The 72,089-nt window shown below is 43.7% G+C and overlaps 1 protein-coding gene across 1 annotated transcript; it reads left to right on the plus strand.

Annotated features, from left to right (window-relative positions):
- The first annotated feature begins 714 nt into the window (after window positions 1-714).
- On the plus strand, window positions 715-26,735 carry LOC141174410 (uncharacterized). The gene is made up of 7 exons (XM_073659324.1): window positions 715-794; window positions 17,319-17,473; window positions 17,603-17,782; window positions 17,866-17,989; window positions 18,073-18,170; window positions 18,377-18,467; window positions 25,299-26,735. Exons 2-7 carry the CDS (start codon window positions 17,396-17,398, stop codon window positions 26,633-26,635), a joined length of 1,908 nt encoding a protein of 635 aa, XP_073515425.1. The 5' UTR covers window positions 715-794; window positions 17,319-17,395; the 3' UTR covers window positions 26,636-26,735.
- Window positions 26,736-72,089: the final 45,354 nt, after the last annotated feature.

Genomic DNA, 72,089 nt, shown 5'->3' on the forward strand with positions numbered 1-72,089 from the left:
CACCTTTTTTATATATAGCACGGTTTCAATTGTTATAATAAAAGGCCGCTGTCGCCAATTGTATCCATGCCACGGTGTCTGTCATTCTTGGGGTTAGAATTAAGGTGAGGCGGTTGGTGGTGGGAGGTGTTTAACCAAGGGGGAATATGACGGGGACAACCCACCGAGGATTGACAATACTAACGTCAAGAAATCAGCGAAACACCTGTGGGATAAAAATGCTCCGCTCCGTACAGCTTGTACACGCATGGGTCCGCTCCGTACATCGCGTACACACGGCTCTGCTCCATACAGCTCAGCTCCTTACACACAGCTCCGCTCCGTACACCTCGTACATGCAAGCCTCTGCTCCGTACACCGCGTACATGCACGCCTCTGCTCCGTACACCTCGTACATGCAAACCTCTGCTCCGTACACCTCGTACATGCACGCCTCCACTCCGTACACCTCGTACATGCACGCCTCTGCTCCGTACACCTCGTACATACATGGCTCTGCTCTGTACACCTCGTACACACACGGCTCCGCTCCGTACACCTCGTACATACATGGCTCTGCTCCGTACACCTCGTACACACACGGCTCTGCTCCGTACACCTCGTACATACACGCCTCTGCTACATCCACACATAAACTTCAGCTCATCCAGCACCATGATAACCAGCACAGGAGACTCCAGCATACACTGAGGCCCCTGATCATGTGACCGCTGACTCCTCCCCTCCTGTGACCTCATCACAGGTCCTGTGCGCACAGATCAGCCATATATGTGGTGGCGGCTCTGCAGGTGGAGGTATGTGCAGATTCCCCATTACTGGGCGCAGGGGGCATTAACCCCTTCAGCACTGAGACTCTTTGGGGGTCTTGTGTTGCCCCTTTATAATAATCATAACGTTTTTGTTCTGTTACCAGTAATAGATACATACGCCCCAACTATGGAGACAGGAAGTGAGGAAACGTATTGTTCTCATAGTACAGGGCCCCTTTCTTGGCCCCCACACAGTGTAATGCCCCCCACTATGCCCCTTATGTAACATGTATGATGCCTCCACACAGTGTAATGCCCCCATTATGCCCCTTATGTAGCATGTATGATGCCCCCATTATGCCCCTTATGTAGCATGTATGATGCCTCCACACAGTGTAATGCCCCCATTATGCCCCTTATGCAGGATGTATGATGCCCCCCATACAGTGTAATGCCCCCATTATGCCCCTTATGTAGCATGTATGATGCCCCCCACACAGTGTAATGCCCCCATTATTCCCCTTATGTAGCATGTATGATGCCTCCACACAGTATAATGCCCCCATTATGCCCCTTATGCAGGATGTATGATGCTCCCAAACAGTGTAATGCCCTCATTATGCCCCTTATGTAACATGTATGATGCCTCGACACAATGTAATGCCCTCATTATGCCCCTTATGCAGTATGAATGATGCCCACAGTGTAATGCCCCTGTAATGAGGTGACCGAATACAACACACAAACACAAAGCGGAAGTAACCAATATAATTATTTATTTTCCTGATATGGTGGAACTGTGATAACTATAGTAATAGTGAATTATGCAAAATGGTGATTACAAGGTGAAATATACAATATCAGATATACAATGAATTCTCCGGCTCACTCTGTAATTGCCACTTCAAACCATATGTTACTTCATCAACTGACAAGGATGATGGTCCCAACACATATAGACATTTTGCACTCCAGTGTGGAACTCATAACTACGGGCATGCGCAGCCACGGGTACGAATGGCGCGGTGGCAATCAGTTTATCTGGCGTTTCAGTTAAAAGGACGTCACTTCTGGACATGCACACTAGGGGATGGACATTATCAGACCTCTAGCGCATGAGAGGTAGCGCAGACGCAGTACGTTACTGTAGACAGACTCCATTCTACACTGCTCCAAAAAATAAAGGGAACACTCAAATAACACATCCTAGATCTGAATGAATGAAATATTCTCATTGAATACTTTGTTCTGTACAAAGTTGAATGTGCTGACAACAAAATCACACAAAAATCATCAATGGAAATCAAATGTATTAACCAATGGAGGCCTGGATTTGGAGTCACCCCCAAAATTAAAGTGGAAAAATACACTACAGGATGATCCAACTTTGATGTAATGTCCTTAAAACAAGTCAAAATGAGGCTCAGTATTGTGTTTGGCCTCCACGTGCCTGTATGACCTCCCTACAATGACTGGGCATGCTCCTGATGAGGTTGCGGATGGTCTCCTGTGGGATCTCCTCCCAGACCTGGACTAAAGCATCCGCAAACTCCTGGACAGTCTGTGGTGTAACGTGACGTTGGTGGATGGAGCAAGACATGATGTCCCAGATGTGCTCAATCGGATTCAGGTCTGGGGAATGGGCGGGCCAGTCCATAGCTTCAATGCCTTCATCTTGCAGTAACTGCTGACACACTCCAGCCGCATGAGGTCAGGAATTGTCCAGCATTAGGAGGAACCCAGGGCCAACCGCACCAGCATATGGTCTCACAAGGGGCCTGAGGATCTCATCTCGGTACCTAATGGCAGTCAGGCTACCTCTGGTGAGCACATGGAGGGCTGTGCGGCCCTCCAAAGAAATGCCACCCCACACCATTACTGACCCACTGCCAAACCGGTCATGCTGAAGGATGTTGCAGGCAGCAGATTGCTCTCCACGGCGTCTCCTGACTCTGTCACGTCTGTCACAAGTGCTCAATGTGAACCTGTTTTCATCTGTGAAGAGCACAGGGCACCAGTGGCGACTTTGCCAATCCTGGTGTTCTGTGGCAAATGCCAAGCGTCCTGCACGGTGTTGGGCTGTGAGCACAACCCCCATCTGTGGACGTCGGGCCCTCATACCACCCTCGCATTGATGTGCCATCCTGGATGAGCTGCACTACCTGAGCAACTTCTGTGGGTTGTAGAGTCCGTCTCATGCTACCCCGAGTGTGAAAGCATAACCAACATTCAAAAGTGACCAAAACATCAGCCAGAAAGCATTGGTACTGAGATGTGGTCTGTGGTCCCCACCTGCAGAACCACTCCTTTATTGAGGGTGTCTTGATAATTGCCAATAATTTCCATCTATTGTCTATTCCACTTGCACAACAGCATGTGAAATTGATTGTCAATCAGTGTTGCTTCCTAAGTGGACAGTTTGATTTCACAGAAGTTTGATTTAGTTGGAGTTATATTCTGTTGTTTAAGTGTTCCCTTTATTTTTTTGAGCAGTGTATGTGTGTATATATACACACCTTCTCATTTAAAGATTTTTCTGTATTTTCATGACTATGAAAATTGTGCATTCACACTGAAGGCATCAAAACTATGAATTAACACATGTGGAATTATATACTTAAAAAAAAGTGTGAAACAACTGTAAATATGTCTTATATTCTAGGTTCTTCAAAGTAGCCACCTTTTGCTTTGATGACTGCTTTGCACACTCTTGGCATTCTCTTGATGAGCTTCAAGAGGTAGTCACCGGAAATGGTATTCACTTCACAGGTGTGCCCTGTCAGGTTTAATAAGTGGGATTTCTTGCCTTATAAATGGGGTTGGGACCATCAGTTGTGTTGTGCAGAAGTCAGGTGGATACACAGCTGATAGTCCTAGTGAATAGACTGTTAGAATTTGTATTATGGCAAGAAAAAAGCAGCTAAGTAAAGAAAAACGAGTGGCCATCATTACTTTAAGAACTGAAGGTCAGTCATTCCGAAAAATTGGGCAAACTTTGAAAGTGTCCCCAAGTGCAGTTGCAAAAACCATCAAGCGCTACAAAGAAACTGTCTCACATGAGGACCGCCCCATGAAATGAAGACCAAGAGTCACCTCTGCTTCTGAGGATTTGTTTATCCGAGTCACCAGCCTCAGAAATCGCAGGTTAACAGCAGCTCAGATTAGAGACCAGGTCAATGCCACACAGATTCTAGCAGCAGACACATCTCTTCAACTGTTAAGAGGAGGCCTTCATGGTAAAATAGCTGCTAGGAAACCACTGCTAAGGACAGGCAACAAGCAGAAGAGACTTGTTTGGGCTAAAGAACACAAGGAGTGGACATTAGACCAGTGGAAATCTGTGCTTTGGTCTGATGAGTCCAAATTTGAGATCTTTGGTTCCAACCACCATGTCTTTGTGCTACGCAGAAAAGGTGAACGGATGGACTCCACATACCTGGTTCCCACTGTGAAGCATGGAGGAGGAGGTGTGATGGTGTGGGGGTGCTTTGCTGGTGACACTGTTGGAGATTTATTCAAAATTGAAGGCATACTGAACCAGCATGGCTACCACAGCATCTTGCAGCGGCATGCTATTCCATCCGGTTTGCGTTTAGTTGGACCATCATTTATTTTTCAACAGGACAATGACCCCAAACACACCTCCAGGCTGTGTAAGGGCTATTTGACCAAGAGGGAGAGTGATGGGGTGCTTCGCCAGATGACCTGGCCTCCACAGTCACCAGACCTGAACCCAATCGAGATGGTTTGGGGTGAGCTGGACCGCAGAGTGAAGGCAAAAGGGCCAACAAGTATCTCTGGGAACTCCTTCAAGATTGTTGGAAGACCATTTCCGGTGTGTCCAAACTTTTGGTCTGTACTGTATATATGTGTGCATATATATATATATATATATATATATATCTATATATATATATATATATATATATATCAGGGTTAGCTAGGGCTTTTGAGGGAAACCTACCGGTGAGCGGGGGCGCCATTGTCATTCCTCAGTGTGCCAACCTCCGCGGCTAGGCAATATCACCTTTGTTTAGGTACAGGATAGGGTATGGAATATGGTACAGTGGTGACTGTATCAATTATTCAGCAGCATCATTGTTTATATCTGTTTATATACAGTCACAACAGGAGATAAAAAAAGTGTACTGTTCTTGCCCTCATGCACTAAAAGAAAATGAGATTGGCAGTGCAGTTATATGATCTTTTTAACCCTTGTAATTCCATGTGACAGAATCTGCTTTTTCACTGTTCCCCCTCCCGTCTGGGTCATTACATCATATATTAAGTGCTGCTCTCCTTTGTAAGAAACGGACAGCCATTTTTTTCCTTTTCAGCTATTGCTGTGAAACTTGTGGTTTCTATATATGCCACTGTGTATAGGATATACCTAACATTGTGCAGTGAGTCTGACGGATATTTCTTGTTGCTAAAATTGTGATTGATTATTTTCCACGTTAAACCTTTCTTTAAACTTTTTGAAACAACTCTCTATTAAATAAATACTCCTTTCTGTATTATTTTTCTCTATTGAGGACTTCGCAAAGTATCAATATCACAATTTTCTTATAAAAAATGTATTGATTTATTCTTGGATTGTCCATTAAAAAGAATCAGATTGCAGCAGGTACATACAATAATTAGATAGTTAGATAGTTACAGAGTGATTGTCCATTTGTCCATAATCAGCTTAATTGTTCAGATTCACCCATCTTTCCCTTGGATCCTGCATGTGTGTCCGGATAAAGAAGGTGTTTCCTGGGCCTACATCAGCTGCTGGTTTGCACACGGACCCTCATCCTGTGTTCTGTGGAATGGCAAGCGCCCCCCCTTTCTGCAGCATGGGCTTTTATAGCCCGGTCATATGGCACCTGTTCTTCTAATTATGGTGCTGAACCAAAAATACACAAACAGCGCATGTCAGCTAGAAACGATGGCTGATGCAATCTTATGTAGAACTCAGAATTAAGAATAAAATTAATATCCATAATTCATATTTAACAATTCCCCCTTTTTTGAGGATGAAAGACATTCACTGAAATCCTCAAAATAGATAGGTTCATTAATAGGATAACAGGATCATTTTTTCTTCTTCCTTGATAATATCATTTAATTTCCATAATAATAATAATAATATCGGATTATTGTTATATAATGATGTGAATTCATGTTATGGTAAGCCGTGACTAATATTCATTTAACATATATAATTATACTTCCCTAAATCTAAATCGAAGTAATCACGGGTCCAATCGTCATCATCTGATGTCATTGGGTCTTCGTCTCGTCTTCTTCTTGGTTCTTTTATAACACAGTCTTTAGATGAAAACTCCTTTGAAATAAATTATAGCGTGTAGATATTGTACAATCCATAATGGTATTCATTATTGTTCAAATCATGTGTGTCAATTGATAAGAAAACAAAGTCCATGGATGAAATGTAGCTTTAATATTCGTGTAGTGTCACCTGGACTTACTTTGTCTTTGGATAATTCTGGAATCCTCCGTGTCATCCGCATTGATCTCGTGTCATTGATCTCGTGTCACTTTTGAAGCAGATGTGACGTCTTTGGTCAGCAAAGCAAGGGTTAACTTGACACTTCCCTGCTTTATATAGCACCATAACCAGTACTCAGTCCTTAATGTACAGGACACATATGTCAGGCTGGCAGCTTTCTGACAATTACCTGTTCACCAGCTTTCATTGAAGTGTTGCAGGTGATAGGAAACCACTGGAACGTGATGAACCTTAAACACAACACAGTTCATTTATGATCATTGTCCTCTGCAGTCCTGGTTATCAGTGGTGTGAATGTATTGTATTGTATTTGACACAGTCTATTATCATGCAGCATTCATACCTGTTACCTTCTGCGACTTCCGGATATCGGTTGCTTCTTCTTGTAACTTTTGAGAATCTCTTTGATTTATAAATATTAAAAGTCTTTATTAAGATAAAATCCATAATTGCGATGTCTTGATTGAAGTCTCCATTCCCTAATCTGATACCAAATCTGGCAATTTTCCTAACCTATAATATCACAGCGTACCATAGCAATCAATAATATCCATCTAATTATTATCAAAATATTACATAAATGATGTTTGGAATAATAAACAATAATAGATAGTAATTCATTATTAATCAAGTTCTCCATGTGATAGAATATTTTTATGTCATAGGTGTAATTACCTTTTCCAACCCATAGGTGTCAGTGTGTCTTGAAACAACAAGTGTTTATATCTTTATTAAACCAGTAATACCAAAAATGTATACTCATGAACCAAAATGAATAAATATATGAATGAATGAATTGTTGTGTTTACTCAGAAAATTGAAACATTTTTCTTCTTATATTAATTCATATCATCATTATATTTAATGAAGCAATATTCTTGTACTTGACATTACCCCATTAAATATGAATGTTTCCTCAATTGAGATATTGAACTGAACTAAAATCAAAAAATGAGAATTAAAAATGAAAAATGAAAAAATAAGAAGAAAATAAAATGTAAAAATGACAAATAAAATGAAGAGTATAAACAAGAATAAAAACAAAAATAAGGCCTTTATATGTTGATGACAAACGCAGAGTAAATATATTCTTCATAAAAATACTCTTATATTTCCATTATCTGGATGATTTCATATTTGTCATAACCTTGTATTACCAAAAATGATTAAATTATACAACATTGCATGTACTACCCTTCTTAGTTATATCATTGTACCTTATTAATATTCCTTCATTAAAATGTGTGAAAAATAAGTATTGATCAAAAGTGATTATGTAATCAGGATCAAAAACACATTTTCCCCCTTAATACCAAAAAATATTATTTTATAAAATAATTTATGTATATATCAGAACCAAATTAAAAATAATTATTCTTCTATAAATATTTTGCATAAATTTCATATCAATGTGTAGCATATGTTTGTCTGAAAAGGTGTGTACCTATTTAGGTAACCATTAAAAATAATAACTTTGAATACTATAAAATTATCATATGGAAAAATTATTCTAAATGTAAATTTGCTTTGTAAACCATATTGATGTGTGGTTGCCCTTATCCACTATTAGTTAAGTCAAGATATAATAATTACTATAGAAATATATACAGTACAGACCAAAAGTTTGGACACACCTTCTCATTTAAAGATTTTTCTGTATTTTCATGACTATGAAAATTGTACATTCACACTGAAGGCATCAAAACTATGAATTAACACATGTGGAATTATATACTTAACAAAAAAGTGTGAAACAACTGAAAATATGTCTTATATTCTAGGTTCTTCAAAGTAGCCACCTTTTGCTTTGATGACTGCTTTGCACACTCTTGGCATTCTCTTGATGAGCTTCAAGAGGTAGCCACCGGAAATGGTTTTCACTTCACAGGTGTGCTCTGTCAGGTTTAATAAGTGGGATTTCTTGCCTTATAAATGGGGTTGGGACCATCAGTTGTGTTGTGCAGAAGTCAGGTGGATACACAGCTGATAGTCCTACTGAATAGACTCTTAGCTGCTTTTTTCTTGCCATAATACAAATTCTAAGTAAAGAAAAACGAGTGGCCATCATTACTTTAAGAAATGAAGGTCAGTCAGTGTGAAAAATTGGGAAAACTTTGAAAGTGTCCCCAAGTGCAGTTGCAAAAACCATCAAGCGCTACAAAGAAACTGGCTCACATGAGGACCGCCCCAGGAAAGGAAGACCAAGAGTCACCTCTGCTTCTGAGGATAAGTTTATCCGAGTCACCAGCCTCAGAAATCGCAGGTTAACAGCAGCTCAGATTAGAGACCAGGTCAATGCCACACAGAGTTCTAGCAGCAGACACATCTCTTCAACTGTTAAGAGGAGACTTTGTGCAGCAGGCCTTCATGGTAAAATAGCTGCTAGGAAACCACTGCTAAGGACAGGCAACAAGCAGAAGAGACTTGTTTGTACTAAAGAACACAAGGAATGGACATTAGACCAGTGGAAATCTGTGCTTTGGTCTGTTGAGTCCAAATTTGAGATCTTTGGTTCAAACCACCATGTCTTTGTGCGACGCAGAAAAGGTGAACGGATGGACTCTACATGCCTGGTTCCCACCGTGAAGCATGGAGGAGGAGGTGTGATGGTGTGGGGGTGCTTTGCTGGTGACACTGTTGGGGATTTATTCAAAATTGAAGGCATACTGAACCAGCATGGCTACCACAGCATCTAGCAGCGGCATGCTATTCCATCCGGTTTGCGTTTAGTTGGACCATCATGTATTTTTCAACAGGACAATGACCCCAAACACACCTCCAGGCTGTGTAAGGGCTATTTGACCAAGAAGGAGAGCGATGGGGTGCTACGCCAGATGACCTGGCCTCCACAGTCACCAGACCTGAACCCAATCGAGATGGTTTGGGGTGAGCTGGACCGCAGAGTGAAGGCAAAAGGGCCAACAAGTGCTAAGCATCTCTGGGAACTCTTCAAGATTGTTAGAAGACCATTTCTGGTGACTACCTCTTGAAGCTCATTAAGAGAATGCCAAGAGTGTGCAAAGCAGTCATCAAAGCAAAAGGTGGCTACTTTGAAGAACCTAGAATATAAGACATATTTTCAGTTGTTTCACACTTTTTTGTTAAGTATATAATTCCACATGTGTTAATTCATAGTTTTGATGCCTTCAGTGTGAATGTACAATTTTCATAGTCATGAAAATACAGAAAAATCTTTAAATGAGAAGGTGTGTCCAAACTTTTGGTCTGTACTGTATATATAATGTAGATAATACTTAATTATGTATCGTAATTTTCTCAGAATTAAATATATTTGTGTACCTTCACATAAAGTTTTTTTTTTTTTCCTTACACTCATGAGGCCTCTGTCACACCAATCTTACTTAGCAGCTGCTGATTTACTCATCTGTCATATTCACTCTGACATTCATAGATCTGTTCTACCCATACGTTCCACATACGAAGTTATAGATATATATATATATTTAACCCAAAATTTGTTGTATCCCAATTATCAATGCGCGTTGCCATATCAATTAGATGTAATATCTTAATATTTCTTTGAATATTCCCTACGTACCTATAATATAATATGAGAGTAAGTCACTGAAATTTAAGACACTTGAAAAAAAATACTCTGGACTTTCAAAAAATAGAAATGTCTTAGATTCTTTTTTTACTGGCTGCCAGGTTTTAAATTACATCAGCTGAAAATAGAATGAATGGGTTTCTATACTATTTGCTCAAAGTTCAAAGGCCGCAGCTGTCACACGTCATGCTGTAAAGCTACTTTAATTGGCACAAACACTTCATGCACAGAAAATATTAATTAATAAGTGTTACACATAATAATTCAACTAGTTATATTGTTATTATTTTAAAATGTTATACACATAAAATCATGCAATTTTTTTCCAACTTCCTGTGTGAATAAAGAAATCCATTTTAGAGTTGTTTGATCAAATCCTGCTTTGGAATGAAAACTCTAAGGAAATATAAAAAAAATAAAATTTAACATCAAATTCATACAGAAACAGAATTATTTAAATATCTTATACATATATTGGTTGGTTCAAATGTAATTCAAAATATTGCTACTTTAATTTATATATGAAGTTCTAATTTATTAATTTGTTTTTAAATTATTACTATAAATATATATATACTAGATGGTGGCCCGATTCAAACACATCTTGTTTTCTAGAATATGTATGCGGTACACCGGGCGCAGAGCAGTGTTTAAATTTGGCGCCAATATCACTGATTGGTCGCGGCCGGCGGGCGCGACCAATTAGCACAGTGGTGTTTAAATTTGGCGCCAGTATCGCTGACTGGTCGTGGCCGGCGGCTGTGACCAGTCAGCGAACCGTGTTAGTGAGGGACGGAGAGCCTATTTAAATTTGGCGCCAATCAGCACAGCGGTTTTTAAATTTGGCGCCAATATCGCTGATTGGTCGTGGCCGGTGGCCGCGACCAATCAGCACAGCGGTGTTTAAATTTGGCGCCAATAGCGAATTGTATTAGTGAGGACCGGGGAGCGGCGCTGTGGGAGATGACCGGCTGCTCGCAGCAGAAGTATCCCGACCGGCGGCGCCGCTCCCCAGTCCTCCCTTCACACTTGCCATCGGGAGATCAGCGGGCCAAGCCGCTGATCTCCCGACGGTAGCCACATGGGGGTCAGCGGCGCCGCAGGTCGGGGTACTTATGCTGCTAGCAGCCGGGAGATGAGTGGCTAGCGCCGCTCATCTCCCGGCTGCATCGCCGCTGACCTCTGTGCAGAGCGATGTTTAAACTTGGCGCCAACCTCGCTGATTGGTCGCGGCCGCGACCAATCAGCGAACCGTATTACTGAGGACCGGGCAGCGGCGCCGTCCCTCCCTTCACACTTGCCGTCGGGAGATCAGCGGCCCAAGCCGCTGATCTCCCGATGGTAGCCGCATGGGGGTCAGCGGCGCTGCAGGTCGGGGTACTTCTGCTGCTAGCAGCCGGGAGATGAGCGGCTAGCGCCGCTCATCTCCCAGCTGCATCGCCGCTGACCTCCGTCCGGCAGATGAGCTATGAACTATTAGAAACTATGTAACTACAATTTTACTGTATAAGATTATATATAAATAATGATGATACATTGTATAACATTTTGATACAACATTATAATTACAGTTTTTCTTAGCCACTCCCTAAACCAAATCTTCTGTCTCTGTCAAAAATCTCCATAAACTCCCTATTTAGGAAAGACATTTTTCTGTCATTCAGAAGCTCAGATAACTGACTGTTTTTCAGTCCACATTCCATGACACACTCTCAGCTGGTCGTCTCACCTGTCTCTGTCCGTCAATTTCGGCCATTTTCTTTTTTAGGGAGAAGTCACAGCTTTGAATTTTTAACTCTTTCTGTGGAAAAATTGATGTTTGAATCATCTGATATGGCTTATAACATATATGAAATCTTCTACATATTTCATAGATTTCATTATGGGGATGACTCAGTCTAGGAGGGTTTGATATTGGCTTTTGAGAAAATTGTACCTTTTCTGGTTTTATAAATTTAGCTTGATTTATTTTCTTTTCACGATTTTCATGTTTTCTAACAAAATCAAGCAACTGCGCACATTTCAATAGAGAGCTTTTTGTGACGCAATAACTCGAGATACTGGATTTAAGAATTAGAATTTTTGTACAAAAGTGGTTATCATTTGTTGTAATTTTCCATTTTTGATGAGAGCTTTGTACAACCGTTCAAATATGGACATGAATGTATATGTACATTCCTTCCTACCAATTCTTAATTTCTGCAGATCATTTATGTCGGGGAAATCCTTTGTGACACAATAAATCAAATACCTTAATCTGTCCGAATCATTTTCCCATTCATTAGGAGAGTCATTTTCACAGGGCATTAAATTTAAACGTCTGGGAAATGTCACAGGAATCCACATTTTAAATAATTGATTCCTCTCCTCATTGGATAAATCAAACTTATCAGAGAAGCTCTCAAATGTCTCTGAATTTCTACAGACATGGATTTTGACATCATATTTTGTCATGATTTTGTAAAATTTTAGCAAATTATCCTCATTTTACTTTGAAATTGGGCCTCGGTAGCTACTTTTGAATTTTCTGCTATTTTTAGTGGCCCTTGTATGTCCGTTCCTCCTCCGTCACTCTTGTCTCCTCCCACATCACCTAATATGTCAGTTTCTCGTATGTCAATCATGTCTCCTCCCATGTCAGTTTTTTGTATGTCCGTCTCTTGGTCAGACCCAAGGTCACCTTCAGTTACAGACTCGTGTCTCAAATCTTGCGCAATTTCCACATTACAGTTAAAATTAGTATAACCATTTGACACTATTTCTACACTATTGTACTGCTTAGTCCTCTCAAGTACAAAATTATGAAATACATGTATCAGATGTAGAATATTCCGCAATTTGTGTTTGTCTCTATTTACCAATTTAGAAGTTAACTGTAAATTCTGCAATTCACATTCTCTATATAGGCTTAGCCACAAAACATCTAAGTCATTTCCTTCATTAACTTTGAAATTAATATTAATTTCTTCTTTTGCTAAACAAAGTATATCCATATTTTGCTTACCTTCAGATTTCTTAGCTTCTGATGATCAGCACGTCTTATTCTCAGTTCATGTGATCTGATCCTTGTAGTACCTCTGGTTCCTGTCAGTCCTCAGTCTGTAAGTTCTTTCTGATTCTTGTGACAAGTTAGTGGATTTCCTGACACTTGAACAACAGCTGTTCAGCTCGTCTCTTCTCTTCTCTCCCCCCTTTGTTCAAGAAGGAAATTCACTTAAAAACACGAAAAATCAGGACTGGCTGAGGCTCACCAAATGTTAAATAAATACTCCTTTCTGTATTATTTTTCTCTATTGAGGACTTCGCAAAGTATCAATATCACAATTTTCTTATAAAAAATGTATTGATTTATTCTTGGATTGTCCATTAAAAAGAATCAGATTGCAGCAGGTACATACAATAATTAGATAATTAGATAGTTACAGAGTGATTGTCCATTTGTCCATAATTAGCTTAATTGTTGAGATTCACCCATCTTTCCCTTGGATCCTGGCTGGTAGATTGCATCGTCTGTGTCCAACACGTGTGTCCGGTTAAATAACGTGTTTCCTGGCCCTACATCAGCTGCTGGTTTGCACACGGACCCTCATCCTGTGTTCTGTGGAATGGCAAGCGCCCCCCCTTTCTGCAGCATGGGCTTTTATAGCCCGGTCATATGGCACCTGTTCTTCTAATTATGGTGCTGAACCAAAAATACACAAACAGCGCATGTCAGCTAGAAGCGATGGCTGATGCAATCTTATGTAGAACTCAGAATTAAGAATAAAATGAATATCCATAATTAATATTTAACACTCTCATTAGTGCAATCTTGCAACATACAAGCTTAATTGCTCAGATGATGCACTGTACTACTGCAGTGCCGTGTATTATCACTGCCTGTCAGTGTAATACTAACAGCCCCATACACATGACATAAGTGTTGTGTTGGCTTAATGGTCATTTGGCAGATGGCTATCTCTCCCAACTCCCCCATACACACAAATATTCCAGCCTTCCTGTGGTCCAGGGGTGTACATAGATATCATGGGGCCCTATAGCAGAAGTTCTAATTGGCCCCTCGCCCCACAAAAATGAAATAATTGTCGGGGTCACAAAAGAGCTGATCTCACAACTTTCCATCCTTTACTTAGTAATTTTCCTCCTGCTGAAGTCCTAGATTCCTCTTTCATTGCCCCCATAAAAAGTATGATGCCAACAAAAGTGCCCCTCCCCCTAAACACAGTATGGTACCCCCATGGTGAATTCCTCCACATGCACAGTATAATGACCCTACTGTACCCCACCTCAACTCTCAAGGCAAAGTATGGTGACCCCAACACAGTATGATCCCCCAACTGTGACCCCTACACAGCCCTCAATGCAGTATAATGGGCCTACATACAATTTAATGGCCCACACTAGTGTGGCACCCCAGGGGTCTGGTTTCCACAGTAACGGCAATGTTATGTCTGAGAGCAGGTGGGAGGTCTCTTGGTCAGGGATCCTGTGCATGCCACACCTCCTGCCCAGTCCTGGGAGGGGAAGAACTTCCCCTATATAAACCTAGGGCTGAGGCAGGGTTAGGGAGTAGAGAAGAAGTAGAGACAGAGAAGAGAAGCAGATCTAGGAAAAGAACATCAGGAGCTCTGTGGGAGCAGTGCTATAAGGAGTCAGGGCTGGCAGCTGCAGAGCTCGCCCTGACTGAGAAGCTATCACCGGACCCGGAGTCCGAGGCTGTGGGGACTAATCTTTACCCAGCAGCAGAAACCGCCCGGCAGGGGATTTCAGGTCCTCTGGCCAAGAAACCCGAAGGCACGGTCACACGCGTGGGACCAGCACCGCCGTCGTGGAGCGGACGCCACTAGAAGGCCCCGAGTCACCGGCCATACGGGTGAGCACCACACGGTACACTCAGGGACGTGGGCTACTTATACCCGCCTCTAGCAAGGTAGCCAGAAGAGTACAGTCAGTTTGGGAGGCCTACAACTCCACCTGGCCAGGGGAGATCCCATCTGCTCAAGGACTGACCAGGCCCCGATCGCTAGCCAGTACTCCGGGAGGGTCTATCTTTATCACCAGTAAAGACCCTGAATTACACCGCATCGTCTCTGAGTGATTCCTGCTACCCCCATCATCCACGTCGGCTGCCCTGAGGCCATACCCCTCCCGTTGGGGGTGATACTATCACGCTGCACAATCCTACCACCGGCCTCAGCGGTCTGCCCTGCAGCGGCAGCTCCTTCGCTGCATTCAACGGGTGGCGTAGTCGTACAACATCTACCACTAATACAGCGCCACTTAGTCTGACTCCCTGGGCACGGACCGGGTCACCGCCACGAGACTACAACCCTCAACAGATCCGGCTCCGGGTAAGCTCCCGCCTGCGCAACGCTGCGCGACACAGGCCCAGGGGTGCGTCACTAGCCCTCCAAACGGTAAGATGGCCCCCACACGAACCTTCACACTGTATAATTGCTTGCACACAGTATAATAGCCCTAGATAATCCTCCAAATGCCTGTTTCTGGATCAACCGATTTAGGAACAGGGATTTTAGTAATACCATAAGAGTAATACAAAAATAAAACTAATTAAAAAAATTATGAACTGGTTCATTTGTAATTGTAATAGTGCAGTAATAATAAAAATGGTAATACATTTGTGAGGCCTAGTTTCTGTAAGTTAGTGTAGTGTTAGTGTAGGGAGTACAATCGAGGGAAGAAGGTTGAACTTGATGGACTTATAATGCACCCCCCATAATCCTCCATATAGTATAATGCACTCCCCATTGTCCTCCATGCAATAAAATGCACTCCCCATTGTCCTCCATGCAATAAAATGCACTCCCTATTGTCCTCCATGCAATAAAATGCTCCCCCCATGGTCCTTCATGCAATAAAATGCTCCCCCCATGGTCCTCCATGCAATAAAGTGCAACCCCCACCATGGTCCTCCATGCAATAAAATGCAACCCCCCATGGTCCTCCATGCAATAAAATGCACCCCCCATGGTCATCCACACAATATTATGCACCCCCCATGGTCATCCACACAATATTATGCACCCCCCATGGTCCTCCACACAATATTATGCACCCCCCATGGTCCTCCACACAGTATAATGCACCCCTCATGGTCCTCCATACAGTATAATGCACTCCATGGTCCTCCATACAGTATAATACACCCCCATTGTCCTCCATACAATATACTGAAGCCCCCATTGTCCTCCATACAGTATAATGCACCCCCATGGTCCTCTACACAGTGTAATGTGGCCCTGAGGGTCCTCCATACAGTATAATGCTGCCCCCATAGAGCTTAGTGTGGCCCCCATAAAGCATTGTGTGGGCCCCCATAGGATTAGTGCAGCCACAGTCTTCCAGTAATATGGGCACCACATTGAAATATTTAAATAAATACACATTTACCGCTCCTCGTTCCCCCGCTGCTTCTGTGTCTGCAGCGCGTCTCATTAGCTCCACTGCCTGACCTAGTGGCGTGGTGAAGTGACGTGATCGCGCCGTTATGTCAGAGGCAGAGGGGGCTGATGGGAGAGGGAGTGTCACATGACGCTTCCTCCTCCATCATTGCCTTCAACTTTAAATGCGGGTCGGGGGGTGGTGCTAGCTGTGCAGGGGAAGCCCGATGTGGGAGGGGGCCTGATGCGAGCGCTGACATTGGGCTGTCTCTGGCTCACGGGCCCCATAACAGTCACGTGGCCTGCTGCCATATGCCATACGCCACTGCTGTGGTCTGTATGAGAGAGTCGACTCCATACTATCGAGTACATGGGGAAGGGAAGGCATTCAGCCGAACTCTGTCAAACCTTCTTATATGCCATGTTTGCGTTTGACAGCAACAAACATTATAATTTCTGCTTTTTTCTGGTGTTTCTCTTGTAATATAGGAAAGCCTAAGGCCCGAAATAAACCCCATAAAACACTGTACATGGAGACTTTGGTATCAAATAATTTCTGTCCGCTGTGTTTGTGCGAACAAAAAAGCTTTTATAAATGCCTCAAACTTCTATATGTAAATCAGACATGAGATCTAACGTGATAGAAGATTACAGTCCGGAGAAGATGGGAAACATGTAGACAACCGGTGGTGATGTAGTCATTGATGGACTCTGGCCAAATATGTTTCTAGAGCCGTAGTAGAAGATGAAGATGTCGTCCTCATCATGAAGTAGTTATTTCTCATGTCACGTATAATGAATATCTCCTGCAGTATTGCTATTGCCGATTCAATTGTCAGTAAATGAGACGAGAATTAGTGTTATGGAAGATGAGTCTATGAGAAACGTATTCAGCTGCAGACTCCGTGGAAGAAACTGCTTGTTGTCTGTGGCCTAAAATATATAGGTTTTATTAGTAGATGTAAAGAAGAAAACTAAATACTGTAAAATAACAAATCTCATATATTTCCCTTATTATCTCTAGTAATTGTAATATTACATAGGATTTTTATGATGTTGCATCGGTTCATCTTCTCATTCAGGTCTCTACAATATCGGATCCTCTCAGTGAAGATCTTCTATATAAGAGAAGAGAATTTTTCTGAATTGCCCATCAAAGATGGAAATGGAAAGAGACAAGATGGCGGAGAGGATATTACATCTCACCCTAGAGATCCTCTTCCGGCTTACAGGAGAGGTGAGAGATTCTGGTGACGTCACATTATATCATTCTCATCTATGGGAATAATAGATTGAGAGAACTGGAGAGGTGAGGACTCTGGAAATGTCTATAGTGAGATTTATTATTGTGTCTCTCCATAACCAGGATTACACAATAGTGAAGAAGACCTTAAGTGAGTGCTGTCAGGACCCTCTGTCTGAGGGATGGGGAAGACCCCTGAGCCCAATGACGGGGCCTCCACCTCACCCCCTGATGCATGAGGACATCAATGACCAGAAGATTCTAGAACTCACCTACAAGATGATTGAGCTGCTGACTGGAGAGGTGACACTTCTGGGAAAGGTGGGATATTATACAGTAACGCTATGAAGAGATTGGGGGCATGACTGTGTCATTGTGTGTGACAGGTTCCTGTAAGGTATCAGGATGTCGCTGTCTATTTCTCCATGGAGGAGTGGGAGTATTTAGAAGGACACAAAGATTTGTACAAGGAAGTCATGATGGAGGTTCCCCAGCCCCTCACATCACCAGGTAATAGACAAGACTAAATACACACGGCCTATAATTATCTGTATGTAAAGAATGAATTCAATCCTTGTATGTTTTTCCTCCAGATTTCTCTGCTGTTGTCCTCTTGCTGGATAGATGTCCCCATCCTCTTCTTCCACAGGACTGTAAACAAGAAGATCCCTATGTTTCTCAGGATCATCAGGTAGATGGAGAGAAGGTGTCATGAGATCTCCCCTATGATGTGTAGATGGCTGTGAAGGTCTTGTATTCACTCTTGTTTTATCCACCAGGATTATATGTTTTATACTTGTGTAATGAGAACGTGAGAACGGTGGAGATGGCATGTTTAGAGCTGATCATATATGGGACTTCTCCATCTGTGTGTGACTTCTACAATATTTGTTTCAGGGTGAAGATCTGACCCATATTGATACTACAGAGACATATGTGAGGGGTGATGAGCGGTGTAAAGAGGAGATTCCTAAATATGACTACCCAGGTGAGTAAGAACCACTAAATGCTGAGAAGTCACAGATTCTTCTCAGTAACCTGCTGTGGCTGCTTTATCGGTGTATAATAAAGGTTATACACACACAATGGTCAGAGATGCAAACACAATAGTAGTGGCACAAAAGATATAAGCAGATAGTCAGTTACCAGTCAGATGGAAGGCCTGGCTTGCGGGGGAGCACAGCCACATTGTGGAAGGCTTGTGGTGCCCCCTGTTGGGTGACTTCTCCCACATGATGTGTTGTCGTGACCTCGCAGAGAAAAAGCTCTAGGTCAAGAGCTGCAGGAGTGCTTAACCTCTCTGGGTCACCCCCCTCCTGCCCCCTGGGCTGGACCTAAATCTCCACCCCTGGCCTCCATCAGCTATAAGCTCCAGAAACTAAAATGAGTTATAATTTCTTAATGGACGGTCCTAGTGAGCCGGTTCAGATGTGATCGGATCCAGCCGAGCCCCTGCTACTCATGGAGACCAAACACAGCGGTCTTATGGGTTTCCGGATGGCTCTGTTATGTATCTCCCTATCCCTACGCACTAGACTGGGCTGGGACCCAGGCAGACATTCCCCATTTACTTGGGATTTCGAAAATCTATTTGGTGTATGGCTGGGACGTGTAGTATTTCCATAACTTTATATTGAATTATAGTTGTCTGACACCAAAGGGAGATTGCATGGCTTGGATCCTCAAGGGGGTCTTCCTGTAGCAGCTCAGCTGGTGGGGGTGTAACTACTTGGCTTGAAGTTGCTAGGTGAGATATTTGTCACTCACTGTCTCTTGGCCTCCTCCCTCCTCCTGCTGCTGCAAAAGTGTCCAATTAAAACTGAATGCTGAAGGGCTTTCTGATCCCCTGCCACATAGGATACAATGATTGACATGGGATTATATTTCCAATATTCTTCACAAAACTCATCTGACAGAAAATATTGGCCCTTATGATAGTTTAAATAGCCAAGAACCACCGAGCCCCATACTTGAATTACCCACTAGTTACTCATTTTTTAGTGATGAAGATTGTTGAGTTTGATCAATTCAGTAGATGTGTTATTGTCTATACTTGCAGTTTTTTACTACAGCAGTGACTGCCCAAAATACTCTGAATTTACCACTTCCCGCTGCCAGTTTTGTGTTCCTAATCAAGGCAATTTTTGCAAATCTGACGTGTGTCACTTTATGTGGTGATAACTTTGGAATTCTTCTCAAATGATAATAGCAAACAAATGGACCTTACAGATTATTTTCCAACTTTTCTTGAGTTCGAAAATTCCCTATATACGGTTGTACACTACTGTCTGGGCACATGGCAGGTTAAGAAGGGAAAGAGTGCCATTTAGCTATTTGAATGCAGGTCTTGCTGGAATAGTTTGCAGACACAATGTATTGGGGCACTGTTCATGGTCACCTGGCAGCTCAAAACATGGCTACCATGAACAGGCTTGGCGCTATCTACTCCGTTTTCCAGATCCCAGGGATTGCCTTGCTCATTACCCTCTAACCCCTCTATATGGATCTGGACTTTAGAATGACTATTAGAAAAAGGCAATATATTACATATACCTATAATTATGAATCCTATCAGGGATATATTGCCAGAAAGATTGGTATGCATAATACCACTTGCCTACGGACCTATATCAACAGACCATTCGTCACAACAATAGCTAACAAAGAGAGGATTGACAGCAAAAAAAGATGATCTGTTGGTCGTGATATAAAACTAGAAATCTTAATTAAGTATATGGAATAAACAAGGTGATTGGAGAGGGTGTACATAACAACACCTACATTATATATATTATATAGCCCTATATACAGGCCCACTGACTGATTACAAGATTGTAGACACCTGTGATGCTAATTAGTGGATACAACTTGATTTAACATGTCCCTTTTGTCACATTATTTTCAGGGGTACCACCATTTCTGTCCAGGCCTATTTCATGAGTTTAATTTTTTTTCTGTGGTAGCAGGGTTGAAAAGCAATGTCTGACTTTCATTTGTTCATTTTCATAGATTTTTTATTTATTATTACTTTTTTCAGATTCAAGTTATTTCTGTGACCTTTGTGGGTTTTTCTTTCATTAAACGATGGGTACCAACAATTTTGACCACACGTGTGTGTGTGTGTGTGTGTGTGTGTGTGTGTGTATACAGGTGCATCTCACTAAATTAGAATATCATCAAAAAGTTATTTTATTTCAGTTCTTCAATACAAAAAGTGAAACTCCTATATTATATAGAATCATTACAAACAAAGTGATCTATTTCAAGTGTTTATTTCTGTTAATGTTGATGGTTATGGCTTATAGCCAATGAAAACACAAAAGTCATTATCTCAGTAAATTAAAATACTTTATAACAACAGCTTGAAAAATGTTTTTAAAATCCGAAATGTTGGCCTACTGAAATGTATGTTCAGTAAATGCACTCAATACTCAATTACTGCATCAATGCGGCAATGTGGCATGGAGGCGATCAGCCTGTGGCACTGCTGAGGTGTTATAGAAGCCCAGGTTGCTTTGATAGCAGCCTTCAGCTCGTCTGCATTGTTGGGTCTGGTGTCTCTCATCTTTCTCTTCACAATATCCCATAGATTATCTATGGGGTTAGGGTCAGGCGAGTTTGCTGGCCAATGAAGCACAGTGATACTGTTTGTTTTTTTTTAAATCAAATGTTTTTTGATTTTTATGATGATTTTCACAAAGGTTTTAATAAAAAAAACAACAACCAGACAAATATTGGAGAAACACAGTTTTATTTCTGTTAATGTTGATGATTATGGCTTACAGCCGATGAAAACACAAAAGTCATTATCTCAGTAAATTAAAATAATTAACAAAAATCACTTGCCAAGTCTTCCTAAGCGTTTAAAAAGGTCCCTTAGTCTGTTTCAGTATGCTCCACAATCATGGGGAATACTGATGACTTGTCACATGTACAGAAGGCAGTCATTGACTCCACAAGGTCCCAGGGTTTCAATTTTCATTTGGAAATCAAGGTCTGGAGGAAGAATGGAGAGGCCACAATCCAAGCTGCTTGAGGTCTAGTGTGAAGTTTTCACAATCAGTGATGGTTTAAGGAGCCATGTCATCTGCTGGTGTAGGTCCACTGTGTTTTATCAAGATCAAAGTCAGCGCAGTCATCTACCAGGAAATTTTAGAGCCCTTCATGCTTCCCTCTGCTGACCAGCTTTTTTGAGATGGGAATGTCATTCTCCAGCAGGACTTGGCAACTGTCCACACTGCCAAAAGTACCAATACCTGGTTTATAAACAATAGTATCACTGTGCTTGGTTGGCCAGCAAACTCGCCTGACCTTAACCCCATAGAGAATCTATGGGGTATTGTCAAGAGGAAGATGAGACTCCAGACCCAACAATGCAGACGAGATGAAGGCTGCTCTCAAAGCAACCTGGGCTTCCATAACACCTCAGCAGTGCCACAGGCTGATCGCCTCCATGCCACGCCACATTGATGCAGTAATTGATGCAAAAGGAGCCCTGACCAAGTATTGAGGGCATTTACTGAACATACAATTCAGTTGCCCAACATTTCGGATTTTAAAAACATTTTTCAAGCTGTTATAAAGTATTCTGATTTACTGAAATAATGACTTTTGTGTTTTCATTGGCTGTAAGCCATAATCATCAACATGAACAGAAATAAACACTTGAAATAGATCACTCTGTAATGACTCTGTATAATATGAGTTTCATTTTTTGTATTGAAGAACTGAAATAAATTAACTTTTTGAAGATATTCTAATTTAGTGAGATGCACCTGTATATAGTATAATATTAATAAATAAATAAATATATATATATATATATATATATACATAGATATATAAAGTTCTAAATGTTACCTATCAATCACCTTGCTTATTCCATATACTTAATAAAGATTTCTAGTTTTATATCATGATTGACCAACAGATCGCATTTTTTTGCTGTCTAGCCTCTCTTTGTTATGGATCTGGACTTGCACAGAGACCCCTACACTGTGTGCAGAATTATTAGGCAAGTTGTATTTTAGAGGATTATTTTTATTATTGATCAACAACTATGTTCTAAATCAACCCAAAAGACTCATAAATATCCAAGCTTAATATTTTTGGAAGTTGGAGTGGGGTTTGTTTAGATTTGGCTATCTTAGGAGGATATCTGTTTGTGCAGGTAACTATTACTGTGCAGAATTATTAGGCATCTTAATAAAAACCAAATATAATCCCATCTCACTTGTTTATTTTCACCATTTAAACCAATATCAGTGCACAAAATTTAGAAATAAACATTTCTGACATTCAAAAACAAAAAACAAAAAAAATAGTGATCAGTATAGCCACCTTTCTTTATGATGACACTCAACAGCCTTCCATCCATAGATTCTGTCAGTTGCTTGATCTGTTTTCGATCAACATTGCGTGCAGCAGTCACCACAGCCTCCCAGACACTGTTCCGAGAGGTGTACTGTATTCCCTCCCTGTAGATCTCACATTTTATGATGGACCACAGGTTCTCTATGGGGTTGAGATCAGGTGAACAAGGGGGCCATGTCATTATTTTTTCTTCTTTTAGACCTTTACTGGCCAGCCACGCTGTGGAGTAGTTGGATGCATGTGATGGAGCATTGTCCTGCATGAAAATCATGTTTTTCTTGAACGATACCGACTTCTTCCTGTACCACTGCTTGAAGAAGTTGTCTTCCAGGAACTGGCAGTAGGTCTGGGAGTTGAGCTTCACTCCATCCTCAACCCCAAAAGGTCCCACAAGTTCATCTTTGATGATACCAGCCCATACCAGTACCCAACCTCCACCATGCTGGCGTCTGAGTCGGAGTGGAGCTCTCTGCCCTTTATTGATCCAGCCTCTGGCCCATCCATCTGGCCCATCAAGAGTCACTCTCATTTCATCAGTCCATAAAACCTTTGAAAAATCAGTCTTAAGATATTTCTTGGCCCATTGTTGATGTTTTATCTTATGTTTCTTGTTCCAAGGTGGTCGTTTTTCAGCCTTCCTTACCTTGGCCATGTCCCTGAGTATCGCACACCTTGTGCTTTTTGATACTCCAGTAACGTTGCAGCTCTGATATATGGCAAAACTGGTGGCGAATGGCATCTTGGCAGCTTCACGCTTGATTTTCCTCAATTCATGGGCAGTTATTTTGCTCCTTTTTTGGCCAACACGCTTCCTGCGACCCTGTTGGCTATTTGCCATGAAACGCTTGATTGTTCGGTGATCACGCTTCAAAAGTTTGGAAATTTCAAGACTGCTGCATCCGTCTGCAAGACATCTCACAATTTTGGACTTTTCAGAGCCCGTCAAATCTCTCTTCTGACCCATTTTGCCAAACGAAAGGAAGTTGCCTAATAATTAAGCACACCTTATATAGGGTGTTAATGTCATTAGACAACACCCCTCCTCATTACAGAGATGCACATCACCAGATTTACTTAATTGGTAGTTGGCTCTCAAGTCTATGCAGCTTGGAGTAGGACAACATGTATAAAAAGTATCGAAGTGATCAAAATACGCATTTGCCTAATAATTCTGCACGCGGTGTAGACTTGGGCCACAGTGTTACCTGTTGTTCTATGGTGTGAGATGGCAAGAAGAATAGTCAGGTAGCCGGGTCAGAACCAGGAGGGCAGAGAAAATACAAAATTAGAAGCCACAAGAGTAGTCAATAAACGGGCCAGGGTCACAACAGGAAACAAAATACATAAGCCGGGCTCAGAGGACTGAACCAGAGGAAAACAAGGCTGTATCTGGCAGCTGCCGTCAATATGCTGTCAGCTTTAGTAGGGTGTGGTGCTTTCCAGTTAGCTGAAGCAGGCAGCAGATTACTCCAGTTGTACAACACACACCAATACCGCCATACTGGATGGAACTACAGGTCCCAGGCACCCTAATCTTAGTGTCTGGACAGAGCCTGCGCCACCTACAGTTTCTGGTTCTGACGTCTCCTCCATCAACAGCGCTGCCTGCAGAATGAATTAGGCGGCTCCTGGTGACAGAAATAGATGTCACAGGAACAGATCACAGAGGAGACAGGACACAACATTTGTAGAAGCCCTCCTATGACAAAATAACAGAAAACCAGAGCAGTAGAAATCCCCATAAAGTGACTCCATTTTGGAAATTATAGCCCTCAGTGAATTAATCTATAGGAGTAGTGACTATTTTGACCCCACAGCCACTTTCCAGAAATTAACACACAGTGGTTTTTGGAGAGTGAAAATTGCAAATATGCCATTTTATTACCCAACACATAGTGCCCAGATTGTGCTCCAGGAGATACACACCGTAAATTAAGTGGGTTCTTCTCACTATAGTAATGCCGAATACACAGATGCTAAATGTGGTTTGGACACACTGCAAAGCTCAGAAATGAGGGAAGATTTGACTTTGGGAGAGCGGATTTTGCTGGATTGGTTTATGGAAGCCAGGTTGCTTTTCAAGAGCTTTTGGTTTGAGCCACTAATGTGGAAATCTCTGTTGTTCCCGTGACAGATGATGGACTTGAGTAGGGTTTGTTTTTGTGAGATGAATACAAGTTTTGATTGGTATTATATTTGCCTACATAACATTGTTTATTCTGTCTCCCAAATATGGAATAAAAACCGACCAAACAAACAGTTGAACACCACGCTCCACTGGTTCATCCTATGAGGTTTTCTATTAGACTGTGAACTGTCATTGTCTTGGTGAATAATTCAGTATTTTAACACAACTTGCCATTTTTACAGACAGTAGAAATGTTAAAAAATATAAAATTCAAGGATATTTTTATTGAAAAATAATAATTGGTTTTATTTTTGGCAGACGACTGTACCAGGAGATTAGAGGGACAGCTGACATCTTCAATTTCTAAATCAGATGATCTTGAGAGCCCACAGGATACAAATGAAGTGAATGCCATTACGCCAGATATACCATCATCCCCTCACAGCAATGATCTGTCATCTGATCCTTTGAAAAAGGTCCTATCTTCTAATTCATTACTGACTACTAAGGAAAATCATAGTCACAAAATAAGCATTAAAAAACTAACTGCTCATAAAGCAAAGAAGCCATTTTCACGTTCAGAATATGGTAATAGTTTTCCCCTCCAAAAGTCTTTTCTTAAACATCAAAAAATTCACACAACAGAAAATAGATTTTCATGTTCCAAGTGTGGGAAATGTTTTAACAAGAAATCAAATTTTGTTACTCACCAGAGAACTCACACAGGAGAGAAGCCTTTTTCATGTTCAGAATGTGGGAAGTGTTTTACAGAGAAATCAACTCTTGTTACTCACCATAGAACTCACACAGGGGAGAAGCCTTTTTCATGTTCAGAATGTGGAAAATGTTTTACACAGACATCAAGTTTTGTTATACACCAAAGAACCCACACAGGGGTGAAGCCTTTTTCATGTTCAGAATGTGGGAAATGTTTTACCAGAAAAGCTTCTCTTGATAACCACCAGAGAACCCACACAGGGGAGAAGCCTTTTTCATGTCCAGAATGTGGGAAATGTTTTACACATATATCAGGTTTTATTAAGCACCAGAGAACCCACACAGGCGAGAAGCCTTTTTCATGTTCAGAATGTGGGAAATGTTTTACACAGATATCAAGTTTTGTTATACACCAGAGAACTCACACAGGAGAGAAGCCTTTTTCATGTTCAGAATGTGGAAAATGTTTTACCAGGAAAGCTTATCTTAATAACCACCAGAGAACCCACACAGGGGTGAAGCCTTTTTCATGTTCAGAATGTGGGAAATGTTTTACCAGAAAAGCTTCTCTTGATAACCACCAGAGAACCCACACAGGGGAGAAGCCTTTTTCATGTCCAGAATGTGGGAAATGTTTTACACATATATCAGGTTTTATTAAGCACCAGAGAACCCACACAGGCGAGAAGCCTTTTTCATGTTCAGAATGTGGGAAATGTTTTACACAGATATCAAGTTTTGTTATACACCAGAGAACTCACACAGGAGAGAAGCCTTTTTCATGTTCAGAATGTGGAAAATGTTTTACCAGGAAAGCTTATCTTAATAACCACCAGAGAACCCACACAGGGGAGAAGCCTTTTTCATGTTCAGAATGTGGAAAATGTTTTGTGAAGAGATCGTCTCTTCTTAGTCACCAGAGCATTCACACAGGGTAGAAGCCTTTTTTATATTCTTAATGTGGGAAGTGTTTTCCTTGAATATCAACTCTTAATAAACATTAGAGAATTCACACAGGGAAGAAGCGTTTTTTATGTTCAGAATGTTGGAAATGGTTTAACTGAAAATAATATCTTCATATAGGAGTTGTCCACTAGTAGGATAACACCTTATCATGCCTCATGTTTTGGCCTCGTTAAAATAAAAACACTCATACTCAGCTCTCGTGCTGGCGCCATTCCAGCATTGTCAGGACTGACGTTCTCGGGGTTGTTGCATCACATGAGGCCTGCGCCCAGTCAGTGCCGACTTCACTGTCCCCGCCTTTGGACGTATTAAATATCAACAGGAAGCCAGGGCTGCGGCTGCTCTCAGATTTTTTTGTGATGTTCGATTTTTCTGAAGGTGGGGACAGTGATTACAGTGCTTATTGGGTTCACATGACGTAACAACCTCACATGAGCCCCGAAAACACACGTGCCAACACCACTGGAAGCCCAGGTTGCTTTGATAGCAGCCTTCAGCTCGTCTGCATTGCTGGGTCTGGTGTCTCTCATCTTCCTCTTGACAATACCCCATAGATTCTCTATGGGGTTAGGGTCAGGCGAGTTTGCTGGCCAATCAAGCACAGTGATGCTGTTTTGTTTTTTTTTTTAAATCAAATGTTTTTTGATTTTTATGAAGATTTTCACAAAGGTTTTAATAAAAAAAACAACAACCAGACAAATATTGGAGAAACACAGTTCTCCACGACCCAACCTTAAGAAGCTTTAAACATAAGTTATTTATACATACTGGCTCTGCAAAACCAGCATAATTAGATGAACAAATATTTGAACATAGTAACAATAGTCAATCCAATTACATAGAACTTGTGGAAGTACTAATAAAATTTTTATTAATTTTCAAAGAAGTTTAATTTGAGGCATCATATAAACGTAACTCAAAGCAAGCCGAGGCGACATGTCCTCAGTTCCCTAGATGTCAAACCAGAGCCATCAATCCATAGACCCCATATCTTGTCAAATTTAGAGATGGCATCTCTTTTTATGTATATGCCTTTTTCCAAATTTACTAGCCAGTTAACTTTATCAATAAATTCTGATATTATAGGCTCCTGATCTGCTATCCATTTATGGGCTATCAATTTTCTTGCCATATAGAACATACGTGCTACCGCAATTTTGCTGTAATCATCAATAGTCAGATCTTCAACATGTCCCAGTATACATACCAATGGTGAAAGCTCTACGTCAATTGAATAAACCCTGTTAATCATTGCTACAACACTCTTCCAAAAGGACACCAAGTTAGGACAGTTCCACATCATAGGAAGCATATCTGCTATGTTAGTTTTGCGTCTAGGACAGTGGGGATTTGAACAAAATCCTTTGTTAAATAAGAGTTAAGGTGTCTTGTATACCTGGTGTATCACATATATATGGGACAGTCTATGGGATTCACTTAAAGACAGTTGTGGAACTCTTTCCAGTATATCTGACCAGTGATTTTCCTTTATGGGTCCCATTACACTCCCATTTTCTTTTGTTCGTATAGGCTGGGTTGTCAATATAATGTCTAAGGCTGTGTGCCCACGTAGCATTTTTCAAGCGTATATGCTGCGGAATTTCCGCAGCGTAAACGTTTGAAAAACGCATGTATATCCGCACCCCATGGTCCCCAATGGGATTCCGCAAGTTCTATGCACATGCTGCGGATTTTTCCGCAGCGTTTATGCCGCGTTCAAAAATCCGCAGCATGTCATTTAATTTTGCGTTTCCGCAAGCGGAATTGCCTTTGTCCAATGCATAAAAAACGCAAGGCAATTCCGCATGTGGAAAACGCGTGATAAACGCGCGAAAAATGCGCGATAAACGCGTGCGGAATTCCGCATGCGTTTTTCCGGGAGAGGACTTGCATTTATGCAGCAGAAATTTTCTGCTTCATAAATGCAACGTGGGCACATAGCCTAAGAGAATGTTATAAAGTAATGAGATCAGTCCACGAGAACTGTGTAGATTAGCTATTCTCTGTATTATTGAATTTCGGGGTGCCCCCCTGTTCCAGAACATTGCCTTCCGCCCGATATGCGTGCCTACATTGTAAATATTTGTAGAATTCAGAGGGAGGTAACCCATATTCGTTTTGCAGCTGTGAGAATTCCTTAATCACATCACCTATCAGCACTTAATTAAGTCTGTAAACCCTTGGAGCTCCAGGAGTTAAATCCCACCAGTTGGCATAGTTTGGAAGCCATGGAGTGTTCCATAATGAAGTAAATTGCGAAACACCTTCTATTTCTTGTAATTTTTTCACCGTCCCCCAAAGTTTGTGACATGACAGCATAGTTGGTATTTTGCCTCCAAGTGTCCCAAACTTATGTGCCTCCAATACCTCATAGAGTTTATCTGATTGGAAATAATGCTGTAGCAACATATGCTGAGCTCCCCTTCCCCCAGGGTCATCCCATCCCCGGATATGTTGAAGCTGAGATGCCACTTAACATACCCATGGGTTAGGAACCGCAAGCCCTCCCATTGTTTAGTTTCTTTGCAATGTTTCCAGTTAAATTCTCGGAGTCTGTTTGCCCCATATTAATTTTCTAAACTCCTGACTGACTTTAAAGAAAAATCTCTGATTTATCCATTTTGGGGAATTGGGTATAACATACAGCAATTGTAGCATCCAGATAATTTTGACCAGGTTAGCACGGCCCACAACCGACACCGGTAACTTAGACCAGGCACCCAGTTTACCTCTAAATTTAATTAAGACTGGGTCAAGATTCAACTTCTCATAATCATTTATTTTTACCGATATATTGATGCTTAAATATTTAAACTGCGATACCACTTGTAAACCTGAATTAATGTAGTGGGAAGCATTCTAATCTGTATTATCCAATGGAAATATAACTGATTTGCTCCAATTTATCTTCAGACCGGAGTATTTTCCAAATGTTTCTATTGTTTCCATTGCTATAGGAAGGGACTCAGAAGTTTTAGCCAGAAATAATAAAGTGTCATCAGCGTATCAAGCGACCGTCTCTTCACTATTCCCTCTACAAAACCCAACTATTCCTGGATGCTCCCTGATAACCGAAGCCAGGGGTTCAATGGCCAGTGCAAAGAGCAGTGTGGACAATGGGCACCTCTACCCAGTCCAAAAGCCGGTGAGAGGTGTCCATTTACCCGTATTCTAGCCACCGTCCTACCCATGAAATAAAACTAGGTCCTATACCAAACTTTTCCATCACCGCCCATAAATATTCCCACTCAACAGAATCGAATGCCTTAGCGGCGTCCAGAGAGCATACAGCCCTGTCCCCATCACCATCCACCAGCAATTGAAGACTAAGAAACAATCTTCGGATATTAACAGCTGTGGATCTAGCTGGCATGAAGCCTAACTGATCAGTATTAATTACTGTAGAAATTACTGTATTGAATCTAGACACCAGAACCTTTGCAATAATTTTAACATCAGTTGACAATAAAGATATGGTCCTATATGAGTAAGGGATTAAAGGGTCTTTACCTGGCTTAGGTATGACTACTATCACCACCTCTTGCATTGAATGGGGTAGGGCTCCCCTCCTCACTGCTTCCTCGAAGGTAACCAGTAAGTGGGGAAATAGAATATCTCCAAATTTCTTATATTTTTCCGTGGGAAGCCTGTCTAGTCCTGGCGATTTGTTATTAGCCATAGAGGCTACTGCCATTTGTAACTCCTCCGGCTGTAGTGGTCTATTTAAAAATTCTTGATCTTTATTGCTGAATGTCGGTAGTTTGATTTCCCTCAAGTAGGATAAGATCTGTTCTCTATTAAATTGCAGTTTGGATTTATATAGATCTTTATAAAATTCTAGCAGTGTTTGAGATCTGGTCAGTCTGGGTTACTACCACTCCTTCCTTGTCTTTCAAAGCACCAATAAAAGAAGTCCCCATCAGGGCTCTTGTTATCACGGCCAGTAAGTGCCCTGCCTTCTCCGCCTCCTCAAAAAAGTGTGTCTGGGCAAACATGTGTTTATTTTTAGCTTTTTCCTTGATATGTGTGGTGTATGCTTCTTGTGCCTCTCCCCACACCATCAGGTCCTCTTTTACACCGGTTAATACAAATTTATTTTCTTTAGATCTAACTCTATCCCGTAAAAACTCCCCGAACTGTTTTGTCTTAGTTTTAGATCTGTTAATGGCCCGTATTAAGACTCCTCGCAAGCACGCTTTCATGGCATCCCATAATGTTTTTTGCGACACTTGTTTGTCGTTTTCCTTAAAATAGTGCTCTAGGTAGATGTGATCTGTGCAATATCTAGAATTTGAAGCAAGAAGCGATTCATGGCCCACATAGTCAGAGAATCCAGCGACCTGGGTAAAAAACAAAGAGTAGTCAGCAAGGGTGAATGATCTGATAGCACCCTGGACAAATATTCCACTGTTCTTAACAAGGGGGAAATATGTTCTGTGCCCAATACCATATCAATACGCGATAATGTTTTATGTGTCTTAGAATAGCAAGAAAATTGTCTAGAGTTAGGATATTTGTGTCGCCATATGTCCACTAATGATAGTTCTGATAGTATTTCTCCAAACTTAGTTATGGGGGCAGTTTTTGTAGCAGTGTCTGATCTATATCTATACTAAAAGGGATGAACAACATTATTGAAATCTCCCATGCAAAGGACTGGAACTCCCGGTATCTTATTCATTTTTGAAGCAATATTTTTCAAAGTAATGTTGTTATATGGAGGAGGAACATAGACTGCCACAAGTAGAATTTCTTTTGTAAATATTTTACAGTGGATTCCCACAAATCTGCCTTCTCCATCTATCTTGGAATCAATTACTGTAATGCAAAAGGGATATAATGAATGTACTAGGATGCTAACCATCCTAGAATATGTGGAGAAGGTAGAGTGGAAGCTGTGGCCTAGCCATGAATATTTCATATCCACAACACTGTTTTTCCCAAAGTGCTTTTCCTGCAGACACATAATTGCTGGCAGGTGATCCCGGATAAATTCCATGACCGCCGCTCTCTTTAAGGAGTCCCCCAGACCTCTAACATTCCATGAAAGGAATTTTACTTTGTCAGCCATAATATGTAGTCATATAAGGATTGAAAAAATACAGGTGACTTGTATTTCCTCTTAAGCCCCCATCTCACATAGCGAGATCGCTAGCGAGATCGCTGCTGAGTCACGGTTTTGGTGACGCAACAGCGACCTCACCAGCGATGTCGCTATGTGTGACACTTTGCAGCGATCAGGCCCCTGCTGTGAGGTCGCTGATCGCTGCAAAGTGTCCTGGACCATTTTTTGGTCGTTGCCCTCCCGCTCGTCAGCACACATCGCTGTGTGTGACCAGCGGGATCAGCGATCAGGCTGGTAACCATGATAAACATCAGGTTACTAGGGGCACACGCGCACCTAGTAACCCGTTGTTTATCATGGTTACGAGCCTGCTAAAGTGAGCGGTAACCTCCCGCTCACCGTAGCAGAGTGGTAACCATGATAAACAACGGGTTACTAGGTGCGCGTGTGTCCCTAGTAACCCGATGTTTATCATGGTTACGAGCCTGCTAAAGTGAGCGGTAACCTCCCACTCACCGTAGCAGAGTGGTAACCATGATAAACAATGGGTTACTAGGTGCGCGTGTGCCCCTAGTAACCCGATGGTAACCAGGAGCAGGACATCGTGGAAAGATTCTTTCCACGATGTCGCTGCTCCCCTGATCGTTGGTGAGCCTGCCTGTTTGACAGCTCACCAGAGACCACATAGCGACGCAGCAACGATCTCTGACAGGTCGCATCGTTGTCGGGATCGTTGCAGTGTCGCTAAGTGTGATGGGGCCTTTAGTCGGCTTGACCACTAGTATTTGCAGAACCAGATAACAAGTTATAGAAACAAAAGCCCCACAAACACATTTAATCCATCCATTGAATCTGGATGAAGAAAGGCACCAGTCCATCCTGTAGCCGTATACAAGGCAAGCGAACAATCAACCTAAAACGAAAAGGGTTAAACACTTTCTGGGGGCCTGCAATATTCAGATATAGTTCAGGATAGTTGTGTGCACTGGGCCGTGGGCTAGGCAGTAAAGGATATGACCCCAATATTCAATTGGGAAACTCCGATGGTAAATATCTTTACTTATCCAGGTTCAAAGTTATTGATTTTGACGGATCCTCTGCTCATTCAGATCAATCCAACGGAGTGCGTCTTTCGGATGTTCAAAAAAGAACGTCTCTCCTAGAGCGACCCAAGTTGCTGTGATCGCATTAAATTTCTGGCGCCAGCTTACCTCAGGGCAGATGGCGCCGTCATCCCTGGGGGTGTCGCCCCCCCCGCACCCACGATCGCTGTGATTGGCTGTTCAATTCTGAACAGCCAATTACAGCATTTCTCACTGTTTCCGGCAATCAGATTGCCTGAAACAGTGATGTGCAGCCTAGGATCGGTGCTCCTAAGGGCACCGATCCTAGGCTGTTGCTAAGAGACCCCAGCCGTCTACCCAACCCGCTATGATAGGTGCGATCGCCGATCACATCAATTGCACCGATCATAGCGCGACCGCGCGGTGACCAGCTTGTGACCTGCCTGTCACCGCCCCATGACCCCCTGTGATGTCAACAGAGGCCCCAGACAGCTCTGATTGGAGCGATCGATGATGACATCGATCTCTCCAATCCGAGTACCTGAACACAGGTTACAGGGCGGTGACCGGCTTAGGACCTGCTTGTCACCTACCTATGATGCCCTGTTATGCTGCCCAGGCCCCAGCCTCTCTCTGGTGCGATCGATGATGACAATCAGAGTACCTGACCGGGAGGTGACCGGCCTTTGACCTAGCTGTCACCCCCCTGTGACCGCCCTGCAGATCTTCACACTTGGTGAGGATTTATACATAGCGGTCACGTTTGATCTCCTCTGTGCTGGGCCTTGTGGTGCCACAGAAGCACCTGTGACACCACAAGACCTTTTTCTCACCTTCTCCAGTCGCTGTTGCTGCTCCCGCCTCCTGCTGCGGTCTCCTAGGTCTCCTGCTCCATGTCCTGCTGCTGCGGATCCTGCTCCAGAACCTCCTCCCGAACCCTCTGATGATCTTGTTGCTGAAAGAAGAACAGAGAAGACTTTGATAAGTCCATCTCTGTTGTCCCCTTTTTTTTCAACTAACCTTTTTTCTTTTCTAGAGGGCCGTCGCGTTGTCCGATTGTGCGCCGTGCTGGGCCTTGCAGTGCCACAGAAGCCTGTGACACCACATTCGTCGCTCCTGCTCCAGAAGACATCTTACAGAAGACATCTAAAAGACGACAACTGTAAGTAGGATTTTTTGATCCCACCTCATCCACCCCAATCCCCCTCTCCCCCTGCCCATCCCCCTTTCTGTCACCAAGTGCTGATCATTACTTGATCAGTACTTGATCACTCGACTGTTGTCCGTTGTTTTTTTTCCGCGCTTCCTGCAGTGGCCGAGCGCTGATCAGTGACCACAGATCACTGATCCACACTCGTGCTCACTGTTTTACACAGCCTCGTCCTTTGCACCACATTCGCACGCACACCCAGCAGCCGCCGAGCGTTGATCAGTGACATAGTTCACCGATCCACACTCGTGCTCGCTGTTTGCACAACCTACGCTAGTTCCTTTATTTTCTTTTTTTTTTTTCAGAAAAAAAAGTTCACACCAAGCACTTTGACACACACACACTCTAAATAAAGTACTGACACACGCACCACATACATAACAAAATAAAATGTCCCACTCATCCCAAACTCGCTATTCAGCAGAGGAGGCATACGCTTTTCTTGCCTCCTACACTGACAGCGATGGCGAGGATCCCACCTTTCTTTGTTTTCTGATTCCTCATCGTCCTCCTCTTCCTTCTCTTTTTCCTCCTCTTCCTCTTTGCTGAACCGCCACGCAGACGCCCCAGGAGAGAAGATGAACCAGCGCCTCCCACTACTGACCCCTTATGGACCTCACCCCCCGAAAATTGAGCCACTGATTCCTGATTTTGTGGCGGAATCAGGAATCAAGTTTGACACCGCCAGCCTCACAGAACTAGACTTTTTCAAACTAATTTATACGTTCATCAATTTTTGGAACAAAACCCCTCTTCATCATTTTCTAACTGGTCTCCTGTAGACGCAGTAGAAATAATGAACTTTTGGGGCCTGGTCCTTCATATGGGGATCCTGAAGAAGCCAGAACTTCGGCAATACTGGAGTGTTGACGTTTTGTATAACACTCCAATGTTCCGAATGGTCATGACCCGGAAACTTTTTCAGGCCATCCACAAGTTCTTGCATTACAACGATAATGCAAGGTGTCCTGCACGCGATGACCCGAACTTTGATCATCTTTTCAAAGTTCGGCCGATCATCGACCATTTTAAAAACAAGTTTGCTGAAGTGTACGTGCCCCAAAGGGACATCTGCATGGCTGAGTCCTTAATCGCTTTTAATGGGCTGCTTGGATTCCGGCAGAACCTGTCCGGTTAGAGGGCCAGGTACGGAATCAAGCTGTATAAACTTTGTGAGAGTACCTCAGGGTACACTCACAAGTTTAGAGTTTATGAAGTGAAGTACTCCTGGATTGAACCCCCTGAATGCCCCCCTGTTCTGGGAGTGAGTGGGAAAATTGTGTGGGACTTGGTGCACCCACTGCTGGATAAAGGTTATCACCTGTACTTGGATAACTTTTATACCAGTGTCCCTCTCTTCAAGTCCCTCTCTGCGTGACGTACCGCAACCTGCGGTACTATCCCCAAAAATCAGAGAGGCCTCCCAAAGACGCTAGTTGGGCAGCTGCTCAGAAGGGGGTGAGAGCAGAGCCCAATGTAGCGACCACCTTCTGGTGGTCTAGTGCAAGGACGAGAGAGATGTTCTTTTCTTGACCACCACCATACATGGTGATGGCAGCACCCTCAGCACTGTACGAGGTTCCACTACACAGGTCGTCAAGCCGGACTGTGCAGTGGGGTACAACAAGTGCATGGGGGGAGTTGATCTCTCTGATCAAGTCCTCCAGCCGTACAGTGCTTTAAGAAAGGCCAAGGTATCGTATAAGAAGCTGGCCGTGCACATCGATCAGATGGCAATGCACAACGCTTTCCTTCTGTCACAATGTGCAGGCCAGACTTCTACGTCATACCTTCACTTCCAGGAGGTAGTTATCAAGGCCCTGATATTTGGCAGTGGTGACGGAGCAGGCCCCAGTACTTCCAGAACTGAAGGACCTCGAATTGTACCAGGCCAGCAGATCCCTCAGCGGAAAAAAAGGTAAGTCACAAAGGAAGTGCAGAGTGTGTTATAAAAGAGAAATACGCAATGACACCATTTATCAATGTGACACCTGCCCCGACAAACCTGGCCTGTGCATGAAAGAATGCTTCAGTTCCAAAAAGGGGGCACTTGTTGGGCATTTCCACTGTTTAGGCACATCAGGGGCTCTGAGAACGTGACATGACTCCCGCAGACCATACCATCAAAATCTGCATTCCAAAGCGTCGCTCCTTCCCTTCGGAGCCCTGACATACGCCCAAACGGTAGTTTTCTCCAACACATGGGGTATTAGCGTACTCAGGAGGAATTGGACAACAGATTTTGAGGTCCACTTTCTCCTGTTACCCTTGTGAAAATATTTTTTTTTACATTTTTGTGTAAAAAATGTTTTTTTTTTTTTTTTTTTTACAAGTCAACATTATCATTTTCTGTGAAGCACCTGGGGGTTCAATGTGCTCATCACACATCTAGATAAATTCATTGGGGGTCTAGTTTCCAAAAAGGGGGCACTTGTTGGGCATTTCCATTGTTTAGGCACATCAGGGGCTCTGAGAATGTGACATGACGCCCGCAGACCATTCCATCAAAGTCTGCATTCCAAAGAGTCAATCCTTCCCTTTCGAGCCCTGTCGTGCGCCTAAACAATGGCTTTCCCCCACATATGGGGTATCGGCGTACTCAGGAGAAATTGCACAATAACTTGTGGGGTCCAACTCGTCCTGGTACCCTCGTGAAAATAAAAAAATTGAGGCTAAAAGATCGTTTTTGTGGAAAAAAAATATATTTTTTCCGCCACTCTGGGGGCTGTATACCCAGGCTTGTTACCTGTGACTTCTAGTCTGTTTCCGCCACTCTGGGGGCTGTATACCCAGGCTCGTTCTTGTATCTGTCTGAACTGTATCCTAGCCTGTTACCTGTTTGTCTCTATGTCCGTACCTTCACTTTTCCTGCAGTATCTGAACCTGCACCTAACTCCAACTCGTTGTCTCTGTACTTCTGTTTGTGAGTTTTGTGTCCACTCGCTACTTCATAGGAAGTACCTTGTGTGTATCTGGTTCTGCTTGTCCCTTTTACCTTCCTCTGTATCTTCCTCCTGTGTTCTAGCCATCCTCCTGTATTTTCCAGTCTGTTCCATGTGAACAGAGCCCTGTCCTCTCTGCCTTGTCCACCGCACCTGCGGTTTCGCTCCGCTCCGTCTTGCCCACCGCTTCGGCGGTTTCGCTCTGCTCTGACTTGCCCACCGCTCCGGCGGCTTCCCTCTGCTCTGCCTTACCCACCGCTCCGGCGGTTTCTCTCTGCTCTGACTTGCCCATCTCTCCGGCGGCTTACCTCTGCTCTGCCTTACCCACCGCTCCGGCGGTTTCTCTCTGCTCTGACTTGTCCACTGCTCCGGCAGCTTCCCTCTGCTCTGCCTTACCCACCGCTCCGGTGGTTTCTGTCTGCTCTGACTTGCCCACCACTCCGGCGGCGTCCCTCTGCTCTGCCTTACCCACCGCTCCGGTGGTTTCTCTCTGCTCTGACTTGCCCACCGCTCCGGCGGCTTCCCTCTGCTCTGCCTTACCCACCGCTCCGGCGGCTTCTCTCTGCTCTGACTTGCCCACCTTTCCGGCGGCTTCTCTCTGCTCTGCCTTGCTCACCGCTCCGGCGGTTCCGCTCTGCTCTGCCTTGTCCACCGCACCTGCGGTTTCTCTCTGCTCTGCCTTACCCACCGCACCTGCAATTTTCGCTCCGCTCTGCTTGCTCACCGCACCAGCAGTTCCTCTCTGCTCTGCCTTGTCCTCCGCTCCGGCGGTTTCGCTTTACTCTGCTTGTCTACCGCATCTGCGGCTCTGTACCTGTCTCCCAGTCTGTACTGGACCCTATCCAGCCTGCGCTCCAACCTGCTAGTACCTCCCTGTCTGTGTAACGGGTCTGGGAGGCGGAACCTCTGAGCTACTATACAAGGGGGCGGTCCTTGTAAGGGAGCGGGTGGCGACCAGGCAGGCAGTCACAGCAGGTGACCGGGACAGTCTCTGGAAGAACGGGCAGGAGGTCACGGCAAGTGACCGGGGCAGTCTCTGGATGAACGGGCAGATGGTCACGGCAAGTGACCGGGGCAGTCTCTGGGTAAAGGGTTGGTACGACCTGTGGCGGCTGATGGTAGACGTGAGCTCCCAGGTGAGCAGGCGAGAGTCTCTGGATAAGCGGGTGGTCACAGCATGTGACGGCGGAGCCTCCAGGAAGATCAACAGACAGGCGGCAGATGAGCGCTCCCTGGTGAGCGGGCAGAAGTCTCTGGACAGGCGGGTGGTCACAGCACGTGACGGCAGAGCCTCCAGGTAGGCTAGCAGACAGGCAGCAGATGAGCGCTCCCAGGTGAGCGGGCAGGAGTCACTGGACAGACAGGTGGTCACAGCACGTGACGGCGGAGCCTCCAGGTAGGCTAGCAGGCAGGTAGCAGATGTGCGCTCCCAGGTGAGTGGGCAAGCTGGTCCATAGACGGACTGACAGGAGTTGGAAGGCAGACCGTCGGACCTCAGGCAAGCAGGCAGGTAGCTGATGTGCGCTCCCAGGTGAGCGGGCAAGCTGGTCCTTAGACAGACTGACAGGAGTTGTAAGGCAGACCGTCGGACCTCAGGCAAGCAGGCAGGTAGCTGATGTGCGCTCCCAGGTGAGCGGGCAAGCTGGTCCTTAGACAGACTGACAGGAGTTGTAAGGCAGACCGTCGGACCTCAGGCTAGCAGGCAGGTAGCAGAATATCAGGCAGGAATAAGACAGCAAGCTGGCAGGAATCTGGCAGGTAACTGGCAATGGGACCTGAGGGCTGAAGCAGAGTAGTGAACAGTGCAACAACATTGCTCGGGCACCTCCATTTTGGAGGAGGTGCCTTATATATGGTGAAGTCCTCCGGCCATTGGCCGGGGACTCCTTAGGACGGCGCGCGCGGCCCCTTTAAGAGGGAGGGAGAGCGCGCCCTAAGCACAGTGGCTGGGAAGGAGCGCGCGCTGCCAGCAGAGCGGGAGGAGGACGCCGGGCACGGAGCAGAGAGGTGAGGGGAACAGCGTCCCTGCCTAGCAGAGGGCAGGGACGCCGGCGCTACAGTACCCCCCCCTTTAGGCCCCCCCTTTTTTAGGCCAGACAGAAATTTAGCAAGGATAAGAGGGGCATGGATGTTCTCCCGGGGCTCCCACGTTCTCTCCTCAGGACCAAACCCCTTCCAATCTACTAGAAAAAAGGTCTTTCCTCTTACCCTTTTGGTGGCAAGAATGTTCTCTACCTCAAACTCGTCCTCAGCAGAAACCGGAGCAGGAGGCGTACCTGTAGACTTGGAAAAAGAGTTAAGTACCACAGGTTTGAGGAGAGATACATGGAAGGAGTTAGGGATCCGTAAGTTGGCCGGGAGTTTCAATTTATAGGCCACCGGGTTGATCTGACTGATGACCTCCAGAGGACCGATGAACCGAGGCCCTAACTTGTAAGAAGGTATCTTGAGTCGGACATATTTAGATGAGAGCCAGACTTTATCTCCAGGACGAAATTGTGGAGGATCCAGGCGTTTTTTGTCAGCGTGTCTTTTCATCCGTTCGGACGACTGAAGGAGTGCGGATCGGGTACTCTCCCAAATGGAGGAAAATTTGCTAACGAGAGATTCCGCAGCCGGGTTGTCCACAGAGGTGGAGACAGGAAAAGGAATCCGAGGATGCTGACCGAAGACTACAAAAAACGGGGATTTGGAGGAGGATTCGCTCTCGTGATTGTTATAAGAGAACTCGGCCCATGGTAGGAGATCCACCCAGTCTGAATGATGGGCATTAACGAAGTGCCGGAGGTAACTGGTCAGGTTCTGATTGATCCGCTCCACTTGACCATTGGACTGTGGGTGGTAAGCGGAAGAGAAGTCCAGGGTGACGTCTAGCAGTTTACAAGTGGCTCTCCAGAAGCGTGAGGTGAACTGTACCCCACGATCCGACACGATGTGGAGGGGCAGGCCATGAAGACGAAAGATGTGACGAATAAAGTCTTTAGCTAGCTCGGGTGCAGACGGGAGGCCTGGCAGGGGAACGAAATGAGCCATCTTGGAGAAGCGGTCAGCGACCACCCAAATGACCGTACAACCGGCAGAGACTGGGAGGTCAGTTATAAAGTCCATTGCTATATGCTGCCAGGGGGCAGCAGGTACAGAAAGCGGAAGGAGGCGACCGGCTGGCAAATGTCTCGGAACCTTGTTGCGGGCGCAGGACACACAGGCAGAAACAAAGTCTATTACGTCCTTGTGCAGGGTAGGCCACCAGTAGTGCCGGGTAATAAGCTGGAGGGTCTTTTTCTGACCGGCATGGCCAGCCAGTTTAGACGAGTGACCCCAGTGAAGGATCTTCTCCCGATCAGGTACTGATACGAACGTCTTTCCGGGAGGGAGACGATTTAGACTCACGGGAGCCACCTGCATTACTCTGGCGGGATCGATGATGTGTTTCGGATCTTCCTCGAGATCAGACACCAGAAAGGACCGAGACAAGGCGTCCGCCTTGACGTTTTTGTCAGCCGGGCGAAAATGAAGAACAAAATCAAAGCGAGCAAAAAACAAGGACCACCGGGCTTGGCGCGGGTTAAGTCTCTGGGCATGCTGAAGGTAAGCCAAGTTCTTGTGGTCAGTGTAAATTATTACCGGGTGAAGAGCCCCCTCGAGCAGGTAACGCCACTCCTCCAATGCCAGTTTGATGGCCAATAACTCTCGGTCTCCTATGGAATAATTGCGCTCTGAGGAGGAGAAGAGTTTAGAGAAGAAGCCGCAAGTTACCATCCTCCCGGAAGATGATTTTTGAGTAAGTACCGCTCCGGCTCCAGAGGAGGAGGCGTCAACTTCCAGGAAGAACTGCTTGTTGCCGTCCGGGCGATGCAGCACCGGGGCGGAAGAGAAGGCCTGTTTTAAGGAAAGAAAGGCCTCCTCTGCTTCGGGCGGCCACTCTTTGGGATTAGTACCCTTACGGGTGAGCGCGGAAATTGGGGCAGTCCGGGAAGAGAAGTGTGGTATGAAGAGGCGGTAGTAGTTGGCGAAGCCCAGGAACCGCTGAATGGCCTTCAACCCCTCCGGTCGAGGCCATTTCTCGATGGCAGACAGTTTCTCTGGATCCATTCGTAGGCCGGTCTGAGAAATAATGTAGCCCAAAAACGGAAGCGAGGTCTGCTCAAAGAGGCACTTCTCGTATTTAGCGTAGAGGTGATTCTGCCTGAGCCTGAGCAGGACCTGACGAACATCCCTCCGGTGAGTCTGGAGATCCGGAGAGAAGACCAAGATGTCGTCCAGGTACACCACTACGCAGGAGTAGAGAAGGTCCCGGAAGATGTCATTGACCAACTCTTGAAAGACGGCAGGAGCGTTACAGAGACCAAAGGGCATTACCAGATATTCATAGTGGCCGTCCCGGGTGTTGAATGCCGTCTTCCATTCATCCCCCTGACGGATACGAACCAGGTTGTACGCCCCACGGAGGTCCAGTTTGGTGAAGATTCTAGCCCCCCTCAGACGATCAAATAACTCCGGAATGAGCGGAAGGGGGTACTTATTCTTCACCGTGATCTGGTTAAGGCCTCTATAGTCTATACAGGGACGGAGAGAGCCGTCCTTCTTTTTGACGAAAAAGAAGCCTGCTCCCGCCGGGGAGGTAGATTTCCGGATGAATCCCCTGGCCAGATTCTCCTCAATATATTCGGACATCGACCGGGTCTCAGCAGCGGATAATGGATAAATACGCCCACGGGGAGGAGTAGTACCGGGTAACAGGTCGATAGGGCAGTCGTATGGTCTATGAGGGGGTAGTGTCTCTGCCTCCTTTTTATTAAAGACATCAGCATAAGACCAATAAGGAATCGGAAGTCCAGGTAGATTAGCTGGGGTAGGAGAAGGACGGACGGGATGGACGGGAACCAGACAGGTCTTATGGCAGTCCTGTCCCCAGCGAAGGACTTCTCCGGTCTGCCAGTCAAGCACGGGTGCATGTCTCTGGAGCCAAGGTAGACCTAGCAAGAGGGCGTGAGAGAGTCCAGGCAGAACATGAAAGGAGATACTCTCAGAATGCAGCATTCCCACCTGCAGAGTAATGGATTCGGTGATGAGTTGGATGGGGCGTGGTAAGAGGCCCCCATCCACGGCAGCAACAGACAAGGGTACAGCCAGAGGTTTGGTGGGGATGTGGTATTTCTCTACCAGGGACTGTGAAATAAGATTCCCGGCTGCTCCAGAGTCAAGTTGGGCTAGTTCGAAATAACGGTTCTCCCCGCAGATGATTGACACTGACAGCAGCAGAGATGGAGAGGATTTGTTCTTGTCTAGCTCGACCTCTCTGAGCGAACCTAGACACAGGCGTTTCCCGACCTCTCCGGGCAGGCACGGATCCGGTGCTCCTTACTGCCACAGTAGAAGCAGCTCCCCTCGGCACGGCATAAGTCCTGACGGGTTTTGACCATCTTGGTCTGGTCGACCTGTATAGGCTCAGGAGAGTGTACCTGGGGAGAGATGGAGGGAGTGACGGGTTTCTGAAAAGTAGGAGCTAGACGTGGAAACCTCCTCTCACGGGTGACCTCTTTGGCACGCTCCTGGAACCGTAGGTCAATCCGGGTGGCAAGAGTTATTAGGTCATCGAGAGTGGTAGGAATGTCCCGACCGGCAAGTTCATCTTTAATACGGCCGGACAGACCCTCCCAGAAGACGGATACCAGAGCGTCGTTATCCCAGGCCAGCTCCGAGGCAAGGGTACGGAACCGTATGGCATATTGGCCCACGGTGAGACTTCCCTGACGGAGGCGTAGCAGAGATGATGCGGATGAGGTCTTCCGTCCGGGTTCGTCGAAGACTTTCCGGAAAGCCGTGAGAAAGGCAGGCAAGTCGGACACCAGGGGGTCTCCTCTCTCCCATAGAGGATTTAGCCAGGCCAGGGCCTCCCCGGTGAGATGGGACATGATGAAGGCAATTTTGGCCCGGTCGGAGTTAAACTGGTGGGACAGGAGTTCAAAGTGCAGGGTGCACTGATTTATGAAGCCCCGAGCCTGGGCGGAGTCGCCTCCGAAGCGAGGAGGTGCAGAAAGCCGGGGTCCGGGGTAGGATACCATGGTATTAGTGGGCAGCGGAGCTGCCGGATTGCGAGTCATGACACTGGCGGAGGTTGCTGGCGAAGCAGTCAGAGTGTCCAGGCGAGAATTGACATTCCGCAGGTGACCCAGGATGGACTCCTGTTGGGACCTCTGACGGAACAGTTCATGACACAGGTCCGAGAGCGAGGGAGCTTGGGTGCCACCGGGTTCCATGGCCCGAGCAAACTGTAACGTGTCTGGGAGGCGGAACCTCTGAGCTACTATACAAGGGGGCGGTCCTTGTAAGGGAGCGAGTGGCGACCAGGCAGGCAGTCACAGCAGGTGACCGGGACAGTCTCTGGAAGAACGGGCAGGAGGTCACGGCAAGTGACCGGGGCAGTCTCTGGATGAATGGGCAGATGGTCACGGCAAGTGACCGGGGCAGTCTCTGGATGAACGGGCAGATGGTCACGGCAAGTGACCGGGGCAGTCTCTGGGTAAAGGGTTGGTACGACCTGTGGCGGCTGATGGTAGACGTGAGCTCCCAGGTGAGCAGGCGAGAGTCTCTGGATAAACGGGTGGTCACAGCATGTGACGGCGGAGCCTCCAGGAAGATCAACAGACAGGCGGCAGATGAGCGCTCCCAGGTGAGCGGGAAGAAGTCTCTGGACAGGCGGGTGGTCACAGCACGTGACGGCAGAGCCTCCAGGTAGGCTAGCAGACAGGCAGCAGATGAGCGCTCCCAGGTGAGCGGGCAGGAGTCACTGGACAGACAGGTGGTCACAGCACGTGACGGCGGAGCCTCCAGGTAGGCTAGCAGGCAGGTAGCAGATGTGCGCTCCCAGGTGAGCGGGCAAGCTGGTCCATAGACAGACTGACAGGAGTTGGAAGGCAGACCGTCGGACCTCAGGCAAGCAGGCAGGTAGCTGATGTGCGCTCCCAGGTGAGCGGGCAAGCTGGTCCTTAGACAGACTGACAGGAGTTGTAAGGCAGACCATCGGACCTCAGGCAAGCAGGCAGGTAGCTGATGTGCGCTCCCAGGTGAGCGGGCAAGCTGGTCCTTAGACAGACTGACAGGAGTTGTAAGGCAGACCGTCGGACCTCAGGCTAGCAGGCAGGTAGCAGAATATCAGGCAGGAATAAGACAGCAAGCTGGCAGGAATCTGGCAGGTATCTGGCAGTAACTGGCAATGGGACCTGAGGGCTGAAGCAGAGTAGTGAACAGTGCAACAACATTGCTCGGGCACCTCCATTTTGGAGGAGGTGCCTTATATATGGTGAAGTCCTCCGGCCATTGGCCGGGGACTCCTTAGGACGGCGCGCGCGGCCCCTTTAAGAGGGAGGGAGAGCGCGCGCGCGCCCTAAGCACAGTGGCCGGGAAGGAGCGCGCGCTGCCAGCAGAGCGGGAGGAGGACGCCGGGCACGGAACAGAGAGGTGAGGGGAACAGCGTCCCTGCCTAGCAGAGGGCAGGGACGCCGGCGCTACAGTCTGCACTCCAGCCGTGCTTGCCAGTGCCCACCTGTCTGCATACCAGCCGTGCTTACCAGTGCCCACCTGTCTGCATACCAGCCGTACTTGCCAATACCCACCTGCCTGTATGCCAGTCTAACCTGCCTGTTTCTGCATTCCCCGGTGTGGGTCAACAACTGTGACCGGGGTCTGACCTGGAGTTGCACCTGGTCCCTCTGCTCGGTTCCTCCTTGGTATACGGAGTCGACTAAGCCGCCGTGTGACCTTGGTCGAATCGGGTTGATACTTAGTTACGCCCCTCCAGGCAGTCCTCGGTTCATGGTACAGTGGGATCACTAATCACGCTCACACCAGTCAGTCCGGGAGCGAGCGTAACACCTGCCATGCACCCAGACAATGGCTTTCCCCCAAATATGGGGTATCAGCGTACTCAGGAGAAATTGCATAACAACTTTTGGTTTACAATTTAAACCAAAAGTTTAAAAAAAATTGGGGTCAAAAGTAAAATTTTAGTGAACAAAAGTTAAATGTTCATTTTTTCCTTTCACATTCAATTAATTGCTGTGAAGCACGTGAAGGGTTAATAAACTTCTTGAATGTGGTTATGAGCACCTTGAGGGGTGCAGTTTCTAGAATGATGTCACTTTTGGATATTTTCTGTCATAAAGACCCCTCAAAGTGACTTCAAATGTGAAGTGGACCCTAAAAAAAATGGTTTTGTAAATTTTGTTGTAAAAATGAGAAATCGCTGGTCAACTTTTAACCCTTATAGCTCCCAAAAAAAAAAAATGTTGTTTCCAAAATTGTGCTGATGTAAAGTAGACATGCAATAAATAACATTCCCTAACTATTTTGTGTGACATATCTCTCAGATTTAAGGGCATGAAAATTCAAAGTTTTAAAATTGTAAAATTTTCAACATTTTTGCCAAATTTCCATTTTTTTCACAAAAAAACGCAAGTGATATTGAAGAAATTTTACCACTATCATGAAGTACAATATGTCACGAATAAACAATCTCAGAATTAGGGGGATCCGTTGAAGCTTTCCAGAGTTCTTACCTCATAAAGTGACAGTGGTCAGAATTGTAAAAATTGGCCTGGTCATTAACGTGCAAACCACCCTGGCCGGGTAAAGGGGTTTATAGAGATGTCCCCTTTATCACGGGCAGCCTTAAGGATGGCATCTCTGTCTTTTGTAGTGCAGCAGCTTTATTAATATTGGACGTGGAGGAGCCCCCGGTGGCAGTGGCTGGGTTGGCACCCTGTATGCCCTTTCCACAGCAAATAGGGCAGACAGGCAATCAGTCCCAAACAAAGAACGTGGCCAAGTCTCAAAGTACTCATTCCGATTATTGCTCTTAATTCTTTCAGGGACACCAATCACTCATATTATTTCGCCTGAGTCTGTTCTCCAAAACATCTGTTTTAGCTAATAGGGCCATGAACTGTTGATCATGTCTCTGGCAGTCCCGGATTATCTGAGGCTGTTTATCCTCCAGATCACTGATTCTGCCCTCTGCTGCTGTAGTGCTGTCATTAACCTTTTGTAGCCCTTGCCTCATAAAAGAAAGTGACTCTTTAATCTCTCTCATCTGACTGCTAAGTGAGGCTAAAGCAGATCCATACTGTGATACAGCCATAAACACATCCTTAACTCATTAAAGTGCTGATCTGTATTATGGTGTCTGTATTAGTGAAGCCAGCCAGCCTCAGTCATGTGCCTGCAGCCAATGACTTCCCTGTTCTGGTACCTGTTGCAGAGGAGCCTGCGCCATCTTGGATGCCTCCATTACCTCCTGCTGCTCCCCGTCATCTCGCCGCCGCTCCTCCTATGCACACCGGTAAGTGCTAGGACGTGCATAGAAGGGGTAATACCGATTTTTATGTAATTAGGGGCCCAGTGGATCCTCTGGCAGGCTGCTTATCCCAGGAGCTCTTCTAACACACTTCCACTCACATGTCCGGCCAGGCCACGCCCCGGATACTGTTGTTTTTAAACCAGGTATTGGTACTTTCGGCAGTGTGGACAGGTGCCAAGTCCTACTGGAGAATGAAATTTCCATCTCCAAAAAGCTTGTCGGCAGAGGGAAGCATGAAGTGGTCTAAAATTTCCTGGTAGACAGCTGCGCTGACTTTGGTCTTGATAAGACACAGTGGTCCTACACCAGCAGATGACATGACTCCCTAAACCATCACTGATTGTGGAAACTTCACACTAGACCTCAAGCAGCTTGGATTATGTGCCTCTCCATTCTTCCTCCAGACTCTGGGACCTTGATTTTCAAATGAAAATTGGATCTCTGGGACCTTGTGGAGTGCGTCAATGACTGCCTTCTGGACATCTGTCAAGTCAGCAGTCTTACCCATGATTGTGGAGCCTACTGAAACAGACTAAGGGACCTTTTTAAATGCTTAGGAAGCCTTTGCAGGTGTTTTTTGTTAATTATTCTAATTTACTTAGTGGCTTTTGTGTTTTTATTGGCTGTAAGCATAATCATCGACATTAACAGAAATAAGCACTTGAAATAAATCACTCTGTTTGTAATGACTCAATGTAGTATATGAGTTTCACTTTTTGTATTGAAGAACTGAAATAAATTAACTTTGTGATGATATTCTAATTTAGTGAGATGTACCTGTACTTTTCTTGGTGACTCCAGGCTGTCCTCCCATTCAGCCTTAGTGATAAATCCCACATCACTCTCCCATTTAGATTAATGGGTTTGTCCAGGATTTCTGTGTAATTTGTGTAGTTCTACCCCAACCTACTGTCTCCTTCCACGTTCCTGTAGAATGTAAGCCCGCGAGGGCAGGGTCCTCTTCCCTCTGTACGTGTATCATTGTCAGTTTGTTTACTGTAAGTGATATCTGTATTTGGTATGTAACCCCACCTTATGTACAGCACCATGGAATCAATGGCGCTATATAAATAATAATAATAATTTCTGTTTGTATCTAGGCTGCAGAATGCTGACAGTTTGTACTATGCTCCCTGTCTGCATGGTGTCCCAGATAGCAGACCTAGTCATGTGAGCAGCTCACTTCTGATTTTAGAGGAGATGCTCAACCCCCCGACTAGAGTTTTCCTGTGTGGCAGAGTCTAGTCGGTGATGTCACAAAAGACACTCCCCCCCAGTCTCTGCCAGACCCTCCCCTGCCTCCTGCTTCAGCCTCCTGTGCAGCTCACAGTGGCAGCGAGGCAGCAGGGGAATGCTTAAGCTGATTAGACGAACCAGTCCAATAAGCTGTTACCAGAGACAGACACAGACTGCCTGAAGTGAATGGTAGAGAATAACTAAAAAGCTTTCTCCACTGTTCAATCTCAAGAAAGTCTGAAGTTGCTGCCAGGACCTTTGGGTAACATGACAGCATCATGTGACTAGGTGCCGATCACCCAGTGCTCTCCTGAAACCCCGGGAAGGAAAAGACTTCTTCATGGATGAGTATAATGTGCTAGGTATCTATTTATCTATCTATTATCTATCCCATATCTATCTTTTATCTATCTTGCTATCCCTCCCATATCGATCATCTATCCATCTATTATCCATCTAACCCATATCTATATCTACAGTGCCTACAAGTAGTATTCAACCCCCTGCAGATTTAGCTGGTTGACACATGCGGAATTAACTTGGCATTGTGACATTTGTACTGTAGATCAGCCTGGAAGTGGGAAATGCACTGCAGCAAATTTTGTTTTTGTTTTTTTTTGTTGTTTTTTTTTAAAACGTTAAAAGTTAATTCAGAGTGTCATTTATTATTCAACCCCTCAAACCACAAGAATTCTGTTTGGTTCCCCTAAAGTATTAAGAAGTAGTTCAGGCACCAAGAATAATGAGCTTCACATGTGTGGATTAAAGATCTCTTTTGCCAGCCTTTTCTGACTATTTAAGACCCTCCCCAAACTTGTGAACAGCACTCAGACATGGTCAACATGGGAAAGACAAAGGAGCATTCCAAGGCCATCAGAGACAAGATCGTGGAGGGTCACAAGGCTGGCAAGGGGTACAAAACCCTTTACAAGGAGTTGGGCCTACCTGTCTCCACTGTTGGGAGCATCATCCGTAAGTGGAAGGCTTATGGAACTACTGTTAGCCTTCCACGGCCAACACAGCCTTTGAAAGTGTCCTCCCGTGCCGAGGCCAGGCTTGTCCGAAGAGTCAAGGCTAACCCAAGGACAACAAGGAAGGAGCTCCGGGAAGATCTCATGGCGGTGGGGACATTGGTTTCAGTCAATACCATAAGTAACGTACTCCACCGCAATGGTCTCCGTTCCAGACGAGCCCGTAAGGTACCTTTACTTTCAAAGCGTCATGTCAAGGCTCGTCTACAGTTTGCTCATGATCACTTGGAGGACTCTGAGACAGACTGGTTCAAGGTTCTATGGTCTGATGAGACCAAGATCGAGATCTTTGGTGCCAACCACACACGTGACGTTTGGAGACTGGATGGCACTGCATACGACCCCAAGAATACCATCCCTACAGTCAAGCATGGTGGCGGCAGCATCATGCTGTGGGGCTGTTTCTCTGCCAAGGGGCCTGGCCATCTGGTCCGCATCCATGGGAAGATGGATAGCACAGCCTACCTGGAGATTTTGGCCAAGAACCTCCGCTCCTCCATCAAGGATCTTAAGATGGGTCGTAATTTCATCTTCCAACAAGACAACGACCCAAAGCACACAGCCAAGAAAACCAAGGCCTGGTTCAATAGGGAAAAAGTCAAGGTGTTTGAGTGGCCTAGTCAGTCTCCTGACCTTAACCCAATTGAAAACTTGTGGAAGGAGCTCAAGAATAAAGTCCACATGAGACACCCAAAGAACCTAGATAACTTGGAGAAGATCTGCATGGAGGAGTGGGCCAAGATAACTCCACAGACCTGTGCCGGCCTGATCAGGTCTTATAAAAGACGATTATTAGCTGTAATTGCAAACAAGGGTTATTCCACAAAATATTAAACATAGGGGTTGAATAATAATTGACCCACACTTTTATGTTTAAAATTTAATAAAATTCAACTGAGCAACATAACTTTTTGGTTGGTAAGATTTATGCTTCTGTTCATAAAACCTACTCTCGTTTGCAGTTTGAAGGCTCTAACTTATTTGCATCTTATCAAACCAGCTAAATCTGCAGGGGGTTGAATACTACTTGTAGGCACTGTATCTATCTATCTATCTATCTATCTATCTAGTCTAGTCCCGCGCAGCACAGCGTGACCCTGAAGTGGCTGCTGGCAAAGTCTGTGAAGTGCCATAATGAGGCTCCATAGACTTTTTGTCGGATTCGCTGGACTACTTCAGATTAGGTAGACTGCGTCTGACCTGCGTATGATTTTCTATTAAATAAAGTGGTGAACGTGGGAAATTTAAATAATTTTTTGTGTGTTTTTCCTTTTTTTTTTACTGGGCTAGTAATGAGGGTTTGATAGATGCCTCTCCATTACTAACAGCGGGTCATGATGCTAGCTGACATTACAAAGTTGACATGAACCCCACAAATAGAACCCCGATTGCCAAAGCACCAGGACAATTGAGAAGAGCCGGGTAAAGTGCCATAATTGGCGCATCTCATGTGATGCGCCAATTCTGGGGCAGCTGCGGGCTTGTATTTTTAGGCTGGGAAGGGACCAATAACCAGGGACCTTCCTAGCTTGATAATATCAGCTCACCACTGTCTGCTTTACCTTGGCTGGTTATCAAAAATAAAGTGGGTCCCACACCATTTTTTTACTTATTTGGTTAATACAAAGCTGGACAATAAGCTCAACATGCCAGTAACTAAAGTGTGCAATTTTATAATATGTTGTGAAGTTATGTATCTGCCTGATATCTATTAACAATCTATTTCTCAATGTATTATTATCTTTGCACATCTTTAAAGGGAACCTATCGTCAGAAAAAACTCTTATTAACATGCAGATATGGGGTTAATCTGCAGGTTCACAGCGTTATTATGTTGCTCGGTGCCTGCACTTAGCCGAATGCTGTGGGGAAAAAATTAACTTTATTCCCCCCACAGTGTTCCGGTTTCAGTCACAGGGGTGGCACTGGTTCACTCACCGCTCTGTGTATACAGAATGGCAGCTGTAACCCCGCCCCCATTCCTGACTGGCAGCTAGCCCCAATGCAGAGTCGGCAGTCAGGGGCGCAATTACAGCCGCCATTCTGTATACACTCAAATAGTACAGCAAATACTGTGATTTTTTGTTAATAAGGTGCGTACTTTAATACATCACCTCTACGGTGATTTTTTTTCTGTATACACGGAGCAGTGGCTGAATCAGTGCCGATGCCACTCCCATGACTGAAACCGGAATGCTGCCGGGGGGATAAAGTTCATTTTCTCACCGCAGCGTTCGGCTAAGTACGGGTGCCGGGCAGGTTAATAAATTGACCTGCAGATTAACCTCATCTGCAGGTTAATCGTGTTTTTTTCTTGTGACAGATTCTCATTTACACATAAAAATCTGTAATTTCTTGAATGCATTTTATTCTGGTATGTGTCACACGGACGGTGCACTACACACAGATGGTAAAAATGGACCGGGCCACACTTTAAGGCGTACATGTGAAAGAGGCCTAAGGTGTATTGTGAGGTTCTGCAGCAGCTCTGGTGTATTATGAGGTTCTGCATCAGCTGAGGTCTGTATTATGAGGTTCTGCATCAGCTGAGGTCTGTATTATGAGGTTTTGCTGCAGCTGAGGTATATTATGAGGTTCTGCATCAGCTGAGGTCTGTATTATGAGGTTCTGCAGCAGCTGAGGTATATTATGAGGTTCTGCATCAGCTGAGGTCTGTATTATGAGGTTCTGCGCAGCTAAGATGTATTATGAGGTTTTGCAGCAGCTGAGGTGTGTATTAAGGTATATATGTAGATATACACACACATACTTACATTCTTGCACACACACATCACTATAGAGTTTTTCGCTTCACAGTACTCTTATGTCAGGGGGATGTGGAGATGTGAAGCTGTGGATGTGATATGATGTGCTGCTTTCTACAGATGACCGGATCACTGCTCTGTCACTTCCAATACTGCAGTGATGACAGAGGTCAGTGCTGGGCCAGATACTGACAGCCAATTGGTGTGCTGAGGGTGGTGCCGGACACTGAGGCTGGGCGGTGCCAGCTCTGACTGTGAGGTTAGATAATAAAGCACAGGGAGCTGTCAAGTTTGGTAGAGCTGCAGGTAAACACAGTGGGTGCAGGGAATGAAGTGAAATTCAGGAGGATTGAAAGACAAACAAAAAACTAAATTTACAGAGGTGTTGTATATTACAATACAGCACAGATTAGCTTAAAATAATTTGGATTTCGTGGTTGGACACCTTATTTAAATTGCAGCCATAGGATCTCCCAAAATCTTTAATAACCGAGAATTATACATTAGAGAGATAAGACATCTCATGTTCTTTGCAGTTACTACTGAATCCAGTATCCCATTAAGAGAAATGGTCAAATCTGAGAAACTACTGAGCTCAAACGTCATGTCGCAATTGTAAATATCTGAAAAATTCAAAGTTAACCCAATTAAAAGTTTGCTTTAAATATTCAGATGAGCAAAAGTGCTTGATTGAAGCATAAGAGTAAACCTTTGAGGTGAGAAACCTCTCCATCCAAACATCAATCCATCCCGTCTCTGCTATGAGGTGACCAAATGGGGAGATTGGATCCTAGTTTCCGAGGAATTTATCCCAAAACTGGTTACAAATGTTAGTAAAGTCTCCCATTATTATTAAAGGAATTTATGGCCATTTCGCCAAGTTCACAAAAAAATTTTTCATTTAAATATTCGAGTAAGGGGGGAGGGACATATACTACTACGAAAACACATTGAAAATGGGAAATGAAGCGGCGTACACCTACAAACCTCCCCTCATCATCTTTAAAAGAGTCTATACACGTAAATGGAATATTTTTGTGCACTATAAGATGATGATGTCATGTATTTGGAAGTTTCTAACAGGTTTTTTGGCAACATCTCAGTTAATTAGCGACACACCTGTGGATGTATTTTAATGCACACCTGAAACACACTGCTTCTTTGTGTAGCATCATGGGAAAGTCTAAAGAAATCAGCCAAGATATTAGGAAGAGAATTGTGGACTTGAACAAGTCTGGCTCATCCTTGGGTACAATTTCAAGATACCTGAAGGTGCCGCATTCATCTGTACAAACAATTATATGCAAGTACAAACAAGATGGGAATGTCCAGCCATCATACTGCTCAGGAAGGAGACAGGTTCTATGTCCCAGAGATGAACGTGCTTTGGTTCAACCTGTGCATATCAACCCAAGGACAAAAGCAAAAGACCTTGTGAAGATGATGGCGGAAGCTGGTTAGATTGTGTCAATGTCCAAAGTGATACGAGTACTGTATCAACATGGGCTGAAAGGCCACTCTGCCAGGAAGAAGCCATTACTCCAAAAGACTCATAAAAAAGCCAGATTAATGTTTGCAAATGAACACAGGAACAAAAAACTTACATTTTGGAGACATGTCCTGTGGTCTAATGAAACTAAAAATTTAACTTTTTGGGCATAATGACCATTGTATGTTTGGAGGAAAAAGGGAGAAGCTTGGAAGCCTAAAAGCACCAACCCAATTGAGAAACACGGGGGTGGCAGCATCATGTTGTGGGGTTGTTTTGCTGCATAAGGGAACGGTGCACTTCACAAAATAGATGGCATCATGAGAAATGAAGATTATGTGGCAACACTGAAGCAACATCTCAAGACATTAGCCAGGAAGTTAAAGCTTGGGCAGAAATGGGTCTTACAAATGGACAATGATCCTTAGCATACTTCCAAAATGGTAACAAAGTGGCTTAAGGGTAACAAAGTCAATGTTTTGGAGTGGCCATCATAAAACCCTGATCTCAATCCTATTGAAAATTTATGAGCAAAGCTGAAAAGGCAGGTACGTGCAAGGTGCGACCTACAAACCTGGATCAGTTACACCAGTTTTGTCAGGAGGAATGGGCCCAAATTCCAACCAACTATTGTGAGAAGCTTGTGGAAGGATATCCCAAACGTTTGACCCAAGTCATTCAGTTTAAGGGCAATGGTACCAAATACTAATGAAATGTATGTAAACTTTTGACTTTGCAGTAAGTAATAAAAATGCCTTAAAACATTCTCTCATTATTCTGGCATTTGGCAAATATTAACTCCTTTCCGACCTGGTCAGTAATAGTACGCACCAGGTTGGAAAGGTCGGTTCAGCAAGGGCTCCGGCGCTGAGCCCCCCGCTGAATCGGGCACATGTCAGCTGATTTATACAGCGGCATTTAACATCACCACGCCTTAAGCGCGGCATTAGCCCCGCCAATCTGTGACCCCGTCACATGACTGCTGGTCACTGATGGATGGGTATGACAACCCGGGGTCTGCAGCAGACCCCTGTGGTTGTCATGTCTCAATTGCTATGAGCACCACCTAGTGGTCGGCGCTCATAGCAAGTGAGCATTTCTACTGCATACCGGCGATCTGCTCGTCGCTTGTATGCAGTAGAAGCAATCAGACAACTGCTGATTCTAGTCTCCAATGTAGACTATTGAACCAAGCAGAAAGTGTAAAAAAAAGTTTTAAAAAATCTAAAAAAAAATAAAACTTTAAATCCTTTCGCCCCATTCAAAATAAAATAATAATAAAAAAAACCCACATACACATATTTGGTATCGACGTGTTCAGAATCGCCCGATCTGTCAATATAAAAAAAGAATTAATCTGATCAGTAAACAGCGTAACGAGAAAAAAAATCTAAACGCCAGAATTACGTTTTTTTTGGTTGCCGCAACATTGCAATAAAATGCAATAACTGGCGATCAAAACATTGGATCTACCCCAAAATGGTATCAATAAAAACGTGAGCTCGATGCACAAAAAATAAGCCCTCACCTGGCCCCAGATCCTGGAAAATGGAGACGCCATTTTTTTTTTTTAAGAAAACTTTGGATTTTTTTTCACCACTTAAATAAAAAAGAACCTATACATGTTTGGTGTCTACGAACTCGTAATGACCTGAAGAATAATAATGGCAGGTCAGTTTTAGCATTCAGTGAATGTGGTAAAAAAACTTTTTTTTTTTTTTTGCAATTTTCACCCGTTTTCCAGTACACGATATGGTAAAACCAGTGATGTCGTTCAAAAGTACAATTCGTTCCGCAAAAAATAAGCCCTCACATGGCCATATTGAACGGAAAAATAAAGTTCTGGCTGTGGGAAGAAAAATGAAAACGCAAAAACTCAAGGTCGTTAAGGGGTTAAACATTATGGCAATCCTAATTGACCTAAAATGGGAAAGGTTTATTCTGATTTCATGTCAGATATTGAGAAAAACATGCATATGTGTCTTTTTATATAGTGTATGGAAACTTTTGGTTTCAACTGTATGTATTCCTTGTTAACCAAGAATTGCCAGGTTGATCTTATTCAAATATTGCATGTCTTTTTGAGTTGTCTTTCAAGCCTCTTATATTCCAATAGAAAAAAAATTACTTTCTCTCCTATTTATAACGATAGAGATAATGACATAAAGCAGCCTATCCACTATTATACATCCCTGAACTCCGACTTTTAAAGCAGTCCACAAATTACCACATTTACATATCAGGTGAGTAATCCCTCCCTAGTTGATCAAACATTGATACCCTATCCATAGGTAATGGAAAAGTAGTGGACAACTTCTTTAAAGCTATTCCTTACCATTTGGTGCATGCTGTAATAGTAGGAAACAGACAAATATCACCAGCCTGAACACTCCTTTACAGCCACCGCTGCATTAAGTACTAGAACAGGTAACGTGCACACATTTTAAAAACCTCTTTCCGACCAGGTCAGTAATAGTACGTAGCTGCGCCCTTGGACTTATGAACCAGCTATGTACTATTTCACATAATGCGAACGCGCCCGCACACAAGCGGTGCGGGGCAATCGCCGCCGGTGCTATGTGCAGGGAGCAGTCCCGCACCGCTCCCTGCACATTAACCCCCGTAATGCTGCGATCTGAGTTGATCGCAGCATTGCAGGGGCAAGGGGGGAGGTGATCGCTATACTCATCTCTCCTGCCGGCGTCCAGCGATGTCTACGGCGGCTTCCGGATGTTGTCATGATGACGCGATGTCGTCATGACAACATTCGGGTCACCAGGAGGCAGGACGTTACTTTGGTCTGTCGCAGTGCATGACCAAAGTAATGTCTCCCTGTGTACAGCGCTGACAGGCTGTATGGCATAGGGAGCTGCTGCTCTCTGTGGTATACTGCTGATCAGGCAGCAAAAAGTGAAAGTCCCATAGTAAAAAAAAGTGTAGTAAAGTGAAAAAAATATATATATAAAAAAAAATGAAAAAATAATTCCCAAAAAATAAAAATATATTGAACCCATAATATTTATTTATTATGAAAAAAAAATTAACCAATAAAAGTACACGAATTTGGTATCGCCACGTCCGGAACGACCTGACCTATAAAACTGTCCCACTAGTTAACCCCTTTAGTTAACACGGTAAAAAAATAATGCTTTATCATTATACCGTCAAACAAAAAATGGAATAACACGTGATCAAAAAGGCGAATGTAAATAAAAATGGTACTGCTGAAAACGTTATCTTGTCCCGCAAAAAACAAGCTGCCATACAGCTCCATCATCCGAAAATTAAAAAAGTTATAGCTCTCAGAATAAAGCGATACAAAAAAAAATTTTTTCTAGAAAATAGTTTTTGTGTAAAAGCGCCAAAACATAAAAAAAGATATAAATGCAGTACCGCTGTAAACGTACTGACCCGAAGAATAAAGCTGCCTTTTCAATTTTACCACACGCGGAGTGGCATCTAAAAAAACCCATAAAAACAATTCCGGAATTGCTGGTTTTTGTTTATTCTGCCTCCCAAAAATCTGTAATAGAAAGCAATCAAAAAATGTCACATGCCCGAAAATGGTACCAATAAAAACGTCAACTTGTCCGGCAAAAAACAAGCCGTCACATGACTTTGTCGGCCAAAATCTGGAACAAAAAGTGTCTTTTAGTGTGTGACAGCTGTCAATCATAAAAACCCGATATGATTCTGGTATCACTGTTATCGCACAGACCCGAAGAATAAAGTCGTCTAATCATTTATACCGCAAGAGGAACGGTGTAAATAATAAACTCTAGGGTTAGGGTTGTATTAGGGTTGGGGTTAGGGTTGGACTAGGGTTAGGGTTGGGCTAGGGTTAGGGTTGGTATTTTTTCAAAAGTAAAGAAAAAAAAAATGATGACGATATTGAGACCAGTGTTGAGCGCAAGTGCTCGCTACTTGAGTTTGCATCGGGTACTCGGGTATGCACTGAATATCATGGGTGTTCGAGTGACATGCTCAAGTCTCTGCTCCATATGCTTCGCGGCCAAAAGAAACGTTGCTGGGATCGCCTGCTATGCACGAACGATCCCTGCATGTTTTTTTTTGGGTGTCTAACAACCGTGAAACGTGGGACAGGGACTCGAGCATGTCACTCGAGCACCCATGATATATGGTGCATACCCGAGTACCCGATGCAAACTCAAGTTCTTGAGCACTTGTGCTCAAGAATATTGACAACTTATTCAATATGATGACCTAATGTTATCAAATTCTGTCATACCTCTGGGTTCAAATTGTACACTATACCCCTTGAGGGGTTTAGTTTCCAAAATGGAGTCAATTGTGGGGTGTTGCCACTATTTAGGCACATCAGGGACTCCTGAAATGCGACAAGGCGCCCGCTCTTGATTCCAGTCAATTTTTTAAATGAACCAGTCACCAACCAGTATTTGAACAAGTATAGACACAGTAGTCTTAAGTGATGGGGTGTGTGAACAGAATATACGAGAGACCTGATTTGGAAGAAAGTTTTGTATAGGGGAAAAAAAAAGGAGTAGTTAGATAGGTGAGGTGATAGGTCAGTCTAAACAAATGCGTTTTTAGGGCACGCAATTCAACAATCCGGACCTCCCACTCCCGTCTCCAAACTTCTCTGGTGCTGTGCCAGTTCTTTGGAACACACTACCCAGGACACTTTGATTAATCCCCAATACCCACAGTTTTAATCGTGCCCTAAAAACGCCTTTCTTTAGATTGGCCTATCGCCTCACCTCACTTATCTAACTATCCCTGTTTTTCTCATACAAAATTTCCTTCCAAATCAGGACCCTCGATCTGTTCACATCCCTTCCATGTACTTTATAGCCCTCTGTGGCCGTACACATACTGGTTGGTGACTGGTTCATTCAGCATTATGTGAATACCTTATTTATTACATTGATGGTTCACCGTGCAATACAAGAAATTGTTACCATCCACCTTTCATCTGCGGTGGGCTGTCGCGGTGATGCCCCTGTCAGGACGCACGCCTATTCACCACGACACCAGGTCCGGGCAGCGGCGGTGATCAGAGACACCCTGGAGGAGAATGCGGCCACAGAAGCAGGCCAGAGATGGCAAAACACAGCGTAGCTCCTCAGTAGGAGCTCCCGTAATGGGGGTGGGAAGTCCTGGGACAGCAAGGGAGGACCTGTGGTGCGGTCACCCTGGATCTGGAATGGACAGCAGTAGGGGGATGGGGTGGCCCCTTTTTCCCTTAAGAACTGCTGTCCTGACATCAACATATGGGTCACAGGCCTAAACCTGTTCCACCAGTGGGGGGCTACGGTGCGGCCTCCAACACAACACAACTTTATCTGAGGAGGACTCCGTTTTTCCCCGGGGCTCACCAAGACCGCCAACACAAGAGGATCGTCAGGATGCGGGATTTCCGGCTGGTGGGGTGGTTCCCCCCATGCGGTCTGGTGAGTATTATTCTTTGTCCTGTCCGTTTCCAACTAGTTTATTGTCCCAAAGTAATATTGGCAGTCAGCAATTAAGGGAGGTGTCCCAAGGTAAGATGGCCAGTCAGCACATAGGGAAGTTGTCTATGGGTGTAGGGTTAGGTAATGCAGGGGGGGTCATCGACTACTTTAGTACAGTCGCAAGGGCACACTGAGGTTCAGAGTTTATTAGCTACCTTAAAGGATTACGTAGCAAGGTTAGAAGGCGCCAATAGACCGGCCAAAGAGGTGAGGTGTATTGGGCAATTAACAATGAGGTGTATTGGGCAATTAAGGAAAGCCTTCAGGCACAAGGCCTGGTTTCCGAGTCAGTTCAGACTGAAATGGTTAGGGGGAAAAAATTAATTTGAATGATAGGGCCAAAGGGGAACTATACGTTTGCTTTGAGGGTCCACTGGGGGCTCATTTAAAGAAGGAAGTAAGGGAGCAGATATGGAGGGATGAGTACGTTGAAATATCTTCCCTGTTGCCGCTAGAAAAGTTTAATCTTGACAAAAGGAAGAGTGCAATACAAAAATTAATGATGAGAAAAAGCGTCCGCAGACGTTCGCAAACTGGATGCAAGCATTTGCCATTATGGCAAGCATTATAGGGGAAAAATCTCCAGAAAACTGTTCGGGCCTTTTTTGCTATCTAGACTCTATTGGGGAAGCATACAGAATATATGGGGGTCAGATGTGGTTGAGATATGACGAGCAGTTTCGTTAAAGGAAGGCAATTAGGCCGGCAATCAGGTGGGACCAAAATATATAGGCCTATGGTTACAGGTCATGGCTCCAGTTAGATCTGGGCACACTTTTCAGGGTGGGACCAGTTCATCTGGCAAACAGGAGGCTCATGGGTCAATAATCAATCGGCCCAGACAGGGGGCAGATGAAAGCCAGGAGAATGCTGGCAGTTCAATGAAGGCCAGTGCAAATTTGGGAACAGTAGTAAGTTCAAACATCTGTGTTCCTATTGTAACGGATCATCTCACGGGGCGTGCAAATGTTTTAGAAGAGTGAAAGGAAAAACCCTGTCCGGTAATTTCCAAGGGAGTGACGCCAGTGAAACTACACGAAATGCGTCCATTTCTAAATAGATTCCATGATAGAGCTAAGGTCGAATTATTAGTGGTTGGCTTTGAGGAAGGGTTTAGAATACCAGCCCCACCGTTTGAGATCCCTCTCATTAAATAAAACTTACAGTCTGCTTACCGTCACCCAAAGTTGGTAGCAGAAAAACTGGAGAAGGAAGTACAACCCCTGGCAAAAATTATGGAATCACCGGGCTCGGAGGATGTTCATTCAGTTGTTTAATGTTGTTGAAAAAAAGCAGATCACAGACCTGGCACAAAACTAAAGTCATTTCAAATGGCAAATTTAGGGCTTTAAGAAACACTAAAAGAAATCAAGATAAAAAATGTGGTACCCAGTAAGGGTAATTTTTTTCAGACCAAGCAGAGGGAAAAAATTATGGAATCACTCGATTCTGAGGAAAAAATTATGGGCACCAAAAGTTCAATAAATATTCAATGAATATTGCTTACCCTGAAGGCAAGATCAAAGACATACAGCAAGAAAAAGTGGTATGTATAATTAGACAGGGAGCATATGGATAAAAAATATCATAATTGTTATTGAGTGAATACAGAACTAGACACAACATAGAAATTTAAAAGCATTTAAAAAAGCATGATGCTTCAGTAGAAACCACAAAAAAGTATCACACATCAATATGTACCAACAATAGCCAAAAGATGATAGTAGTAAAACCTCCTATCCCAAAGCAAAGATACCATAAATGGGTGTCTGAAACATTAAAGTGCATCTATCAGTGCAAATTAACCCGTGTCAGCCTCTATGCTCTCAAAATAAGCTACCAGTCTATCCTGGTTCTATTAAATTCAATAGAAAAACCCACAGGGGGGGGCATCTAAAGAAATAAACCCAAAAAATAAAGGGAATGTGAATCCCTGGAGTTAGGAATAGATACCTCCAAAAATCCAGCCTGTGGGTTAGAAGTGAGGCTGTCGCAGTGTGCAGAGGGTGGGAGGATCAATAGAGGGCCATTACCCCATGCGTATCGCCACTAACGCTGTGGCTTCATCAGGGGAAAAGATGTGGTGGCATTAAAATTCTTACAGAATAAATAAAAAGTATTACAATCATATACAGCAAACTGTAATAATTTACAGTATTACAACTTGGAGACAATTCATGATATAGTACAATTCTGTAATATACAGAATGGTTTATATTAAATAACATAGATAAATACAATTATTTTACAATTATTACAGCATAATATACAAATGAAGTAGTTAATAATATATACCATGACAGATATTTTACATTTATTACAGCATAATATAAAAAGTATTACATGCACATGCAGCAAATTGCAGATATTTTACATTTATTACAGCATAAGTTACAGTACAGACCAAAAGTTTGGACACACCTTCTCATTTAAAGATTTTTCTGTATTTTCATGACTATGAAAATTGTACATTCACACTGAAGGCATCAAAACTATGAATTAACACATGTGGAATTATATACTTAACAAAAAAGTGTGAAACAACTGAAAATATGTCTTGTATTCTAGGTTCTTCAAAGTAGCCACCTTTTGCTTTGATGACTGCTTTGCACACTCTTGGCATTCTCTTGATGAGCTTCAAGAGGTAGTCACTGGAAATGGTCTTCCAACAATCTTGAAGGAGTTCCCAGAGATGCTTAGCACTTGTAGGCCCTTTTACCTTCACTCTGAGGTCCAGATCCCCCAAACCATCTCAATTGGGTTCAGGTCTGGTGACTGGAGGCCAGGTCATCTGGCGTAGCAACCCATCACTCTCCTTCTTGGTCAAATAGCCCTTACACAGCCTGGAGATGTGTTTGGGGTCATTGTCCTGTTGAAAAATAAATGATGGTCCAACTAAACGCAAACGGATGGAATAGCATGCCGCTGCAAGATGCTGTGGTATCCATGCTGGTTCAGTATGCCTTCAATTTTGAAGAAATCCCCAACAGTGTCACCAGTAAAGCACCCCCACACCATCACACCTCCTCCTCCATGCTTCACGGTGGGAACCAGGCATGTAGAGTCCATCCTTTCACCTTTTCTGCGTCGGACAAAGACACGGTGGTTGGAACCAAAGATCTCAAATGTGGACTCATCAGACCAAAGCACAGATTTCCACTGGTCTAATGTCCATTCCTTGTGTTCTTTAGCCCAAACAAGTCTCTTCTGCTTGTTGCCTGTCCTTAGCAGTGGTTTCCTAGCAGCTATTTTACCATGAAGGCCTGCTGCACAAAGTCTCCTCTTAACAGTTGTTGTAGAGATGTGTCTGCTGCTAGAACTCTATGTGGCATTGACCTGGTCTCTAATCTGAGCTGCTGTTAACCTGCGATTTCTGAGGCTGGTGACTCGGATAAACTTATCCTCAGAAGCAGAGGTGACTCTTGGTCTTCCTTTACTGGAGCGGTCCTCATTTGAGCCAGTTTCTTTGTAGCGCTTGATGGTTTTTGCAACTGCACTTGGGGACACTTTCAAAGTTTGCCCAATTTTTCGGACTGACTGACCTTCATTTCTTAATGTAAAGATGGCCACTTATTTTTCTTTACTTAGCTGCTTTTTTCTTGCCATAATACAAATTTTAACAGTCTATTCAGTAAGACTATCAGCTGTGTATCCACCTGACTTCTGCACAACACAACTGATGGTCCCAACCCCATTTATAAGGCAAGAAATCCCACTTATTAAACCTGACAGGGCACAACTGTGAAGTGAAAACCATTTCCAGTGACTACCTCTTGAAGCTCATTAAGAGAATGCCAAGAGTGTGCAAAGCAGTCATCAAAGCAAAAGGTGGCTACTTTGAAGAACCTAGAATATAAGACATATTTTCAGTTGTTTCACGCTTTTTTGTTAAGTATATAATTCCACATGTGTTAATTCATAGTTTTGATGCCTTCAGTGTGAATGTACAATTTTCAAAGTCATGAAAATGCAGAAAAATCTTTAAATGAGAAGGTGTGTCCAAACTTTTGGTCTGTACTGTATATCATTACAATTCTTACAGAATAAATAAAAAGTATTACAATCATATACATCACACTGTATTTAATAATATACAGTATTACAACTTGGAGACAATTCATGATATAGCACAATTCTGTAATATACAGAATGGTTTATATTAAATAACATAGATAAATACAATTATTTTACAATTATTACAGAATAATATACAAATAAAGTAGTTAATAATATATACCATGACAGATATTTTACATTTATTACAGCATAATCTAAAAAGTATTACAGGCACATGCATCAAATTGCATTTAATATTTTATCAATTACTATTAAAGAGTTAGCATATTTGTAATTCATTACGAAAGCAATGTAACTATATAGCAAACTGCAACTCTACAACTAATAGCCAAATGGCAGGGTGGTGAAATCGTCTAATAGCTGTCGGTGTAAACGCACTTTTGAATTTTGCATAAAGGGCTTGTTTCAATGTATCAGTACTTTTTATTTTGCATAATACCTATCTGTTCAATGATAATACATCTCTGTGGATAGTTCAGAAGTAGATCTTTGCGACTGCTAAAATTAATAGATTATGTGTTACCAACATTTAGTGTTATGATCATAACTTTTAAGACAGTTTTACCACTGTTGAGTTTGTATCCGTAAGTTTTTGGCCTCACAGACACAAATTTTGTGATGTGTGCCACCAAGTTGCTTGTGTTTTGTTGACAGTGTGGTGACCTTTTGCATATTTCCAATTAATGGCCGCAGTTTCACCATCTGTCAGGGAAATATTAAGAAAATATTAACCATTTCTCCCTGAAGCTCCCCTCACCCCTCACCTATAGTATTTGTCAAGACAAGAGCTAACAATCTAAAGTGTCTCCTATGCAAATTAACACTCCACACGGCTGCCTGTGTGCAAGTCTCAGCACACAGGAAAAGCAGCTAATTAGCCACATGTTTACAAATAAAGTTCCGGCACTCATAAAATGATGTAGAGAGTCAATAATTTCACTTTCATAAAGATCCTTTAATTGGTTCTTCAATAAATGATTGCCCAGTTGCCCAACGTTTCAACCTCGCCGGGGTTTTCATCAGGGGCTTCAAATTAACTAATGCAAGATCATAGAAATAAACACAAATAAGAATAATATTAATATTAAACAAAAATATGACATAATATTAGAAGAATCACAAAAAAATGATTTACATTACAATAATCACCACATTGGATGGTCATAGAAACAACAAAGAGACCACATAAAAGGTCACAGAGACAACAAAAAGAAAAAAAGGATGTAGATATACTTTTATCACACAAGGCCTAATGACCGTGTTAGAAGACACCTTCCGACATAATGCATATTGCATATTTTAGCCCATGTGATCCATATATACATTAGGACCAAGGTAAGAATAATAAACACAGAGGGAAGTAAAAGGAGGAAACAGATATAATACGAATATGTAAAATACCTAAATGGTAATTTCTTATCTCATGTGAGTAGGGGATCCTCAGAAGAAGGAGTGTGATATCCAGACACAAAATGTTTAATGCTGGTGACAGAAAAGATTTGGCTCAAGTAAATTATTAATCAAATGTCAGAATTTAGTGAATAAAGACTTACCCACCTAGAATTAAAGGTATGAGGTATGTCACATATGGTAGAAAAATCAGGTGTTGCCACCAAGGATTATCTGGGAATTTCACCTGTCTAGAAAATTAGAATAAATCTTCAATAATAGTGCTATAGTATACTGTCTAATCCCCTAGAATTGGGATCGTGTACATACCTCTATGTGTTTCGATACCTCTGGCGCAGGTGACTGTGGTGTGCTCTGTGTACAGGGCTAACAGGGTTTAAATAGCGCTATCTTTCGCGCTCTATTTCCTGAATCGGGAGTTCCGTGACTTGACATCCGGTTTAGTGGAATGCAACTTCCGGTTATGTGGAACGGATCGTCGCGCATGTGCGAGATGTATACTTCCTGTCTCAATTGGAACGCTAAGGCTGCGTTCCACTGTGAGGGTAACGTGAATACATAGTGCACCCCTTCGTAGACTCGCATAGATGTATGACACATGTATGTGTTAAAGTACAGATAGGGGAAAGGAAGGGGAAGAAAAATGGAAAGGGGTAGGAAAGTAAAAGAAAATTGGGAAAGATGAAATGTTTGATATAATAATTATAGAGCCAACACAATTCAGGTCTATAGAGGTATATCAAATAATCTGGAAATTATATGATTCCGATGTGTACGGATGTACAGTGTTCTGGTCATAACTGGCATGGAAAAGACATCTTGTCTAAACATGAAGAGTCTGAAAAAAATGAGCAGAAGTATAATGTTAAATGCTGTTCTAAAACTCATCTCTAGACAAAAGGTAAGTGATCTGAGGGATCCATTTTATCCATAATGCAAAAAATGATAAGGAATGTAGAAAGAAAAACATTTTTTGGAACAAATATGAATAAAAAAATTACAAAAAGTTCTTTTTAAAAAAAATTTTTAAAAAGATTTTCAAAAAAATTTGGGGGGATGAAGAAAGGGAGGGAAAGGGGAGGAGAAAAAAGGGGAAAGGGAAAAAAGGAAAGGAGTCATATATGAACCTCATACTCTCTATTAAGACCATAGGGCTCCAGTGTTTTCAAGGTGAAAATCCAAAATGTTTCCCTATCTTTAACTTTCTGTATCCTATTGCCCCCCTCCTACTATGTGGGACATGATCTATGATCTGGAAACGAAGTTGTGCAACTGAATGATGTGCAGTAAAGTGATTCGGAATGGGTAACAGATTGTATTTGCATCGCATGGTTGATTTGTGTTTACTAATGCGGTCTCGGATATGTTGGGTAGTCTCACCAACATATCCGAGACCGCAAGGACATTGGATCAGATATACAACAAAGGAGGATTCGCATGTGAAATATCCTTTGATAGGGAATCTCCTGCCTGAATGTGGATGAGTGAAATGGCTTCCCCTTACCATGTTAGAGCACTGGCAGCATCCCAAGCATGGGAAATTACCCATGCGGGTGTTGTCAACGTCATCTGACGTATCATCACTTGATTACTACCAATGTCGGCCCTAACCAGCCTATCCCTTAGATTGCAAGGTCTCTTGTTACATATTAGAACCGGCTGTTGGAATTCAATAATTTTAGGATAAGATCTACTGAGTACCAACCAGTGATCTCTGAGGATGTCTCGAATCAATGTCTGATATGGATGATAAGTGTTAACGAAAAACATCCGATTCGTAGTAGGTGTGCGTTCTCTTGGCTCAAGTGCCAGAAAGGCAATCGAGGACGGATATCCTCTAGTGACAAATTTATGTCCCATCTCCACTTGGCGTTTAATCTTTAATGACGAGTGTAACATACCTGGCGGCGTCCTTGCATAGTGGTCCATCTCCCACTGTGCAAGAGCGCGCACTTGATCTCCAGTCCAGTTTGCTAGCCTGGCTTCCCTCCATGCTGTCTGTTTGCCTCTGTGTCTGCTGCTTAAGGGCGGCGCCCAATCACTTCCTGCTTTTTGTACCTGCTGCAGACACACCCCTTGTGCGTCCTCAGCCTATTGCTGTCTGCCATCTGGTCTTTAACCCAGCTGCTCCAATGAATCCCTGCCTGAGCATTGTGTTCTGTTAGTTGGCCTTTGGTCACTGATATGCCAGGTCCCGTTTATGTTTCCTGCCTTCGGTATCAGTTCCCGTGTCTGAACTGTGTCCTGTCTGTATTATCTTCTAGCCTGTTGTCTTCTGCCTATCCTGGAGGCTGTATCTCCAGGCCTGTGTGAACCCGCTTCTGTATCTTGCTGCTGTGTCTGTTCTTGTCTGAATACTCTCCTAGCCTGTTTTGTTTTTCTCTATGTTCGTACTTTCCCTTTTTCTGCAGAGTCTGAACTCGTACCTAACTCCTGCTCGTTGTCACTGTACTTCCGTTTGTGAGTTTGTGGTCCACTCGCTACTTCTCTGCAAGTACCCTGTGGGTATCTGGTTCTGCCTTTCCCTTCTAGTCTGTTCCGTGTGTACAGAGCCCTGTCCCCACCGCGTCTGCGGTTTTCGCTTTGCTCAGCTCTGTCCACCGCGTCTGCGGTTTTCGCTTTGCTCAGCTCTGTCCACCGCGTCTGCGGTTTTCGCTTTGCTCAGCTCTGTCCACCGCGTCTGCGGTTTTCGCTTTGCTCAGCTCTGTCCACCGCGTCTGCGGTTTTCGCTTTGCTCAGCTCTGTCCACCGCGTCTGCGGTTTTCGCTTTGCTCAGCTCTGTCCACCGCGTCTGCGGTTTTCGCTTTGCTCAGCTCTGTCCACCGCGTCTGCGGTTTTCGCTTTGCTCTGGCCTGTCCACCGCATCTGCGGTTTCGAATTTGTCTCCCAGTCTGTACTGGACCCTACCCAGCCTGCGCTCTAGTCTGCCTGTTCCTGTATTCCCCGGTGTGGGTCAACAGCCGTGTCCGGAGTCTGACCTGGAGTAGACCCTGGTTCCTCTGCTCGGTTCCTCCCTGGTGCACTGGCGTCGTATGCCGTCGTGCGACCTTGGTCGGATCGGGCAGATACTTAGTTACGCCCCTCCAGGCACTCTCCGGTTCATTGCACAGTGGAATCACTACATAAACACGCACACGCCAGTCAGTCCGGGCGTGTGCATTACAACGAGTCTGACACTATCCTACCCACTCTGGTATGTTGTGAGATGGGGAGATACTTTTTCACATGTCTTGGATGACAGCTGGTGTAATGCAATAAAGCATTACGATCTGTTGATTTCACAAATAAGTCAGAGGTGAAACGTCCCAAATCATCCACAATGACCATTATGTCCAGAAAATTGATGCGACTTCTATCATAATTCAATGTGAAGGAAATGCGTGGTGTGCAACCATTGAGATATGCCAGAAATTTGCCAAGTGCTATTTCATCTCTGTCCCAGATCACGAAAACGTCATCAATATAGCGTTTCTATAGCCTAACACCCGGAAATGTACCTGTACTAGGGGATACATATTTATCTTCAAAATGTGCCATGAAGATATTGGCATACGGGGGGGCCATATTTGACCCCATAGCTGTCCCTCGTTTCTGCAAATAGAATCTGTCACCAAACAGAAAAAAATTATTATGTAGAATGATATCGGACAAATCCACACAAAGATCTTTGCGTGGCTGTGAAAAAGAACTGTATTTGTCCAAGAACCAAGTCAGTGCTTCCAGGCCAAGATCATGATCGATTGAGGTGTACAAACTATTAACATCCAATGTGACCAAAATAGATCCCGAAGGAATGCTATCAAGTTGGTGTAAATGTGACAGAAAATCTGTTGAGTCCTTGACATATGATGGAATGGCTGGCAAAAGAGGTGTTAACATTTTTTCAACCGTTTTGGCAAGAGGGGAGAGTAGGGAATCTGTAGATGCCACTATTGGCCGTCCGGGAGGAAACTATAAGTTTTTGTGGATTTTAGGAGTGTGTAAAACACTGGTACCACTGGATGTTTATTGATCAGATAATCTGATAATTTCTGATCAATGATTCCTAGGCTAGATAGTGTATCTACCTTTGTACGAATAAGTTGACTGATACGAGCTGTAGGATTAATGGAGACCATGGTATATACTTCCGGATCACTAAGTTGCCCTTCAATTTCTCTGATATTATACGAGCGATCCATGACCACTATTGCACCCCCCTTTATCGGCTGGCTTAATCATAATCTGATTATTTGTAGATAATGAATGTAGGGCCTGTTTTTCCTCCTTATTAAGATTCATCCGAAGCGGATATATATCACTAGATATCTTGGTCATAAGCGTGTCAATGTCCCTTTTCACCAATGTGATATATGTCTCTACTGGATGATGTGTTCTAGGAGGGTTAAACTGAGAAGGTATCCTAAGCCCCAATTCCTTAAGGGAAAGTTGTTCTGTCTTTTGTTGAATGGGGGACGGCTAGAGAGATCATCATTAGTAGAAAAATGGACCTTAAGTCTGAGATTACGGAAAAATCGCCTAAATTCTAAATCTAGGGTGAATGGGTCAAAGGACGAGGTTGGACAAAAGGATAATCCTTTTTGTAATAATCTATTCTCTGTGGGAGTAAGGACCTGTGATGAGATGTTGTAAACGAGGATGTCGGGCCTACCTGTGACCGGAGTGTCATCCTGTCGAACTGTATCGGCATGGAAACAGGAGGTGGTGCTATTGTTAATGGCGTGTTGGGTTCTACGAAATGACTTCCTATTACCCCGCCGCGTCTGGCGCGTCGGGGTTGACGTGTCCCAAAAAACCGTCTTGGACGTGGGGGTATATATTCCCCTTCGCTGCCGGAGGAAGAATAAAAGCGGGAACTTTGTGTTGTATAGTCAGCCTGCCATCTATACACTTGACCTGATAAATAGTCCTCTTGGTCTCTTCTAAACTTAGATATTTTACAATCCTGTAATGTTTTCTTATAGGTTATTAATGTATCTGTAGTTCTTTTTTTAAGGTTCTCAAATTGATCTACAGGCGTGGTATTGGCTAACTGATCCTCCAAGGAAATAATCCTACTTTCAAGTTCAGTAATCTCTTTTTGTATAGACTCTATAGTAAGCAAAATAAGGTCCATAGAGCATTTGTTGAGAATGCTCTCAAATTTGTTACAAAATTCAATGTTGTCTGCAAAAAGAGTCGGTTGGAGATTACTCTGAGTCCTCTAGGAATCCGTTTGACACGATGATACTCTGCTAGAGTGGAGAGATGAAGGTCCAGGGCGACATAATCACGGGTTTTATTATCTTCAGTGGAAGAGTGAAGAAAGGTATTCCTGTCAATCCTTGACAGGATAGCTGCGGTATCTTCGTCGTTATATGCAAATGTATTGAACGACATGAGGGTTAGAAATAGGAGCTCTGGTATAAACCAACAAGTAGACCTCAAAAGTTATATGTAATCTAGGCTCAACTATTGTACACAGGTGCCAGGAACACAACGTAATCAACTGTATGCAAATAAAGTTCCGGCACTCATAAAATGATGTAGAGAGTCAATAATTTCACTTTCATAAAGATCCTTTAATTGGTTCTTCAATAAATGATTGCCCAGTTGCCCAACGTTTCAACCTCGCCGGGGTTTTCATCAGGGGCTTCAAATTAACTAATGAAATGATCATAGAAATAAACACTAAGTATAATATTAATATTAAACAAAAATATGACATAATATTAGAAGAATCACAAAAAAATGATTTACATCATAATAATCACCACATTGGATGGTCATAGAAACAACAAAGAGACCACATAAAAGGTCACAGAGACAACAAAGAGAAAAAAAGGATCTAGATATACTTATATCACACAAGGCCTAATGACTGTGTTAGAAGACACCTTCCGACATAATGCATATTGCATATTTTAGCCCTTGTGATCCATATAAACGTTGGGCAACTGAGCAATCATTTATTGAAGAACCAATTAAAGGATCTTTATGAAAGTGAAATTATTGACTCTCTACATCATTTTATGAGTGCCGGAACTTTATTTGTATACAGTTGATTACATTGTGTTCCTGTCACCTGTGTACAATAGTTGAGCATGGATTACATATAACTAATTAGCCACATGTTGGCACAAAGAGAAGTACCACAGGACCCAATTAACATACAACTGCAGTCCCTCTTCTCCCAGGCTAGAGGTTGAGGAAAAAGGAAATGGTTCATTAAGTTCAAAGGCACTCACAAATAATTAGGACAATTCCCCAGCTACAGATTGCAGGATTTTCGGAGCTGATATGAAATATGGAATAACTAAAGTTCCATACATCCGATAATAGCGGGACCTATATTTTAGTGGCAGGGTCAGCCAAGGAACGTATGCATATTTTCTCAATGCTGTAAGCCAAACCAGGGAGCTGTGGCGCAAAAGCAGCAAAATATCAGACTGTAACTATATCATGTGTGGTCTCTAAATGAAGGTAAAATCATAATAGAAAATATGGTACCACTTTTGGGCTTCTGGGATCAACCAGCGATAAGTTATCTAAAAAAAACAGATTTTTAATACAAACATGATGGGTGGAGCCCGAGCCCACGTGATGTCATCACAGGGGTGTGTGGGCCAATCTTCCCCTTCGGCATAAGAGAGCCGAAGGAAGATTTATCAATGTTCTTTGTCCGGGAGTATATGTTTATCATAGCGAAGGACCATGTTCAATAACAGTTTAAGCGGAGCGTCTCCCCTCCACCTATATTGAATCGTCTCAGCGATCGTATAGTAAGTTTTCTCCTTTAATCCTTATTATTTTGTGTAACTGTCTTTTCTGTATTGTAAATGTCCCTTTGTAAAATCTTTGTATATTTTTCCTAAACACTGCCTCCCTTTTGGAATAAATATAAAATTTAATAGTTCTGTTTCTTTTGTTCTGTAATCATTCCCTCCCCCGAAACCATACGCTACCAGAATGCAGGCATCCGGTCAGGCCTGTATTATATTTCAAACTCGGCCGGTGATGGCAGCGAATAATATTAATAATTGGGCTATCGTGAAGCTGACAGTGACCGTACGGAGGGCGTAAACACAAATTCCATTCGTTGGAATTCGGAGGTGTGATGCCATGCGCTCACTGGTATCTTGCCGATACCTCTGTAGAGAATAGTGGGGAGCGTGTGCTCGCGTATCCCTGACGAAATCCGTGACATAGTGACGGCACGGTGAGATCTCCCTGGTGTCTTCCCTGCGGAATACCTGACACCATCAATAAAATGTAGCATTGAAATGCCACAGTACGGTAGAAACACATACTGAAAAATCACATCGGGTTTGCTAACAATGCTGGTAAATTTTAATAGCTAAAGAGGGCTAATATCTTTTTTGGGTGAAATTTAAATCTGTACATTGACATATATACAGAGGACAGTGTTTTACCACAATCTGTGTTAGCTGTTTGAAAATTTGTTTACACGCTATTAGCAAAAAACTAATTTGTGATGTGCCTCTTTTGCCTGCTATAGGCTTCAAACGTCTTTCTACACTGACTCACATGTTTTTAATGATTTTAACGACTAATTTCACTGAATTGGGTGCTAAACAGTTAACATTACTTTGTAGTGTGCGGGCATACGGGTGAACATTGAAATTTTGGCTGTGTCTTTGATGGTGATAAAAATATTGTACAAATGCTGAGTAATCTGTGCCGCGTACATTTGTGGCAACGTCAATAGCAGCAACAACTTTATCAGCAACATAATCTTGTTCATTTGCAGCAAAATACAGAATTTTTTACAAAAAAAAAAAGTCTAGGTCACCATGGCGCAGGCAATGGCTGTACTATGTTAAAAATTACAAATTTTCAAACAGCTAACACAGATTGTGGTAAAACCCTTCATATTTTTGATACTGTATTAGTTGTTATCATGATGAAATATGAAGGGTTTTATCGTCGAGCCTTGCTTTTGTGAAAGGTGCAGTTCGGTGTTTCATCACAAGTACAATCATTCTTGTTTCTGAAAAACTGCAAGTGCAAATGATAACCCAAGGAGGACGTGTCTTGTGAGTAACTTTGCCTGATTTGGAAATAAGATTCATAGATTCGCTAAATTTCATTCCCGTGAAGCTTAGTAAACTTCCGCAAACTATGGGTTTTTCAGGCTCAAAAGATCATTTCCCACACTTTTTTAACACTGTGGAAAATCAAAACTCTGTTGGACCCCTACCTGCTGTAAAGTATTACGGGGTGGAGTACATGTCACCTAGTGAGAAAGGGGAGTTCATGGAGTGGTATGAGAACACATTCAACTTTT

This window comes from Phyllobates terribilis, unplaced genomic scaffold, assembly GCF_046119375.1.
Source record: "Phyllobates terribilis strain yellow unplaced genomic scaffold, ASM4611937v1 Scaffold_13__5_contigs__length_258822181, whole genome shotgun sequence".
Lineage (NCBI taxonomy): Eukaryota > Metazoa > Chordata > Amphibia > Anura > Dendrobatidae > Phyllobates > Phyllobates terribilis.

Excerpts from the sequence above, each read along its gene's own strand:
- LOC141174410 (XM_073659324.1), top strand. The coding sequence starts at position 17,396 with ATGGAAATGGAAAGAGACAAGATGGCGGAGAGGATATTACATCTCACC. Across the intron at positions 17,783-17,865 it reads TTGAGCTGCTGACTGGAGAG|GTTCCTGTAAGGTATCAGGA; the intron begins GTGACACTTCTG and ends TGTGTGTGACAG. Across the intron at positions 18,468-25,298 it reads TCCTAAATATGACTACCCAG|ACGACTGTACCAGGAGATTA; the intron begins GTGAGTAAGAAC and ends TATTTTTGGCAG.